The following is a 54,118-nucleotide window of genomic DNA, read 5'->3' as shown; positions in this document are numbered from 1 at the left end:
TCTGTCCTGACACCCTTGCTCCCCCACCCTCCACCATCCTTGTCTGAATCCTGCCAGGCTCGCAATGTCAGTGACATCTAGTGGCAGTGAGTTCCCCTGGCTAATTATGTAACTTCCCTTGACATTTGCTTTCACAGAGCGTCCCATTGCTCTTGTAACACTGGGGCAGGTGAAGGGGGGGGGCAAATAGGAGCACCCCCCTCCTTTCATTATATTCTGTACCTATTTCAGCCCTGCTTCTTTCGCTCCTCTTTAAACTAAAGCCTGAGCTTTTTTGTTGGTAAATTGGCCGTTTTCTTGACAGTGTTGTAGAAAAAATTTGCTTCTTTCTAAACATTTCAGGTTTTTGATGAGCAATTTAAAAAAAGCCTTCAAAAAATTACCCCTCCCTCCCCCATTTCTCTGCCCTTTGTCCTTTTCTCATTTGCCACTGGAAAGTGGATGGGAGGGGATGAAAAAAACCACACACACACACACACACATATACATATTTTTGGCTTTTGAAAATTTTTTGCAAGGGGTGAAAACATAAGGGTTCCACACACACCCCCAAATTTCCAAGGCAGCTCAATTGTGGGGCTGCTGCTCTTCCTGCTGCCCTTCTAGTACCAGGGTAGACCAACACCCTGTCACACTTTAACCCTTAAATGGCCAGCATTGCCAACGCCCATCATTGCATGGTGAGCCCAGCAGTGGGTGGGTGGGTGGGTGAGTTGGAATGGGATCAGTAACGAAGAATCTTCGCTTTCGTTAGATAAAGTGCCCACCCTCGGCATGGAGGAGAAGCCCCAGACCTCGCACCTCCCAAACACAGCCGTGCCAGAATGCAAATGAATATTAAAATCTTGTGATTTTTTAAGCAAATCTCATGATTTTGAGGCCTGACTAGTGACTTCTGAATGTTGAGGGGCAAGAGGGGCACCAAAGCTGATGGGCCCGCTCGGCCTTTGTGCCATCTGGACAGAGGCACCTGTGTGGGACCCGGGGTGGCTCGTGCCTCCCCACACTTGGGACAGACAATACTAAACATCTCATGCCTCCCCCTGGCGGTGCGTGGAGGGAAAGCCGCTCCCGAGCTATGGCCACAGAGTCAAGGGAGGCAGTGTGGCCTAGTGGGTAAAGCACTGAACTGGGATGCAGCAGACTTGAGGTCTATGTCTGGCTCTGCCACTGGGTGACCTTGAGCAAATCCCTTCCCTGCCCTCTGCCTCAGTTTCCCCATGTGTACAGTGGGAATGATGACACCGGCCTCCTTTGGGAAGTGCTTTGCTGGACAGTGCTATGTAAGATGAATAATAATATTCTGGGCTGGCGGGGTAGGGGGCGTCTCTCCCCTCTGGGGCACGGGTTCGAATCTGTCCCAGGGGAGCAGTGTCTGACAGTGGGTGGTGGCTGTGGAGAGGGGCTCAATCCAGTTCCTGTTGGGACAGCACCCGCGTTGCCTGCCGGCTGTGGGACTGGCACGCTGGGGCTACAGAGCCTGAGCTCCGCTCTGCCCCTAGATGGGTCCCTTCAGGGCAGGGCCGTTGGCGTGGGGGATGGGGGTGTGATGCAAGCCTTGGGCTTTGGGGCAGTCGAGCTGGCCCTTTCCCCAGTGCTGGAGTCCCCTCCACAAGGCCCAAAGCTCCCCAGGCCTGAATCCTGGCCCCACGGCCCCAGGCACAGCTCTCCTCTTTCTGCATCTTCCCCTCCTGCTCTTTAGGATCTGGCCCCCTGGGGTACCCAGGTGTCAAGGAAACCCGCTCCCGGCTGGGGAGCCATGGTTGGCTTTTGGGCCCCAGGCTTCTGCATGGCCCTGGCTAACGAGCCCCCTGGGAGGGCAGCGCTGCCCGGCCTGGGCCCTGGGGCCTCGGCAGGAGCTGCCACAGAGCGCCAGCGGCAAAGCTGCCAGTGGAGGCTTCTCCAGAGCCCTGCAGAGTGGGGGAACGGGGCTGAACTGGGGCCAGCGTCAAGGCCGTGGGAGGGACCAGCAGTTCCCCACTGTTGGGCCCTATGGGGGGGCTGGCTGAGGGTCCCTGTGCCCATGGTGGTAGAGGGATCGCAGGGACGAGGCCCTGGGGGCTGCTGGGAGTTTGGAGAGGGGTCCGTGTTCAGCTCCCATCTCCCCACACACGCTTCTGATCCAGAATGGCCTGGGTGCGAGACCTTCCCCTGGCTGGTGCCGAATGACCGACTGGCTAATAACATATTGGGCTGCATTAGTAGGAGCATTATCATCAAGTCGAGGGGTCCCCTCACCCTCCTCCTATACAACAACTCGAAAGGGGAAAACCCTGTGGATTCCTGGGGCACTTCCCTGTATGTGAACAGCAGGTGGGTTAAATACTTCTCCCAGTCCTGTGGGTGCTGGTCCATAAAGGTTTTCAGCATCATCTTTAGGGTCCCATTGAACCTCTCCCCCAGCCCGTTGGACTGAGGGTGACACACTGAGGCCCAGGTGTGTCCAACCCCACACTTCTCCCACAAGCACTGGAGCAGGGTTGACTGACATGAAGTTGGACCTCTGGTCTGTAAGGACCTCCTGGGGGAACCCCACTCTGCTGAAAATGGTGAGCAGCGCGTCTGCCACGGTGTCTGCCTCCATAGACGACATGGCCACTGCCTCGGGGTAGCGCATAGCGAAATCTACCACCACCAGAATGTATTTCTTCCCCGACCGGGTTGCCCTGCTGAGGGGCCCCACTATGTCCATGGCCACCCTCTGGAAAGGCTCCTCTATGATGGACAGAGGTCTCAGAGCTGCTTTACACTTATCCTGGCCCTTCCCCACCCTCTGGCAGGAGTCCCAGGCCCTGCAATACTGTTGGACGGCGTCAAAGGCCCCGGGCCACTAAAAGTTCTGCAGCAGCCTCTGCCTGGTGCGCCAGATGCCCTGAAAGGGGAATATTGTGGGCCAAGTACAACAGTCTGTGGTGGTACCTCTGGGGGAGGACCACCAATTGCCTCCTGGCTTTCCAAGGTTCAGTTGGCCCTGAACCAGCCTGTCATAAATATAAAGGGAAGGGTAAACCCCTTTAAAATCCCTCCTAGCCAGAGGAAAAATCCTCTCACCTGTAAAGGGTTGAGAAGCTAAAGGTAACCTCGCTGGCACCTGACCAAAATGACCAATGAGGAGACAAGATACTTTCAAAAGCTGGGAGGAGGGAGTAAAACAAATGGTCTGTGTCTGTCTGCATGCTGTTTTTGCCGGGGACAGAACAGGAATGGAGTCTGAGAACTTTTAGTAAGTAATCTTGCTAGGTATGTGTTAGATTATGATTTCTTTAAATGGCTGAGAAAAGAGCTGTGCTGAATAGAATGACTATTCCTGTCTGTGTGTCTTTTTTGTAACTTAAGGTTTTTCCTAGAGGGATTCTCTATGTTTTGAATCTAATTACCCTGTAAGGTATCTACCATCCTGATTTTACAGAGGTGATTCCTTTACTTCTATTAAAAGTCTTCTTGTAAGAAAACTGAATGCTTTTTCATTGTTCTAAGATCCAAGGGTTTGGGTCTGTGGTCACCTGTGCAAATTGGTGAGGATTTTTACCAAACCTTCCCCAGGAAGTGGGGTGCAAGGGTTGGGAGGATTCTGGGGGGAAAGATGTGTCCAAACTATGTTTTCCCAGTAAACCCAGATAAAGTTTGGTGGTGGTAGTGGAAATCCAAGAGTAAAATCATTTTGTACCTTGGGGAAGTTTTAACCTAAGCTGGTAAAAGTAAGCTTAGGAGGGTTTTCATGCAGGTCCCCACATCTGTACCCTAGAGTTCAGAGTGGGGAAGGAAACTTGACACAGCTCATTCCCGGTACAGGAATCCCTCCTGGCAGTCCTCCTCCTGGGATCCTGCACCACTGTGGCCAGCAAGGGCCCTCGGCTTCTCTAAGGAGGGATCCTCCTGCAGCTCCATCTGGAATTTGGCTGCTGGGTTTGAGGGTACAGCCCCGGTTGGTGATGCCTCAGTTTCCCCACCTTGGGACAGAGGCTCTGGCCCAGCACTGTCAAGCCCTACCCTCACTCAGTGTCCCCCCCCCCACTCCCAACATAGCCCTGTCGACTGTGGCCCCCTGGACCCGTGGTGCCCCCTCTTGGTGGGCTTCGGTTGACCCCCCACGGGTTCTGCTTGGCTGCCATTTCCTCCATCTTCAGGCATTGAGCCACCTTGTGTCCTTTTTGGCCACAGTAATTACATTTCAGGTCCCTCAAGTCCCACGGGGGGTCAGCCTGCCCCGGCCTTCAGGGGCACCTGTGAGTTGGGCTTCCTGGAGTCCCACCCTAGAGAGGTCTCTGTGTGACTCCCCTTCTGAGTCATAGAATATCAGGGTTGGAAGGGACCTCAGGAGGTCATCTAGTCCAACCTCCTGCTCAAAGCAGGACCAATCCCCAACTAAATCATCCCAGCCAGGGCTTTGTCAAGCCTGACCTTAAAAATTCCTAAGGAAGGAGAGTCCACCACCTCCCTAGGTAATGCATTCCAGTGCTTCACCACCCTCCTAGTGAAAACATTTTTCCTTATATCCAACCTAAACCTCCCCCACTGCATCTTGAGACCATTACTCCCCGTTCTGTCATCTGCCACCACTGAGAACAGTCTAGATCTATCCTCTTTGGAACCCTCTTTCAGGTAGTTGAAAGCAGCTATCAAATCCCCTCTCTTCTGCAGACTAAACAATCCCAGTACCCTCAGCCTCTCCTCATAAGTCATGTATTCCAGTCCCCTAATCATTTTTGTTGCCCTCCGCTGCACTCTTTCCAATTTTTTCACATCCTTCTTGTAATGTGGGGCCCAAAACTGGGCACAGTACTCCAGATGAGGCCTCACCAATGTCAAATAGAGGGGAACGATCACATCCCTCGATCTGCTGCCAATGCCCCTACTTATACATCCCAAAATGCCGTTGGCCTTCTTGGCAACAAGGGCACACTGTTGACTCATATCCAGCTTCTCGTCCACTCTCACCCCAGGTCCTTTTCTGCAGAACTGTTGCCGAGCCATTCGGTCCCTAGTCTGTAGCGGTGCATGGGATTCTTCCATCCTAAGTGCAGGACTCTGCACTTGTCCTTGTTGAACCTCATCAGATTTCTTTTGGCACAATCCTCCAACTTGTCTAGGTCCCTCTGTATCCCATCCCTACCCTCCAGTGTATCTACCACTCCTCCCAGTTTAGTGTCATCTGCAAACTTGCTGAGGGTGCAATCCACACCATCCTCCAGATTATTTATGAAGACATTGAACAAAACCGGCCCCAGGACCGACCCTTGGGGCACTCCACTTGATACCGGCTGCCACCTAGACATGGAGCCATTGATCACTACCCATTGAGCCCAACAATGTAGCCAACTTTCTATCCACCTTATAGTCCATTCATCCAGCCCATACTTCTTTAACTTGCTGGCAAGAACACTGTGGGAGACCGTGTCAGAAGCTTTGCTAAAGTCAAGGAACAACATGTCCACCGCTTTCCCCTCATCCACAGAGCCAGCTATCTCATCATAGAAGGCAATTAGATTACTCAGGCATGACTTGCCCTTGGTGAATCCATGCTGACTGTTCCTGATCACTTTCCTGCCCTCTAAGAGCTTCAGAATTGATTCCCTGAGGACCTGCTCCATGATTTTTCCAGGGACTGAGGTGAGGCTGACTGGCCTGTAGTTCCCAGGATCATCCTCCTTCCCTTTTTTAAAGATGGGCACTACATTAGCCTTTTTCCAGCCGTCAAGGACTTCCCCCGATCGCCATGAGTTTTCAAAGAGAATGGCCAATGGCTCTGCAATCACATCCGCCAACTCCTTTAGCACTCTCAGATGCAGTGCATCCAGCCCCATGGACTTGTGCTCTCCCAGCTTTTCTAAATAGTCCCGAACCACTTCTTTCTCCAGAGCGCTGGTCACCTCCTCCCCATGCTGTGCTGCCCAGTGCAGTAGTCTGGGAGCTGACCTTGTTCGTGAAGACAGAGGCAAAAAAAAGCATTGAGTACATTTGCTTTTTCCACATCCTCTGCCACTAGGTTGCCTCCCTCATTCAGTAAGGGGCCCACACTTTCCTTGACTTTCTTCTTGTTGCCAACATACCTGAAGAAACCCTTCTTGTTACTCTTTACATCTCTTGCTAGCTGCAACTCCAGGTGTGATTTGGCCTTCCTGATTTCACTCCTGCATGCTTGAGCAATATTTTTATACTCTTCCCTGGTCATTTGTCCAGTCTTCCACTTCTTCTATGCTTCTTTTTTGTGTTTAAGATCAGCAAGGATTTCACAGTTAAGCCAAGCTGGTCGCCTGCCATATTTACTATTCTTTCTACACATTGGGATGGTTTGTCCCTGTAACCTCAATAAGGATTCTTTAAAATACAGCCAGCTCTCCTGGACTCCTTTCCCCCTCATGTTATTCTCCCAGGGGATCCTGCCCATCAGTTCCCTGAGGGAGTCAAAGTCCGCTTTTCTGAAGTCCAGGGTCCATATTCTGCTGCTCTCCTTTCTTCCCTGTGTCAGGATCCTGAACTCAACCATCTCGTGGTCAGTGCCTCCCAGGTTCCCATCCACTTTAGCTTCCCCTACTAATTCTTCCCGGTTTGTGAGCAGCAGGTCAAGAAGAGCTCTGCCCTTAGTTGGTTCCTCCAGCACTTGTACCAGGAAATTATTCCCTACACTTTCCAAAAACTTCCTGGATTGTCTGTGCACCGCTGTATTGCTCTCCCAGCAGATATCAGGGTGATTGAAGTCTCCCATGAGAACCAGGGCCTGCGATCTAGTAACTTCTGTGAGTTGCTGGAAGAAAGCCTCATCCCCCGGTCCGGTGGTCTATCCCACCACAACATCACCCTTGTTGCTCACACTTCTAAACTTAATCCAGAGACACTCAGGTTTTTCTGCAGTTTCAATCTTGAGCTCTGAGCAGTCATACTGCTCCCTTACATACAGTGCAACTCTCCCACCTTTTCTGCCCTGCCTGTCCTTCCTGAACAGTTTATATCCATCCATGACGGTACTCCAGTCATGTGAGTTATCCCACCAAGTCTCTGTTATTCCAATCACATCATAATTCCTGATGTGGAGCTCCCTCCTGCCCCCATCTGCTGTTCACAAACTCATCCACTAGTGCCCCTGCACTGCGCAGATCTTTAGGCTTCCAGTCTACTAACCACATCTTAAGGTCTGGAGGGCAGATGTCATACAGCTGCCCCAACCCCACCGGGTTACACACCTCCTCTGTGGTAGTGGCCCCTGTGCCCTTCCCACACCTACGGAGATATTCCCCCAGCAGATTGGCGACCTTCTTGTGACACCTGGGGTCTTGCGTACACCCCGGAATTGTTTCCTGTACGCCTCAGGGGTCAGTTCATACTTCAGCAGCAAAGCCTCTTTGAACAGGTCATAGTCCCCCATCTCAATACCATCCATTTGGCTGAATGGCTCTATGGCCTTGGGACCCAGCATGGGGGTCAGATAGTGTCATAACCATACAGCTCAGGGTAGCCTAGAATTCCTCCTTATCTAGTGTTGGCCCATTCCCAGCTTCTGGCAAACAGAGCCTAGGTACACTTCAGAGCTTGGTTTTGCATCCCTGCTCATCCTGACTAATTCATGAACTTATCTAGTTCTTTTTTAAACCCTGTTATAGTCTTGGCCTTCACAACTTCCTCTGGCAAGGAGTTCCACAGGTTGACTGTGCATTGTGTGAAGAAATACTTCCTTTTGTTTGTTTGTTTTAAACCTGTTGCCTATTAATTTCATTTGGTGACCTCTAGTTCTTGTGTTATGAGAAGTAGAAATAGCACTTCCTTATTTAGTTTCTCCACACCAGTCATGATTTTATAGACCTCAATCTTATCCCCCCTTAGTCATTCCTTTTCCAAGCTGAAAAGTCCCAGTCTTCTCTCTCCTTATAAGGAAGCTGTTCCATACCCCTAATCATTTTTGTTGCCCCTTTCTGTATCTTTTCCATTTCCAATATATCTTTTTGAGATGGGGCAACCACATCTGCACACAGTATTTAAGATATGGATGTAGTGTGGATTTATATAGCAGCAATATGATATTAATTCTGTTAATGTTGCATTTGTTTAATCACTATACAGTGCCTAGCACAACAGATCTTTGTCCATGACTAGGGCTCCTGGGCACTATGCTAATACAAATTAATAACAATGATGATGCAGAATACACCTGAGCTCTCTCTCATGTAGCTGGGCTGGCTCTGCAGAGTTAAGACGAGCAAAATGCAACAAATCCTCCCCCTGCTCATTTTTGTCACTACTGTCACAGCTCTGATTCACACACACACACACACACACACACACACACACACACAGCAGGCCAGCTAAGGAGATGCCATTTTTAGCTAGTCACGTTTCAGAGCAAAAGCACATCATGGTACTGAAGTGACAACTTCCAGAGGCCCCAGCATGGGCCAGGCAGCTTAGTCTAAGCAGGGCAGCCCATAGCTCATGAGCAGACACCCCTCCCTACTTGACCACACTCCCAGCGTACATAGGGTTGCCAGGTGTCTGTTTTTTGACCGGAACGCCCAGTTGGAAAGGGACCCTGAAAAGGGTCCTGTTAAAAGTCCGGTTGGCGGTGCTGCAGGGCTAAGACAGGCTAGTCCCGACCTGTCCTGGCACTGCGTTGAGCCCCAGAAGTGGCCAGCAGGTCCAGCTCCTAGGCGCGGGAGCCATGGGGCTCTGTGTGCTGCCCCCACCCTGAGCACCAGCTCCACACTCCCATTGGTTGGGAACTGCAGCTAAAGGGAGCGTAGGGGGTGTCAGTGCTTGCGGGTGAGAGCAGCGCACCGAGCCCCCAGCCTAGGAGCTGGACCTGCTGCTGGCCACTTCCAGGTCAAGCGCAGAGCCAGGACAGGCAGGGAGCCTGCCTTAGCCCTGCTCACTGAGGTAAGCATGTGCCCCAACCCCCTGCTCCAGCCCTGAGCCCCTCCCCCAAACCCAGAGCTCCCTCCTGCACCCCAAACCCCTCATCCCCAGCCCCACCCCAGAGCCTGCACCATTAGCTGGAGTCATAGAATATCAGGGTTGGAAGGGACCTCAAGAGGTCATCTAGTCCAACCCCCTGCTCAAAAGCAGGACCCATACCCAATTAAATCATCCCAGCCAGGGCTTTGTCACACCTGACCTTAAAAACTTCTAAGGAAGGAGATTCCACCACCTCCCTAGGCAACGCATTCCAGTGTTTCACCACCCTCCTAGTGGAAAAAGTTTTTCCTAATATCCAACCTAAACCTCCCCCACGGCAACTTGAGACCATTACTCCTTGTCCTGTCCTCTTCCACTGCTGAGAAGTCTAGAACCATCCTCTTTGGAACCACCTCTCAGGTAGTTGAAAGCAGCTATCAAATCCCCCCTCATTCTTCTCTTCTGCAGACTAAACAATCCCAGTTCCCTCAGCCTCTCCTCATAACTCATGTGTTCCAGACCCCTAATCATTTTTGTTGCCCTTCGCTGGACTCTTTCCAATTTATCCACATCCTTCTTATAGTGTGGGGCCCAAAACTGGACACAGTACTCCAGATGAGGCCTCACCAATGTCGAATAGAGGGGGACGATCACGTCCCTCAATCTGCTCGCTATGCCCCTACTTATACATCCCAAAATGCCATTGGCCTTCTTGGCAACAAGGGCACACTGCTGACTCATATCCAGCTTCTCGTCCATTGTCACCCCTAGGTCCTTTTCCGCAGAACTGCTGCCTAGCCATTCGGTCCCTAGTCTGTAGCTGTGCATGGGATTCTTCCGTCCTAAGTGCAGGACGCTGCACTTATCCTTATTGAACCTCATCAGATTTCTTTTGGCCCAATCCTCCAATTTGTCTAGGTCCCTCTGTATCCTATCCCTGCCCTCCAGCGTATCTACCACTCCTCCCAGTTTAGTATCATCCGCAAATTTGCTGAGAGTGCAATCCACACCATCCTCCAGATCATTTATGAAGATATTGAACAAAACCGGCCCCAGGGCCGACCCCTGGGGCACTCCACTTGACACCGGCTGCCAACTAGACATGGAGCCATTGATCACTACCCCTTGAGCCCGACAATCTAGCCAACTTTCTACCCACCTTATAGTGCATTCATCCAGCCCATACTTCCTTAACTTGTCCATACCCACTCCTGCACCCCAACCCCCTACCTCAACCCACAGCCCCATCCCACACTCTGAATTCTTCAGCCCCAGCCTGGAGCCCCCACCTGCACCCCAAACCCCTCATCCCTGGTCACACCCCAGAGACTCCACCCTCACTCTCTCCCACACCCCAACCCCTTGCCTGAACCCACAGCCTCCTCCCACACTCTGAATCCCTCGGCCCCCAGCCTGGAGCCCCCTCCTACACCCCAAACCCCTCATCCCTAGCCCCAACCTAGAGCCCGCACTCCAGCTGGAACCCTCACCTCCTCCTGCACTCCAATTCCCTGCCCCAGCCCAGAGCCCCCTCCTGCCTGACCCCCTCATTTCTGGCCCCAGCCCAGCCAAAGTGATGAGGGTGGGGGAGAGCGAGCCACCGAGGGAGGGGGAATGTAGGGGGGGGGGGGGGGAAGGGGAAGAAGAAGGGCTCGGGTGTTTGTTTTTGTGCAATTAGACAGTTGGTAACCTTAAGCATAAACAGCTCCCAGACCCTCAAGCTGCACTCCCAGAGTACACTGCTCCCCTGTCAGCTGCTGTCCCAGCCTGCACCGCTCCACCTCTGACCCACGTTCCCAGCATGCACTGCTCCTGCCCCTCAGCTGCTGTCCCAGCCTGCACCGCTCCACCTCTGACCCACGTTCCCAGCATGCACTGCTCCTGCCCCTCAGCTGCTGTCCCAGCCTGCACCGCTCCACCTCTGACCCACGTTCCCAGCATGCACTGCTCTACCATCCAGGCTGCGCTCCATCCCCTGCCACCACTGCTGTCCCAGCCTGCACCATGGCCCCTTAGCCGCACTCCCCCTATTCGCCCCGCCCTCCCAACACGGCCTGCTCCAATCCAAGCCCGACCCTGGGGGGCGCCAGCTAACCCCTGCGCCGAGTGCCGAGTGCTCAGGCCCCTCCCACTCCGCCCCTTCCGCGGGCGGGCTGACTTGAGCAGCCTCGCTGGGGTGCCCGAGCGGGGGGGGTCGGAGCCTCGCTGTGGTGCTGGAGGGGAGCCTCGCTGTGGTGCCTGAAGGGGGGCGGGGGGTCGGAGCCTCGCTGTGGTCTCACGACGCGGGAGCTTCGCGGTGCCTGCTCCGGAGCTGCAGGAGCCGCCTTCGCACTGAGACCACGCGCCCCCGGTTCGGCACAAAGTCTGCTGGGTAATGCCTCCCGCCGGGTTCGCCTCCCCTCCCCGGGGGCTGGTAACCTCTTCCCTCCCCCCGGCCGGGTAGCCCTTCCCCCTCCCCTCCCTCTCCCCCCGGCCGGGTAGCCCTTCCCTTCCCCCGGCTGGGCCGGCGGGGTAGCAAACATATTTTCTGATGGGCAACCAGATCTGAGATTCAGGTTGTCTCTAGACTGTGCAGTCCTTTAAATTCTGTCTTATTTAGACTTACAATCTGGGGGGGGGGGGGGATTTTTTTTAGATGACCGATGCATTCAAATTGTATGAATTGCAGTGAAGACAGGAGAGAATCTAACTCTTTGCGGTTTTTGTTTGTTTTAACTTAAACATCAGGAACAAAGTTCTTCATACAGATGTGTAAACGTGTTGACCTCTCAGGCAGGTGGAGGGGCTCAAGATGGAGTATTACTTTAAATGTGTATAAGAAAAGATAACTGAGCTGCCCAAATACATGGCTTAATTTTTCTTGGGAACTGGTTCTTTGAATCCTCTTAAATGTATTGGGAAAAGAGGATGTTTCAGACAAAAATCTGTGGATTTTAGCATCTTGGAGGAAACCTTTTCTCTGTGGAGCACAAGAATACGTGGTTTCCGGTACCCTACATTATACGTGGGCCCCCAAGAATAAGCTTGTATCCTATGTTTGCACAGCGTAGCTGTAAAGTCTACGACTTGCTGTAGTGCAGTTGATTTTTGACACTTAATAGCTGTGATGGATAAATTGAAATGACTTTAAAGTTATTTCCAGTGCCTGGAAGTTGAAGCTAGAAAAATGCAGAATGGAAGTAAGGTTTATTTTTAACAGTGAGGATAACTAACCACTGGAAAAATTACTAACTGTTGTAGATTCTCCATCAAATTTTAGAAAGACTGTTAGGGGGCTTATTCCTTCACCCACTTACTTCCCTGGTCCTTCTCGCATGAACAGAGAGCAACAATACCCGAAGTCCAAAGGTGCAAACAATTCGATGTTTATTGGGGTGAACTTCCAGCAAGCATGACTCCAGTTTCCTTCCTTAGTATCCTCCTTCCCAGCTCTGACACCACAGAGCCTTACACCTGGGTCCCTGTTCCCATTCCTACCCTTAGCCAAACATGATTCCAATTTCCCCACTCCCATTCCCTGTTCCCATTTCCCCCTTTAGCAAAACATGATTCCAATTTTCTTACCCCCATTCCCTGTTCCCATCTCCCTCACCCGCATGCCCACCCCCACCCCCACCCCCCTACTTCCTGATTGACTGCAGACTATATAGTAAAACTTGAGTTCTGCTTTGCTATACCTTAACCAATCATTTTCCTGAAATTTAACTAACCAATCCTAACATATTGTAACATGATTATGTAACCAATTATATCCCACCACCTTAATTAGTTTACACCCAGCAAAATTAATTATACAGCAGACAGAAACAGTCACAGAACCAGACAGAGATTATACAGACAAACAACAGCAAAGTGGGAACTATAATGACAAAACAATACAGAAGTGAGGATTCCACATCCCAGCTATTGATAAGTGAGTTCTTGCCAGACAGGATGCTATCAAACTAAGTTTCCTTTTACATTTTCTAGGCACTTCCCTTTCTCTGGAAGTGATAGGCATACAATCCTGTCCTGATAGTGCCTAACAGCCCAATAGCACCTTATTTCAATGTGACTAGTTTGGAATGTGAGGATGTGACTGTTCGCTTCCCAGCTTATGGCTGCCTCTGCTGCTTAGCCAAAGGCCTTAGCCTAAGAACAGGGCCTCAGACTGTCACAGTAAGAGAAGGCCCTTACACTGGCAGACAGTGGTTTTGATTCTTTCTTTTATACCTCTATAACTAGCCAAGTGATAAGAATACACCTAAATTCTTAAAGTACAGGCCTTTGCAGACTGGCCTGAATATCTTTATCCTAACACTCCACCCCTTTTTTTTTCTTTTGGGATCCTCCTGCCCAGGTATCCCTGGAAAAGCATAGGACATATGGCGACACATTTCCTGATAGGGCCAGGCATCAAGGTGGAAGGTGTCAATATTCCATTTGTCCCACTGCCCCTTGTGTAGTATAGTGCCCTGCACCTTCTCTCGTACGGGCATACCACACCTATTCCAATTGGTGTTCCAGACTTCCCATTATAGTGGGCCCAAGAAGGCTGGGTCCGGGTTGTCTAGTACACTGCAGGGTTTGGAGGGCTTATTACATTACTTATAGGTTATCTCCCTATGCTACGTAACACAAGTACAGGTAACAATTCAAAATCCACAGCGACACTGAGTCCTGACCACTGCAGTATGATCCAACATCCGAGACACCACCAAAACACTGCCTCTCCTCCTCCGACGAGGTCACGATCTTATTTGTCCCGTTGCTGGTAGTTGCAACAAGCTGCTCCTGCAAGTTTTGCATGCTTTTGTCCATATCATAAGTCCATTGAATGTTCACAGAGAAATGGGATATTGTCCAAACCAGCTTGACCACTTGGTATGGAATCGGGCAGTATGCCCTGGTTTGATTATTCACAGCAATAAGATTGACAGATCCATTTGTGCACCAAAGTCCAGATAGCAGCATGTAGATGTGTGTAGTTTGGTTATGGGCTGGTGTAATTGTGCCCCCAGTAATATGTACATTCCCAGCAAAACACCTTATACACAGTACACCCAATTGTCCACCCCTTGCATAGGCTTCTCTATAGTCACAGGAGAGGGGCACATCCAAACATCTTCTATTGATTTACACTATTTTACACACCCCTCCATTGATTCCCAGTGAGCTTCTCCCCTTCTCATTAGTTCCATAGGGCTTGTGGGGGCCACCTTAGTTGCCATTCCATTTCCAGGTACCACGGTAGCTATTACACAGATGCTGGCCTCCTAGTTGAGCATTTTGCATTCCCATACACATCTTCCCCCACAAGGTCAGCCTTTTGAAGCCATCCCCCACCCATGTCATGAGGTTTTCTGTTCACTAAAACACAATAATGCTAGAAACAAGACAAACACCACAGACAAACAACACAAAACATAGATCCATGGTATTCTGGGTTATTTTTCCTGCTGCCGCCAGCTTGCTTGTAGAGTGTCTGAAAAACAAAAGAAACAGTTTTCACCCCCCTGGTAGGGACAGATTATTGCTTAATAATAATAATACCACTTTCTTTTACAAATTTCCTTGCTAATAGCAGGAAAAACAGAAGAATTACCTCCAGGCTGTCCTTATTTTGTTCTATAGTCAGGCTAGTGAATTACCCCACTCACTGGTCATTTATGAAATTCATGAGGTGGTGTACCTCAGTTTCCCCTCTTGTACAACAGACCAAGTTTGCAATAGTTTCTCTGCTGTACCAAGCTTTAAGTTTATTCTCAGGTAATAGCTGAGACACAGCTTCAGATTTTAGCACTGTACACACACACAAAATTCTCTTTTGCCTAATGTCCTCCTTGCACTGTGATTACTTTTTACACAACTGTACCCCGATTACACTTCCATCTTGTACAACTAGACACAACCAGGGGCAGCCAAGTTAAGTTCCAAAAGAAACCCCTTCCATCCTTTAGTGATTTTGATTACATTACCCAAAAGTCAGATAATTTTGATCAGATTCTCTCTCTGCCTGCTGCCTGCAGCAGTCCCTTATAGACCATTTTTGTGGGAAAAGGGCCCATTTTCCCTCAGAATAGCTGTAAAGGCTTCTGGGGACAGAAGCATAGTGGTGATAGTAGCCACTCTACCTGATCCCCTTGGAAAATTTAATTACCAAGCTTACATCCAATGTGACTCCACAGAGTTGCACATACAGTTACATTTATATAACTGGGTTTTATCGTTAAACAAAAACTTCCTTCTTGACATCTCACATAAGTATCCAAAGTACCCTCCATTAAAACTTCAGAAAAACAAGAGTGTGGAAAGGCAGGTTGCACTTTGAAACTTTCTTCTTTTTTTTTTTCTTTTTTTCCTTCTTTCTCTCCACTTGGATACATCGCATTGGATAGGTGAGTGGCAGCCTGTAAGTCCCCCTCCCCAACAGTCTGCGCAGCTGCTTGGAGGGAGTATTGCGAACTCTTGTGATGGTAGTTGCGGGTTCTGGCAAGCCAGGGTAAAGGATTTTTTGGATAAATGGATAAGGGAGAACCAGGACCCATACCAGGTGCAGGGGTCAACCTGGGATGAGATTAAAAAGGAAATGGAGAAAGTGTTAAGGGACCCAGAGGGATGGGGGTTGGCTGAGGAGCCCACCCTCCTTGGTATATGGGTAGTAGAAGAAGGTCCCTTCCCATGGGGACTGAATGCCTTCCATGGAAAGGAGGCACTTCAGTCTGCTTATGAGAGGTTTGAAGTAAGGGCAGCATTATGGGAAGCTGCCAGTAATCTTTCAAGTTTGGTGCTGCTTCAGCAAGGGCTGCTGAAGGTTTGTAAATTAGTTAGGGGTAGTGAAAAATGATTTGGCACAACAGGATTTAAAGTCAAAAGCAGAGTTAACAGACCACCTTTAGAGACTGGATCTGAGACTTGGTCCTGGGGGAGTGGGGGTGCGGGGGGTAGTGGGGGTGGGTGTGGGAGATGGGAACAGGGAATGGGGGTAAGAAAATTGGAATCATGTTTTGCTAAAGGGGGAAATGGGAACAGGGAATGGGGGTAGGGAAATTGGAATCATGTTTTGCTAAGGGCAGGAATGGGAACAGGTGTACGGCTCTATGGCGTCAGAGCTGGGAAGGAGGACACTAAGGAAGGAAACTGGAATCATGCTTGCTGGAAGTTCACCCCAATAAACATTGAATTGTTTGCACCTTTGGACTTTGGGTATTGTTGCTCTCTGTTCATGCGACAAGGACCAGGGAAGTAAGTGGGTGAAGGCATAAGCCCCCTAACAAAGACATCCAATTTTGATTTCAAAAGGATCTGCTCTAGGTCAAATGGGAATTAATTCATGGCAGTCCTATGCCTTGTGTTCTACAGAAGGTCAGCCTAGATCAGTAGTTTTCAACTTTTTTTCATTTGAGGACTCCTAAAAAATTTTGAATGGAGGTGCAGGACCCCTTTGGAAATCCTAGACATAATCTGTGGACCCCCAGAGGTCTGCAGGTGACAGGTTAAAAACCACTCCTAGGTTATCATAATTGTTTCTTCTGGCCTTAGAAATCTGTGACTCTCCTCATTTTTCGTCTGTAGGGTTGATATTTTTAGGAGGAGAGTGACACTCAGAGACTGGCTCAAAGCGTTCTCCAACAAACCTTCAGTTCTTTCCGCATCAGTAAAATGGATTTAGAAGGCAACTATGGTAAGTGTTTCTTTGCTGGCTTCTAATATTCATGCAGGGAACTGGACTAGATGACCTCTCGAGGTCCCTTCCAGTCTTACAATTCTATATTTCTATTCATGGTTCCTGCAAAGATACAGTGAGAGACCGCTTAGATCTTTGAAAGTATGAAAATATCTTAAACTTGGTTAAAGGAGGGAGTGGAGTAACTTTCCGCTATAGGCATTAAGTTTGGTGAATATATGCTTCTGTGTATTAGAGCAGCAGTTCACAACTTCTTTCATTCTGGGACCCAAAACCAGGTGCAGTGGTGGTCTTGCAATTCAAAACCACACAAACGTTAGAGGCAATAAAGGATGATGTGGGTCAATATCACCGCAAGAAACAATACCTAGGTTTTGCAAGGTGGGTGTGAGACTGGCTGGATAATATGTAGTTGTTGGGTCGGGGACTGGGTGTTCTGAGACAAATGCTTCTAGGCAGTGTATTGGGTGCAGATACTCTACATCATGGCCCAACCTTTGTGAGCCAGGAAGGCAGGAGTGGGGGCATAACTCAGCTGTGTGTGGTTCGTTTTATTTATTTAGTGTTTGCAATCCGGCCAAGCCGCAGCCTTCTTATCAGTGATGTTCAAGGCATGAAGACCTCCAGGAAGTTGCCATTTTGCAGTCCTCCACAGTGTGCATCATGGTTTGTGGGTTCCCACATTGACCTAGTAGACTATGTCCCCCAGCTGCAGCATGTCTGTGGTCTGGAGAAATGGAGGATCCAACTAGCAGATCAAATTTGCTGTGTGGGGTACAAACTGGTTATAAAGCTACAGTCATGTCTTGTGCAGCCAGGGCCTAAATCAGTTTCCTGGGGATCATCCCAGTGAAGTGACTGTTCTTATTAAGGCCCTGTCCTTGCCATAATTCATAATTGACTTTATTACCAGTGGCTGGCTCCAAAATGCGTTTTGCTACAGACGCAACATGGTTAATATCCTGTTAGTACAAGGGCTGTCAAGCAATTTAAAAAATGTAATCGCGCACTTAAAAATAATAGAATACCATTTAAACATTTGTGGATGTTTTCTACATTTTCAAATATATTTTTCAATTACAACACAGAATACAAAGTGTACAGTGCTCACTTATATTTATTTTTTATTACAAATATTACAAAAAAACAAAAGAAATAGTGTTTTTCACTTTGCACTATATTACTTGTATTAGGTCATCTCTTTATCATGAAAGTTGAACTCGCAAGTGTAGAATTATGTACAAAAAAAATTGCATTCTCAAATAAAACAATGTAAAACTTTAGAGCCTACAAGTACACTCAGTCTTACTTCTTGTTCAGCCAATTGCTAAGACAAACAAGTTTGTTTACATTTGCAGGAGATAATGTGTCCATGCTGATGAGTTCTGCTCAATAATGATCCAAAGCAGTGTGGCCCACACATGTTCACTTTCATGATCTGAGTTGGATGCCACCAGCAGAAGGTTGATTTTCTCTTTTGGTGGTTTGGATCTGTAGTTTCCACATTGGAGTATTGCTCTTTTAAGACTTCTGAAAGCATGCTCCACACCTCGACCCTCTCAGATTTTGGAAGGCACTTCAGATTCTTAAACCTTGGGTCGAGTACTGGAGCTATCTTTAGAAATCTCAGATTGGTACCTTCTTTGTGTTTGGTCAGATCTGCAGTGAAAGTGTTCTTCAAATGAACAACCTGTGCTGGGTCATCATCCGCGACTGCTATAACAGGAAATCTGTGGCGGTGTGCGGTGAAACAGTGCAGGGGGTGCACCGCTCTCCCCCAAGGAGTTCAGTCACACGTTATTTAACCCATTATTTTTTTAACAAGCGTCATCCGCATGGAAGCACGTCCTCTGGAACAGTGGCCGAGGCATGAAGGGGCATACGAATGTTCAGCATCTCTGGCATGTAAATACCTTGCAATGCTGGCTACAAAAGTGCCTGTTCTCACTTTCAGGTGACATTGTGAATAAGAAGTGGGCAGCATATCTCCCGTAAATGTCAACAGACTTGTTTCTCTCAGTGATTGACTGAACAAGAAGTAGGAGTGAGTAGACTTGTAAGGTCTAAAGTTTTACATTGGTTTGTTTTTGAGTGCAGTTATGTAACAAAAAAATCTACATTTGTAAGTTGCACTTTCATGATAAAGAGATTGCACTTCAGTACTTGTATGAGGTGAATTGAAAAATGGGATTTCTTTTGTTTATCATTTTTACAGTGCAAATATTTGCAATAAATAGAATAGAGTGAGCACTGTACCTTTTGTATTCTGTGTTGTAACTGAAATCAATATATTTGAAAATGTAGAAAACATCCACAAATGTGTAATACGCAATAGAATACCAATTGAAATGTAACTGTGCGATTCATTTTTTTAATAATTTTTTTTTTTAGTTAATCGCGTGAGTTAACTGATTAATCGACAGCCCTAATTAGTACCATGGTCAGGTAAGGGTGCTGCCCTCTCCAGAGGCCTAGCCAGGTATATGGTGTTGGTTTGATGCACTGGGGACTTTTTTCCCCCCTATAGTAGATCATGGATGCACGGGCTTGGTGCTCTGGAACCACTGAATGAAGTTCAGGGCTTGTCTACGCTTCCGCTTAAGTTGATGTAACTTATGTCGGTCAAGGATATGAAAAAGCCACCCCCCTGAGCTGTCCGCACCAGCACTAAGTCAGTGGGACACTTTCATTCTCTCATAGCTTCCACCTTTCACCTGAGGTGGAGTAATTATGCTGACAGGAAAGCACTCTCTGGTCTTCATAGTGTGTTTACACTACTGCCCTACATTAGCGCAGCTGCAGTGAGTCTGGTGAAGACTAGCCCCCGGACCAGGACCCTTTTGCAGTGTGACTACCCCTCGGGGCACACTCTCGCTAGGACAAGCCTCCTGGGCTTCAGCTCCTCCTTGCTCTGACCTCGGAGCATTCAGCATCCCTGTCTCACGCCTGCAGTGAGCCACCTGAATAGGACAGCTGGGGAAACCTTACACGCCCTCCAAAGGGGCCATGCACCCCCGACTTCAGCAGTCAGGAGTGACTCTCAGCCAGCGGTGTAAAACAGAAGGGTTTATTAGTCGTCTGGAACACAGCATAGAGCAGAATCTTGTTAGCACAGAAAGCAGGAAGTTACAGCAAAGTTCAACTTGAGGAGACCCAGAGCCATGGGTCTCTCCTCCTGAGTCCAAAACCAGGAGTCTGGCCCGGCAGTCAGTTGCCAGGATACAACTATTGTCTGGGCCCAGGGAGCTAGACGGCACTTGCACCTTCCCTCTCAGGGTATCTGCAAAGGTCACACACCCTTATCCCACTACCTAGATACTTGTGCAACACATAGGGAAAACTGAGGCGCGCACAGTATTCATGCAAACACTAGGACATTTTCCACTTCGTCACAAGTAGCCATTTGTCCTAAGTACCTGTGTCAGTCTTTCTCAATGGCCTGTCCCTCAGATCTCCCTGACACTGTTAGAAAGGCTGCAAGCTTTGGATTCACCAAGGGCAAGTGATGCCTGACCAACCTGATTGCCTTCCATGATGAGATAACTGGTTCTGTGGATATGGGGAAAGCAGTGCATGTGATAGATCTTGACTTTAGCAAAACTTTTGATACGGTCTCCCACAGTATTCTTGCCAGCAAGTTAAAGTAGTGTTGACTGGATGAATGGACTATAAGGTGGATAGAAAGCTGCATGATTGTCGGGCTCAACGGGTAGTGATCAATGGCTCCATGTCTAGTTGGCAGCTGGTATCAAGCGGAGTGCCCCAGGGGTCAGTCCTGGGGCTGGTTTTGTTCAACATCTTTATTAATGGTCTGGATGATGGGATTAATTGCACCCTCAGCAAGTTTGCAGATGACACTAAACTGGGAGGAGAAGTAGATACGCTGGAAAGTAGGGAAGGGTCCAGAGTCACCTAGACAAATTGGAGGATTGGGCCAAAAGAAATCTGATATGGGCCCTCACTATGTTCAGTGAGTGTTGGGCTCTTAAGCACCTGCCAACCTCTGCACTTTACAGGGCCAAGTGCACTGTAGTGCAAATTGCATCCTTAACTCCAGGACAAGGACAAGTGCAGAGTTCTTCACTTACGAAGTGCAGTGCAGAAAAGTGCAGTGCAGTGCAGAAAAGGACCTGAGGATTACAGTGGATGAGAAGCTGGATAAGAGTCAGCAGTGTGCCCTTGTTGCCAAGAAGGCCAATGGTATATTGAGCTGTATTAATAGGAGCATTGCCAGCAGATTGAGGGAAGTGGTTATTCCCCTCCATTTGGCACTGGTGAGGCCACACCTGGAGTGTTGCGTCCAGTTTTGGTCCCCCCACTACAGAAGGGATGTGGACAAATTGGAGGGAGTCCAGCGAAGGGCAACGAAAATTATTAAGGAGCACATGACTTACAAGGAGAGGCTGAGGGAACTGGGGTTACTTAGTCTGCAGAAGTGAAGAGTGAGGGGGAATTTGATAGCAGCCTTTAACTACCTGAAGGGGGGTTCCAAAGAGGATAGAGCAAGGCTGTTTTCAGTGGTGGCAGATGACAGAACAAGAAGCAATGGTCTCAAGTTGCAGTGCGGGAGGTCTAGGTTGGATATTAGGAAACACTATTTCACTAGGAGGGCGGTGAAGCACTGGAATGGGTTACTTAGGGAGATGGTGGAAACTCCATCCTTAGAGGTTTTCAAGGCCCGGCTTGACAAAGCCTTGGCTTGGATTATTTAGTTGGTGTTGGTCTTGCTTTGAGCAGGGGTTTGGACTAGATGACCTCCTGAGGTCCCTTCCAACCCTGATATTCTGTGATTCTAAGCTGGTCCCTGGTATCAAAAAGGTTGATTACATAAATCAGTGTTTTTTCAATCTGGCCCGTCCCCCTTACTTCCAGCTATCTAGAAAACCTCACACAGTCTGTTGGCCCATGTTCCTTTCTGTGCATGCCCTCTGTACACTGATACAAACGTGGATAAATAGCATGGAAGGTGTGAGGGGAGACACATTTGTGATGGCAAGAAATCTGCTGCATGGACACAAACTGAATCCTGAAGAAGAGGTCTATGTATGCTTGAAAGCTTGTGTCTCTCACTATCAGAAGTTGGTCTTCCCCTACCTTGTCCCTTCTGTGTAACTGTTAAGTGATTAAGGTGACTTGTGCCTGTCTCTGGGTCATAGTATGGACTAGGAGGGAACATTTTCAAAAAGTGCCTGTGACTTCGGCCCTCACTATGTTCAGTGAGTGTTGGGCTCTTAAGCACCTGCCAACCTCTGCACTTTACAGGGCCAAGTGCACTGTAGTGCAAATTGCATCCTTAACTCCAGACATGTTTGTTTTAGTTTGATTTTTTCTTAATCCAGCAGAGATGGCCTTGGAGTCTGAAGGTAAATGCAAAAGGATTTACTTCAGAATGCCGTGCTTCTGCCAATCCTTAGCATGTCACTGCTGTACAACTACCTAATTTGGTAGCTTCAAGGGTTTTTATAGTAATGTTTATTTCCAGCTCACTGTTCTGCATAAGTATAGTCATTAATATGTACTGGCCACTCTGCCCTACTGATTGCGCTTTCCTCATTTTTAATTGAATATTCCACTCACCCAAAATCCGAAGTGAATTTGGTTGGGTACACACAGAGTGTGCCAACTTAGCAGTTTGGCATTTTTGTCTCGGCTATTAAAAATTGATGGCTTAACCCGTTAGAGGGCAGCTCCAGTACCTAGTATGTTTCCACTCTTGTTAATTGTGTTGATGATGAACTTGTTTTACAGAATGTTTTCTTTTGTCTTTTTTTATTCCTTCTCTTCCAGTTGATGCTTTGGATCCAGAGAGGTTAATACAATGTCCCTATGATAACTATCATCAAATCAGGGCCTGTCGGTTTCCCTATCATCTTATAAAGTGCAGGAAGGTAGGATGGGATGTTAAGGTCTCTAATGCACTTGGGAAATCATATTTTTGTAAATGCTAATGTATGGTGAGCTCAGTACGCTGTGCTGCCTTTTGCTAGAAGGATGCATTCACTTGCTATTAGGCTGGAAGAAGCCTTCTTTATTTCATATTTACATCGCTCATCCATTTACCACTTCGTAAAAGCATCCAGTTCATATTTAGTAATGCCCTTCAGATCAGTGCATTTACCCTGAAGAAAGGCGAAACAGATTCTTCAGAATACCTAGCTCAGTGATGGGATTCTATTCTCTTCCAACAGTTCACTCATGGGACCAGGGTATTTACTTCCCACTTCAGGCCATGGAGCAAATGCAGCCAGTGTTAGATGGATGCCTTCTGGCTGGCCAAAGCAGAAGTGATCTGATGTTGCAGTTAATTCTTTACTTTGCAATCAGAGCAGGAGAGCTGCTAAGCCATCTTTTTTTATATTGCTAATAACTCTATTCAGTGTACATCTGTCTGCAAGTCCCTCTTCTCAGTCTTCTATCCTGGGCGAGAATGCTGTATATTTAAGAGGAGAATCTGCTCCTTTCTTTTGTCCTCTGTTTAGTATCTTATTTTAAGCTCTCTAGTGCTAGTGTATATTAGTTGTACAGGTATAAGCACACTTATACCGGTATAACTGCATCCACGTTTTAAGATGATGTCCTGGTGTGATTGTATTGGTTAGGAATCACACCCCTAGCCAACATCGCTATAGTGATAGAAAAGCCATGCAGAGCAAGCCTGAGCAGTGGGTTCTTCCTCTTTGTATTCTTGCTCTTTTCTAAGGGTAAAGGCTCTTCATTCAGTGGGGGACAGTAGTGCTCTTCTATGTCCGCACTAGTTTACCTGTACTGGCAAAATGCTCCCAATATAGACGTGGCCTCAGCTGGAACATTGAGTAACTTCCCTCCTGTTTCAGAAGGGTTACATTAACTGCAAAGACTTAAGCTCTAGCGCAGGCAGAGACTTATCATAGAATATCGGGGTTGGAAGGGACCTCAGGAGGTCATTTAGTCCAACCCCCTGCTCAAAGCAGGACCAATCCCCAACTAAATCATCCCAGCCAGGGCTTTGTCAAGCCTGACCTTAAAAACTTCTAAGGAAGAAGATTCCACCACCTCCTTAGGTAACGCATTCCAGTGTTTCACCACCCTCCTAGTGAAAAAGTTTTTCCTAATATCCAACCTAAACCTCCCCCACTGCAACTTGAGACCATTACTCCTCGTTCTGTCATCTGGTACCACTGAGAACATAGAATCATAGAATCCTAGAATATCAGGGTTGGAAGGGACCCCAGAAGGTCATCTAGTCCAACCCCCTGCTCAAAGCAGGACCAATTCCCAGTTAAATAATCCCAGCCAGGGCTAGATCCATCCTCTTTGGAACCCCCTTTCAGGTAGTTGAAAGCAGCTATCAAATCCCCCCCTCCTCCTTCTCTGCCGCAGACTAAACAATCCCTGTTCCCTCAGTTTCTCCTCATAAGTCACGTGTTCCAGTCCCCTAATCATTCTCATTGCCCTCCGCTGGACGTTTTCCAATTTTTTCACATCCTTCTTGTAGAGTGGGGCCCAAAACTGGACACAGATGAGGCCTCACCAATGTCGAGTAGAGGGGAATGATCACGTCCCTAGCTCTGCTGGCAATGCCCCTACTTATACATCCCAAAATGTCATTGGCCTTCTTGGCAACAAGGGCACACTGTTAACTCATATCCAGCTTCTCGTCCACTGTCACCCCTAGGTCCTTTTCTGCAGAACTGTTGCCGAGCCATTCGGTCTCTAGTCTGTAGCGGTGCATGGGATTCTTCCGTCCTAAGTGCAGGACTCTGCAATTGTCCTTGTTGAACCTCATCAGATTTCTTTTGGCACAATCTTCCAACTTGTCTAGGTCCCTCTGTATCCTATCCCTACCCTCCAGTGTATCTACCTCTCCTCCCAGTTTAGTGTCATCTGCAAACTTGCTGAGGGTGCAATCCACGCCATCCTCCAGATCCTTAATGAAGATACTGAACAAAACCAGCCCCAGGACCGACCCTTGGGGCACTCCACTTGATACCGGCTGCTAACTAGACATGGAGCCATTGATCACTACCCGTTGAGCCCGACAATCTAAACAGCTTTCTATCTACCTTATAGTTCATTCATCCAGCCCATACTTCTTTAACTTGCTGGCAAGAATACTGTGGGAGACCATGTCAAAAGCTTTGCTAAAGTCAAGGAATAACACGTCCACTGCTTTCCCTTCATCCACAGAACCAGTTATCTCGTCATAGAAGGAAATTAGATTAGTCAGGCATGACTTGCCCTTGGTGAATCCATGCTGACTGTTCCTGATCACTTTCCTCTCCTCTAACTGCTTCAGAATTGATTCCTTGAGGACCTGCTCCATGATTTTTCCAGGGACTGAGGTGAGGCTGACTGGCCTGTAGTTCCCTGGATCATCCTCCTTTCCTTTTTTAAAGATGGGCACTACATTAGCCTTTTTCCAGTCATCTGGGACCTCCCCCGATCGCCATGAGTTTTCAAAGATAATGGCCAATGACTCTGTAGTCGTATCTGCCAACTCCTTTAGCACTCTCGGATGCAGCGCATCCGGCCCCATGGACTTGTGCTCGCCCAGCTTTTCTAAATAGTCCCGAACCACTTCTTTCTCCACAGAGGGCTGGTCACCTCCTCCGCATGCTGTGCTGCCCAGTGCAGTAGTCTGGGAGCTGACCTTGTTCGTGAAGACAGAGGCAAAAAAAGTACATCCTCTGTCACTAGGTTGCCTCCATCATTCACACTTTCCTTGACTTTCTTCTTGTTCTCTAGTTTGTCTCTTACTTAATTTAAAAATAAAGTGGCTGAATTATTTAGGGTTTCAAAGCACTTACTCCCTATGTAGGGTTTTTAGGGCAATTTCATCTGTGCACTGAACCATGCCAGTGATGACGCTGCAACAGTTTCACTGTGCTTGTTCTGGGGCTGATCTTCAATCAGATAAATTCAGGGCGTAGTTTAAATGTGAAAATAAACAAACATAGGCTGTATCATAAAGGATGCATATGCTTTGCTGTTTTTCCACTGCTTTTGTGCTCAGGACCTGAACTAAGTTTGACTTTCCTTGTTTTAATTTTTTCAACCTATTTCAGGATGCAGATTGCACAAACCCTTCTCTAGTGATTAGAAAACACAAGGGTTTGGGTGAATTCAGTGAGATAGCACATGCTTTTTCTGTTTCTCTAGAACCACCCTGAAATTGCAAAGCAGCTAGCCACATGCCCCTTTAATGCCCGCCATCAGGTTCCCAGAGCTGAGATCAGCCGTCATATATCAAGCTGTGATGACAAAAGCTGCATTGAGGAAGACATTGGTGAGAAAATATTAGACTCCTTTGGCTCTGTAAACTCACTTTGGGAACTCTTGGGCTAACGGAGTTCTAACGTAACTTCTGCTGTTAATGTTAGATTGTTTTAATGCTCTATTATTCCATAAGCAACCCTTTACCTATAGTGCTTCATGATCCTGAAGCAGTAGGAATCCTTTAAGGCTTGAGTTTCATTCATTCTGTGTCCATGCAAATTCTCCTAAGCATCTGAGAGGCAACTGGCTTGCATTACGTGTGTTATCTGCCAGAGATTTTAGCATTAAAATGGGAACTGTGCATTATGCCATAAACTGTGTGTGTTGAATGAGATCTAGTTGGGAATCTGGATGGCTTAGAGAGGAAAGATAGTGGCCATGAGAGGGGTGGGTCTCCAGTGCAGATCTGACCTGATAGTGACCAAAAATCTTTATAGCCTGTCTAGTGGCATATGTGAAATAAATTGGTCTCAGTCCAGTTCTTAATGGACAAGTGTCTAGACCATAACAATCCTCACTTCTGTTACATCCTACTTAGCAGAAAAGCCATGACTGAGCCAGGGAGGCTGAACAACTTTCCCAACAGGAGTTGGGTTCCTCCAGTTCAGAGTGGGGCAAGTTGGGGAGGGGACTATGGAGAAGCTTCCCTACCACTGCCCATGCTGTCTCCTCTGTGATGAGGAGTTCACTATCCAGGTCTGTCAGCCCAGCACCTAAATCACTTGGTTATGTGGGTCGTGTTCCAGTTCTTCCCCCCACTGATATCTATATGGCTATCACTACACTGGAAAAAGTACCTATTCTCTGGCAAATGTAGAGTTGTACTGAAGATAACAATGATGTGCATGTTAATGTAGACAGGGCTTAGAGCATGACAGTAGTGAAAAAACCCTGAGAAGATTTTTGTGACATGACAGTAGAAGCACACCTGAACCCTCTCCCAATTCGTATGTTGGAGCAGCTGCACCATTGCTGAAAAATGTGTGCAGAATTGTTTAGCTTTAGAAAAGGCCTAAAACAGGCATTGGCAAATGGGGGCCACATCCACCCTGCCGGATCATTTGATTTGGCTTGCCAAACATTCGGTGTTGTAGCAAACCTTTCTTAGTTAGACAATATATAGCCTCTATGGCCCACCAAAGGGTTCTCATGGATTTTGTATCCCTTTGCTACCTTCAAGATGCCCATCCCTGGCCTCAAGAGTTTTGCTCCTAAGACTAGGGGAGTACCTGATCAGCTTCCAGTGTATGCTGCTCCTCGCCAAGGCCTAGAGCTATTCTGCAGCTAGGTCAAAAAATGATTAATGTACCTAAAATAGGATTTTATTTTGTCCAAAAAGATTTTCTCACTAAGACTCTTCTTTCCTTTAAGTGAGTCAGTCAAATAACTGCCAGGGAGAGAAGATGAACATTGTCAGCATGTGGCAGCCACCCCCATGTGACGAAGATTGGGATAGAGGTAAGGAAGTAGGTTGATGACATGGGCTGTCAGCGCCTGCTGTTCCCCTTCTTCTTGTCCCCGAAGAAGTCACGTGGACTAGGAGAGAGAGGTCCCATAGATCCTTCTGCACAGATCATGTGTGGGACACCCAATTATACTGTCCCTGAACAAATGAAGTTCTCCTGCTTCACAGGCTCTTCCACATGCCTTCTATTCTCTACAAAACTTCTGTTGTTTTCCATATAGTCTGTTGCACCATCTGTGCTTTGATGAAAATGGAAATTGATGATAACCTTTACACTTCATATTTCTCAGTTAAATGTCTGCTTTGCTGTCACTTACGCCAAGCCTTAAAAAATTCTCATTCCGTTTTGTAAACCTAGCAGCGTCTCTGCCATATTTCTTATTTGATGTTGCTATGACGCTTGCAGAAGTTACTCGGTACTGAGCCACAATGATGTCTGTTTCCTTTTGGCAGATCTACAGGAGCAATCAAATTCTGCTTTCGTTTGGGGCACGTTCAGTAGTGGCATAAACAACAGGTAGCAAAAGGTGTATTTCTTGTGACAGTGCTTTCCATAAAAGATGTGCTTTCAAACTACTTTGAACTCATGCTGCTGTGTTGTTGGGAAGATGCAATTTACTTTATGAATTCTATTTTTGGGGTGATGGTGGGGGCGTTCCCACTGGCATGACTCAACATTCCTGTGCCCCGGGTCAATGTTTCCTGTCTCCTTTTAGTGGCAGATCCATAGGAGAGTATAAGAACATACTGTTGCTACCAGATAATGGTTACTCCTCTAGTTCTACTGTAGTACTATTAGTGTGGATGGTCCTGGGTTCAATCCCCACTGGTTCTGTATTTGTTGGGGGGGTTATTAAACACTAAACTGTTCTGCTGGGCTTGATAGAAATGCAGACTGATGTCAGCTGTTAAGCAATTTAGGCTTAAACTTCTGACAGCTAATCTAATCTCTCATGACCTGAGTCAGAAATAATCATTTTGTTGTTTGTGTAATCACAATGCAGGATTGGAAAATGAAGCATAATGTGTCTGGTCATTATCTCTGTCTCACCCCTGAACACCCAAATCATTGTACTGTGCCTTACCTCTCTAATCAGAGGTCATCAACATATGAACTTCTACAGCCTGTAACAGTGACATAGAATTGTAGGACTGAAGGGACCTCGAGGTCCTCTAGTCCAGTCCCATGCACTCATGGCAGGACTAAGTATTATCTAGACCAGTGGTTTTTCAAACTGCGGGTTGTGACCCAGAACTGGGTTGCGGAATGAAAGGCACTGGGCCGCGGCGGCTCTCGTCAGCACTGCTGACCGGGCCGTTAAAAGTCCCGTCGGTGGTGCTGCCCAGCTAAGGCAGGCTAGTCCCTAGCTGTTCCGACACTGCACTGTGCCCTGGCAGCGACCGGCAGCGACCAGAAGCAGGTCCAGCTCCTAGGTTGGGGGTAAGTCCCAGGGCTCCATGCGCTGCCCCCGCCCAGAGCACTGGCTCTGCACTCCCATTGGCCAGTTCCCGGCCAGTGGGAGCTGGGTGGGGCAATGCCTGTGGGCGAGAGCCATGCGGAGCTGCTTGCACCCCTGCGCCTAGGAGCCGGACATGCTGCTGGCCGCTTCCGGGGTGCAGCGTTGTCCGCAGTGCCAGGAAAGGCAGGAAGCCTGCCTCTGCACCCCAGCTGCACCGCTGACCAGGAGCCTCCCCAGGTAACACCACACCCCTGTCCCAGCTCTGAACCCCCAAACCCAGAGCCCCCTCCTGCAGCCCCAGCCCAGAGCCCTGACCCCCTCCCACACTCTGAGCCCCTCATTCCTGGCCGCAGCCCACACCCCAGACTCCTCATCCCCAGCTCCTTTGGATCGTGGGCATCAACAATTTTTTTCAACTGGGTCACCAGAAAAAAAGTTTGAAAACCACTGATCTAGACCATCCCTCACAGCTGTCTGTCTAACCTGCTCTTAAAAATCTCCAGTGATGGAGATTCTGCAACCTCCCTAAGCAATTTATTCCAGTGCTCAACCACTTGGACAAAAGGAAAAACTTCCTGTCAAACCTAAACCGCCCTTGCTGAAATTTAAGCCCATTGTTTCTTGTCCTATTCTCAGTGGTTAAAGAGAGCAGTTTTTCTCCCTTTTCCTTGTAGCAACCTTTTATCTACTTGAAAACCGTTATGTCCTTCCTCAGTCTTCTCTTCTCCAGGCTAAACAAACCCAATTTTTTTCAATCTTCCCCCATAGGTCATGTTTTCTAGACCTTTAATCAGTTTTGTTGCTCTTCTCTGAACTTCCTTCAATTTGTCCACATCTTTCCTGAAATGTGGCACCAATCATTGGACACAATCCTCCAGATTTCAGAGTAACAGCCGTGTTAGTCTGTATTCGCAAAAAGAAAAGGAGTACTTGTGGCACCTTAGAGACTAACCAATTTATTTGAGCATAAGCTTTCGTGAGCTGCAGCTCACTTCATCGGATGCATACTGTGGAAACTTCAGAAGACATTATATACACAGAGACCATGAAACAATACCTCCTCCCACCCCACTCTCCTGCTGGTAATAGCTTATCCAAAGTGATCGCTCTCCTTACAATGTGCATGATAATCAAGTTGACCCATTTCCAGCACAAATCCAGGTTTTCCCACCCTGCCCCTTTCCAGATGACATTTAATCAGCATGGACTAGAGCAGAAGAATTACTTCTCGCGTCTTGCTTACAACACTCCTGCTAATGCATCTCAGAATGACTCCTATTTAGCTTGTGATCCAGTTTGACCCTCAGATCCTTTTCTTCAGTACTCCATCCTAGGCAGTCATTTCCCATTTTGTATGTGTGCAACTGATAGTGGAGTACTCTGAATTTGTTCTTATTGAATTTCATCCTGTGACGGGTTCCCCCCAGGGGTGCCACCTGGGACTGGGGTTCCACTGAGCCCACTGACTCACCAGCCTGGGCTCCCTCTCAGCACTGTGCTGCTGTCACAGGCTATAGACTGCTCCTGGACCTACACTCCCAGCAGCATTCACACAGGCAGGGACACACCCAGCTGCAGTTTCATGCAGGCTTTGGACAGCCACTGCATGATCCAGCAATAGAGAGGCTACAGCCAAAATAACCCCCAGTCTGGGACCCCAGAGCTGTACCATCCCGCCCTGATCAAAACCCCAATCAGTATGAATTTATTACCCAGTTCGCCATTCCCTCAATGTGGAGAGGACAATGCATACTTGTGTTAACCAGGCTGAGATTTTTCCCCAGACACTTTGATCACAGCCATTCCAGTTTAGATAAAGCAAAAAAGTTTAACTACAAAAGAGAGATTATAAGTGGTAGAAAACAGACCAAAGCAGATTACCTAGTAAATAAACAGAACTGCAAACTATAAGCCGAAAATACTAGAAAGATTGGATCTGAATTAACAAATTCTCACCCTGGTTGATGATACAGTCAGGCTTGCAGATTCTTAAGGGACAAGCTGCATTTGTTTTGCAGCTTGGGATCTCCTACCCTGTTCCAAGACTTTTTCTTTTAGAGCTTCTCTCTGAGTTGTGGGGAAGTGAAGAACAACCAACGATGTCACTCCTTGCCTTATATAGCTTTTTCATATGGCAGGAGCTCTGTTTCAAACTTGGTTCCCAGACCAGTTTGTGGAAAAATTCAGGTACCCCAAATGGAGTCCAGAAGCATGGTCTGGTCACATGCCCTTGCAGAGTCATAGCAGCCATAACTTACAGACTGGCCTTCCACAGGAAGGCTAAGCTATTCCACAGCCCATTGTCTTTGTTGATGAGCCATTAGCACTGTTTGGCTTCTTCATTGTTGTACCTGAAAGGCTGGCTGTGGGTGTTTTCCAGAGTAAGCCCCTTTGAAATACAGATACCTAGTCAATATTCATAACTTCAGATACAAAAATGATACATGCATACAAATAGGATAATCATATTCAGCAAATCATAATTTTTCCAGTGACACCTTACATGACCGATCTCGTACAAAACATCATAATTATGCCATAATCATCCTAATAATAATACTATGACGACTATGGAGTGTTGCACATCCTATTTACTTCAGACCATTTCTCCAGTTTGTCCAGATCATTTTGAATTTTAATCCTATCCCCCAAAGTACTTGTAACCCCTCGCAGCTTGGTATTGTCTGCAAACTTTATAAATGTGCTCTCTATGCCATTATCTAAATTGCTGATGAAGATACTGAACAGAACTGATCCCTGTGGGACCCCACTCAGTATGCCCTTCCAGCTTGACTGTGAGCCACCTACTCTCTGGGAACGATTTTCCAACCAGTTATTCACCCACCTTGTAGGAGTCCATCTAGGTTGTATTTCCCTAGTTTGTTTATGAGGAGGTCATGCGAGACCATATCAAAAGCCTTATTAAACTTAAGATACACCACATCTACCATTACCCTCCCCCATCCACAAGGCTTGTTACACTGTCAAAGAAAGCTATTAGGTTGGTTTTGCCATGATTTGTTCTTGACAAATCCATGCTGATTGTTCCTTATTGCCCTATTTCTAGGATTCGGCAATTTGATTGCTTAATTATTTGCTCCATTATCTTCTTGGGTACTGATGTTAAGCTGACTGGTCTGTAATTCCCCAGGTTGTCCTTATTCCCCTTTTTATAGATTTGGCGCTATATTTGCCCCTTTTCCAGTCCTCTGGAATCTCCTGTCTTCTATGACTTTTCAAAGATAATTGCTTATGGCTCAGATATCTCCTCAGTCAGCACCTTGAATATTTTAGGATGTATTTCACCAGGCCCTGCTGACTTGAAGACATCTAACTTGTCTAAGTAATTTTTAACTTCTTCTTTCCCTATTTTAGCCTCTGATCCTATCTCATTTTCGCTGGCATTCACTGTTAGACGTCTGCATGTATAGAGATGACTAGGGCATGTGTGCTGAGATGCCATTTACAGTTGAGGGCAGCGCAATACTGATAATCAAGCTTTAACTCTGGTTTTTCTTGCTGTCTTTAGCTTATTTCTTTCTTGTCTGGATGACTGATTCTGGGGATTTTAGTCAAAGTAGATGGCATCAACATGTTGTTCACTTTTCTCTAGCCTTTGCGAGGAGTAGTAACTGTTCTGATTGCATGAAGATTTGTTTAAATTAACATACTCTGTTGTCTTCAGTTTTAGAAAAATACTTCAATATTTATAGTAAAAGGTACTTGACTAAAAGAAGTACACATGTGTAGGATAATTCGTATTTGATCTCTTTCAGCCCTGGGTCCAGCGTGGTAATGGAACAAAAGAGTAACCTAATGTCAGGCATGAGAGCACCCAAGTCCTTGCCGTATAGCCTATCCTGGAAAAGCAGTAAGTACAACGGCTGGTGGTCTCCTCGTGCTGTAAGCTGGGACCTACATGTTAGCTCAAAGTGGAACGGGATAACTTTTCTCTGTATTTTTATTCCGTGTGTCAGCATTCTCCTCCATAAACTGAAATGCTTTTATTACCACCATCAGCAAGTGGAGATGGAGAGCTCTGTAACACAATCCTCCCTAGAAGCAGCTGCATTTCTGTAGTGTCTTCTGTATCCAGGTTTTATTTTGCTGTAGGTGGCATTGTGTCAAAGGTTGTCAGGCTCCACGTATTGCCCCCATTACTGTAGCATCTGACATTTAACTTATTCACCGCTATTGGTCGAACAAAAGTCGAGGCTTACAAACAGGTCTGAGTTTGGCACAGTGGAGCTCAACACAGTTGTAGCTCTTCGGGTATAGCTGCTACTGAAGTCAGTGGAAGCTGTACACGTGTGTAGCAGCTGTAGCATTTGGTTTGGTTTTTCCAAGGGGATGTAATCTTAACTAAAAAGGCCATTGTTTGGAATAAGTGTTCATGTCGGAAGTCACCCACATAGTGGTGTAGTAATGTGTATTCCTGAGGAAATTCTGCACTAAAAAATTAAACGTTCTGCACACAATATTTTAAAATTCTGTATATTTTATTTGTCAAAATAATAATATAATCACACCAGTTTCAATTATTTTGGGATCTTATTTCAAAATACCTGTCCGCCAGTATGTCTGTAACAATACAGACCGCAAAAAAGATTCCCCCAGGAGTAGAGAGTCAAAAACTCCTACAACAACCCAGTTCCTGTTTCTCTGTTATGCTTTTGTTGGGCACCTGTCTGAGTGTGTCACACACATCAGCTGGGCCCGTCTTGGGAGAAATCTCTGTCCCTCCAGTCTTAGACATCCACACCCCCTACCCTCCCAGAGTCCAGCTGTGGGGCACCCCCTTAGTCCCCCAGACACCTGCACCCCCTACCACCCAGAACCCAGGGATCCAGAGGGAGAAACAGCCTGATGCTGGGTCCCAGGCTTGTACAGAGTTTCCTGCATGCCACTTCCTTCCTTCAGGACCTGCTGGGAACTGCACCTGCATGGAAAAGTCCAGCTCCCCCTCCCCCTGGCAGTGTCATGTAGTTGCAAGCTGGAGAGCCAGGCTCTGCTAGGTCCCGCATCTGCTACTGACAGCCAGCAGCTTTGCAGCACTAATTCTGCTCTGGGGGGGGTGGGGGGGAATGAAATTGTGTGCAAATTCTGCACTGTGTTGTGGCACAAAATTCCCCCTGGAATAAATGTTGGTAAATTTCCCCTATATACAAGCCTGGGTCTGTTCCCAATGGTGTCTATGGATGAGTCTATTGTAGTTTTGGGGAGTGTGGGCTCAAGACTTGGCATTTTCTCAGTCATCTGAGTCCATCCCTGATGAGCTGAAATGGCTGTTATCCCTCCCAAAGTCAAATCCTGAGCTTCAGCTCCATGCCTTACTCTGAATGCCCTGTCTCAGCCCTTTGCTGCATGGCTGCCGTGCTTTCCTGTCCACCACATGTCCTGCTAGTGGAGGGGACGAGGATCTCCAAACCGCAGATGTCAGGCTGTGGGGACTGGAAACGGCTCAGAAAAGGAAGCAAAAATTACCCAGGGTCTGGAATGGCTTCCATACAAGGAGAAAAGGAGTACTTGTGGCACCTTAGAGACTAACCAATTTATTTGAGCATGAGCTTTCGTGAGCTACAGCTCACTTCATCGGATGCATACCGTGGAAACTGCAGCAGACTTTATATACACACAGAGAATATGAAACAATACCTCCTCCCACCCCACTGTCCTGCTGGTAATAGCTTATCTAAAGTGATCATCAAGTTGGGCCATTTCCAGCACAAATCCAGGTTTTCTCACCCTCCGCCCCCCCCCCCCCACACACACACAAACTCACTCTCCTGCTGGTAATAGCCCATCCAAAGTGACCACTCTCTTCACAATGTGTGTGATAATCAAGGTGGGCCATTTCCAGCACAAATCCAGGTTTTCTCACCCCCACCCCCATACACACACAAACTCGCTCTCCTGCTGGTAATAGCTTATCTAAAGTGATCATCAAGTTGGGCCATTTCCAGCACAAATCCAGGTTTTCTCACCCTCCGCCCCCCCACATACAAACTCACTCTCCTGCTGGTAATAGCTTATCCAAAGTGACCACTCTCCCTACAATGTGCATGATAATCAAGGTGGGCCATTTCCTGCACAAATCCAGGTTCTCTCACCCCCCCCCACCCCTCCCCCGGAAACACACACACACAAACTCACTCTCCTGCTGGCAATAGCTCATCCAAACTGACCACTCTCTAAGTTTAAATCCAAGTTTAACCAGAATGTCGGGGGGGGGGGGGTAGGAAAAAACAGGGGGAAATAGGCTACCTTACAAGGAGAGACTAAAGAGATGACTAAGCGGGATGTGATAGAGGCCTATAAAATCATGATTGTTGTAGAAAAAGTGAATAGAGAAGCATTATTTACCATTTCACACAATACAAAAACCAGGGGGTCACCTGATCAAATGAATAGGCAGTAGGTTTAATACAAACAAAAGGAAGTACTTTTTCACACCGTGCACAACTAACCTGTGGAACTCATTGACATGGGATGTTGTGGTGACCAAAAGTGTAACTGGGCTTAAGCAAGAATTGGATAAGTTCATGGAGGATAGCTCCATCAACAGCTATTAGCCAAGATGATAAGGGATGTTACCCCATGCTTTAGGTGACTCTAAATCTGTAACTGCTAGAAGCTGGGAGTGGAAGAGAGGGGTGGATCACTCCATAATTGCTCTGTTGTGTTTACTCCCCTTGAAGCTCTGGTAGGGGCCACTGTTGGAGACAGGATACTGAGTAAGATGGAATATGATCTGACCCAGTATTGCAGCTCTTATGAGCTCTTGCCACATATGACTCTTCACAAGGTTTTGTTCTTTAAAAACTGATTCAGTTGCCCAGTGTCCCAAGAGCCCGATTCCCAAAGCATTGAGTTCAGGGTATCTATTATTAAACAGCCTGGTGGTATTCCATGCCATTTGGATCTTAGGGAGGGAGTTTCATGTATTTACACTATACTTAATTGAAAATCTTTTACCCCTTAAACAGCAACAAGCATTAACTGGAAGGAGGTGTGACCCATTGAGCGCTTTTCTTGGTCCCCTTGTCAAACTGTAGCTGTGACGGACTGGCCATAAAGCTGCCCTGTTCCGGGGATGCCTGTGGCTTGAAAGAAAGCAAGATTTTGCAAGAGAATTCCTTTGAAGTAGCCATTAGTTTAAACATTAGGGAGGATTATGGTCTTTTACTTCTGAGTATATGACAGAGTTTCTGTAATCTGAGCATCTGTTCCCAGTGTGAGCCCCACTTGCTACAGAGACTGTCTCCTTGATCTTGGGCAAGTTACTTAAGCTCCCCGTGCCTCAGTTTCCCCCTCTACAGAATGGAGGGATAGTAATTTTAAGGTCAGGCTTGACAAAGCCCTGGCTGGGATGATTTAATTGGGGATGGGTCCTGCTTTTGAGCAGGGGGTTGGACTAGATGACCTCCTGAGGTCCCTTCCAACCCTGAGATTCTATGATAATACTTACCCTGCGAGTTAAGTATTACTAGTTATCTGAGAAGATAAACATGCAACTTATAAAGCATCCTCAGATGAAAGGTGATGGAGAAGCACAAAATAGCATTATTACGGTTTACACTTTGGGTAGGAATTTGCCAGTTTAAAAAAAAAAGGCCTCCACTTTTGCAGGAGATCCCCATTGAAATACACATGCTACTTGACGCCTGCTGTAAATTGCCAGGCGAAAGCGTGAATGAACTGAGAATGCAGCATCATGGACACAGTTATTTGCAGTGCAAAACACACTCCACATAAATGGGGGCTTGGTATGAAGCTTATTTCTGTAGTTTATTTTTATCACTGTATTTTGAGCTAGTAGGTCAGGATTCATGTAACTGTAACTCTGAGGTGCTGAGTGATGAATACGTTCCAAAAGCATAACGTCTAATAGTCTGGTTGTAATCTGATTTAAGAAAAATCTGAAAATTGTAACACACTATGCTAATCGACTCCTTCTTTGCACCAAGCAGGATATTTTTTTTTACCCTTTAAGTGCAGTTCTCCTGTCAAAAGCAGCCTTACATAAAACACATGGGCGGGGGAACAAGAGAGAGGTGATTAATTCCCAAGTTTTCCTCAGGTGTTAGGCCAGAAAATTCATGACGATATTATTTATATCGTTGTTACAACCAGGATCTCATGGTGCTAAGGGCTGTACAAACAGAGAACAAAAAGACAGACAGTCCCTTCCCCAAAGAGCTTAGAATCCAAGTAAGAATCTGAAAGTCATGCTGGCTTGTGCATTGCCAAGAATTAGAGATTCTGCAGCTGGAACTCAGTTTGACTAATCTGGCTATATACAAGCCAGCTCTCCCTCTCAGCTTTGCTGGCTTTGCAGGGCTAGCAGAAGTAGTTTGGTCAGTAAAGTAAGCAGAAAGATAACAAACAAATGCACATAAGTGGCAGGTCAGAGTAAAGGGAACTGTCTAATATCCTCGCTTTTCAAGCCAGAACTAAACTTTAAAAATGTTCCAGTACTTAGAGCAGCAGTGAAGCTTGCATTTTGCCTTCAAAACACCTCTTTTGGACTCCTTTTTAAGCAGACCTGTTAGGTACAACCAGATGCTTAATCACCTCCCATGATTAAAAAGCCAGGCAGCCCAGGATATTGTACCAATTTCACAATAAAATCTGCTGGGTGCATGTGTCTAGGGAGTACAGGGATGCGTTGTCGGCAGCCCTCTGCTTTTTTTTATGCTGAGGTGCATGGATGGGAAATTGATACTTGAAAAATGACTGCTCATCAGCTTTTGCTACGGTCATCACTATGGGCTGGCTGGCTGTGGTATGGAATAGTCTACCATTTCCAGATGCTGGACAGTAGGTGTCCTGATTTCAGGTGGAGAGTCCACATGAATCATTGGAGAGGTACTGGAACATTTCACAGACAAAACCTGCAATCAGTCTTGTCACTGTATGGGCAGGCCACCTTGAAATTGTGTGCACCTGTATCTGATTAGATTTTCTAGTACATTAATCTTGTGAGATGAGGTTTTCTAAGGAGGATACTTGGGTGAAAGGGGGAATGGCTTAGCTCAGTGCCTGAAGGTCACAGCATTGATAAACACACACTGGAGATGAGTTCAGATGTGTCTGTGTACATTTGGATTGGTTGAGAGTGAGCTAAAGCAGAACGACTTACTCCAAGTGTGTGGTAAGGACCCTTAGCGTGCCCAAACAGAGCAGCTGGTCATATAAAGCTTTAGCCAGCTTTCTAGCCAAGGTGTGGTGAGGATCCAGTCTAGCAGGGCTTCCTGGAGACCTACAGAACATACCTGTGCTTCATATTTGATCTTTCTTAATGAACATTGCACTATGGGCTGATGCACGGGATCAGCCTTGTTCTGCTGGGTCGGCTCCCAAAGTCACAGCAGTAAGGACGGTTGCTTGGTTTTCATTCCACTGAAGGTGTTGGAGCTCCAGCCAGACAGGCTGGGTCTATTTTTGGGAAGGAACTAATGCTGAGCTCTGGGCTCAGGTTGGGCACTAGTCCTGATCTTGCATGAGCACAGCCAAAGGGGCAGGAATAACAGCATCCCACCATACATTGGGACTCTATATAGAGCAGTGAGACACCTGCTTCCCCCAGTTAAGGAGCTTTTCCTGCATGTTGCTTGTAAACAGAGAACGGTTTGTCTAATAAACTCCCCCCCTCTCTGTGTATATGAAAGGGCCCCATAGCCCGTATCCAGGCCTCCAGTCCCATTCCCCTACTCCCTGGTATGCTGACCAAGGAGCAAAACGCTAGCTCCCCTGTGCTCGTACAGGTGTTGCTTGTGCTCTGGGGGTGGTAGCATGAGGAGTGCTGCGTCGCTGCTTTGGGGAGACCGCAAACTGCCTGGCTGTGAGCACGAGTGTGGAAGAACAGTCCAAGTGTCTGCGTTTCAACACAGTGATTGACTTTGCTGAGGGGGCAGCTTATGGACCTAGACTGAGTCCAAAGCAGCTTGTCTGATGCTTACAACTGGGGGATGATGTTAGAGCTGCTATTGTTGATTATCTAAAATCTCTTGCTTTTTCATCTAATTGCAGGAGCTGGTAACTGAAGACCAGAGAAGAGGCTGCTATTGAGTGCTCATCATCTGTTTCCTTTAGAAATGTGAGGTGCTGGTTAGGAGACTCAGACTTATAAATTCCCTCTGTGTTGGCTAAGCACTCGCAGCCCTAACCTTCCTGCAGAACTGTCCTTCATGTATCGACTGCTGTCCCGAAATTATCCCAACCAAGGTAATTAGACAGAATGCTGTTAACCCTTGATATCAGAGATCAAACCCTCAAAAACTAACTCCATACACGCTGATGCCAAGGAGCTAGCAGAGTTCAAACGGTCTGGATCAGCATGCTCTACAAGTTACCTCCTGCAGGGGGTTTGCGTAAATCATTGCTCAAGCCCTGCATGTCTTTGGATTTAAATGTGTTGCAGCTGTTTACCACTGCATGGTGCTGATGGTACGTCCCTCTCATAGGGATTGCTGTGCCAGGTCAGACCATTGGTCCATGTGAGCCCACACTGGGGGTAAGCTCTCGGTGGTACATCTCTCCCCGATGGGGAGTTAGGCACCTGAATGTTTGGTTCCCCTCTGTTTCTCTCCAGAGACCTTGAATGTGTTTGTGTGTCCCAGGGTCAGATCAGCTGCAGCTCTAAGGCCTGCCTGTTATGCGCACCCACCTAGATGTGAAAAAGGAGCTGCCATTCAGACTGTAGATGGTGTATGGGGGAGTCAAAGCAAAAAGTCTTTAAAACAAAATATTCTCATTGCTGTTTAGATTAGGCCTAAAAGTTCATCTGTAAGGGAGCTGGGATGGGGGATTCTGCTGAAAAGTGGCTGCCTTATCAATAAAACAGTTGCACTGTGGCAGCCCTAACACCACACTTCTCATATGTGATGCCCAGTGCATGCTGCTGCTTGAGCACCTCTGGCCTGGTGCCCCTCTCTAGTCTTGCTCAGACTCTCTTGGGCTGTGGGGACTTGCAAATGATTTTTGTACTCCGTCACAGGGAGTGCCATTTAGTTCTGAGCAGGAGCATGTGTGGGTGTCCTTGTGCTTCATGGAGAAGGTGAGGGAACGTTAATTGTTGTAAGGACAGGGCTGGGGTGGCAGGAACGTTACGCATCCTGGAACATCCCCCCAGTCTAACACCTGGTGTCACGTGATCTGGATAACATTAAAGCGTGAGACTATCCAGCCAGATCCTGGTCTGTAGCTCTGTCCCATCTGTGTCTGTCCAGCAGAGCAAAGGGAACAGAGGGCAGCCAGGAATTTCCCTGACATCAAGCTGGCATAACGAGTTTCATGCTACCTGCTCCCTTCTCCTGGGGCAGAGAAGTGCTAGAGTGGGCCTCCCTAAAGCATCAGACACTCCAGCCATTCTTGGCCCAAAGAGCAGTCTCGGGAGAACTGTGGTAGTCAGCATAGTTTCAAGTAGTCCTTAGCTTACATTAATTACACTAGAAGATATTTCTATCCCCGGCTTGCTCCAGCATCTGCATGTCAGCCAGACATAGGATCTGGCCATCACATTCTAGTCAAACCTGTCTTGTCCTGTTCCCCTCCACCACACAAAAGAGAAGATTTGATATTCTGAGTAAAGAGCAAAGGCCCCTCCTTGCTCTTAGGCTAGCATCACTGCTCGATCCTGTACAGGAAGAATAATCCTGCGCTTGACATCCGCTTGTCACCGTGGAAACAACTATAGGGCTGGCCCTTTGAGGGAGTGAAGTGTGTTTGGTCAGAAGGCAAGTGTAGCAAAATCCATTTTTGCCATTCTGACAAGAAATAAATATGTTCTCTGGTTAGTGAGCTCTTCATACACCCATTGTTGCATCCACGAGATACTCTGCTGGGAGGGATTTCAGTGTTCCACTCCTGGCATTGTGGTTTAGTAGGTCCCACTTGCAAACCCGATGAGAGAAATGTCTAAAAACTTGTGATAACGGGTAAGTAGCACCTTCCCCTCCATTAGCAGCAGCTCTGTTATAAAACTTGTTACGTAGTTTTTTTAAGTCTTTGCAACTTGAACATATTTCTCTTGAGGGCAGAGTTAAGTAGTCAACTTCTTAGCAGCAAAGCAAACTCTACATCTTTAGTTTGGCCATTAAAACTAGTCTGTGAAGATCCCAGTGTATGCAGAATAACTCTCCCTAACAATTGTACATAGTGGCAGCATGTCGCTAACCTCCGCACTTCAGATTGGCGCAGTCTGCAGCGCCTCCAGAGAATACATTCTGCGTGTGCTGTTAGGTCAGCATGTTCACCTCCAGAGGACAGATGTCATGGGACTTCTTTTAGGCTAGCTATTCTGATGCATGGCCTCAAAGATTTGTGGAGGCAGGAAGGTGCACAGACCTCAGACACTGAGCGTGCCCATCAGCACCAGGGCAGGAATTGAAACAGCGTTGCGTGGAGCTACCTCTGGGATTTCCCAAAGGGCTTGGTGTTGGCCTTCAAGCTTGTCTACAGTGGGAAAGTTATTGAAATAGCTGTTCCGGATTAACTCCCTCTGTGGACATTTACTGCTGAATAAGAGTATCGTTTTCTAATTTAGTTTAAAACTTAATCCACCTCCAAAGTGGATTATATTTTTCCAAATAAGAAAAAGGCACTCGTATTCTAGAAGAGTATGTCTGCATGGGGCCTGAGATAGACGTCGCTATTCTGGGAGACTTCCGTGTGTAGAGACCTTGACTGCTCCTGGTGACGCTAGTGGAGGGCGCTGGCTTCAGTGGAGCAGTTAGGCCAAAGCTGCATGTGTCTCAAACTCCCACTCTCCAGTATTAAAGGGCAAGAAAATTCTCAGCTGGGTTTAGGGCAGAGTACCCCTTCCCCCACTATGGGATCATGGAAATAATCCCCTGTTGTCAGTCAATGCTGTGTCTTGTCCCAGCCTGTCACCTGCAGCACTCATACTGACAAGCTCTGACCTTACCCTGCCTACCCCACCTTAGTAGGGCGTTAACAACATGTACATGTGACCTTACAGCTAACTTGTTATCAGAAGCTGGGTTGAGTTTTGATCTAAAAGACCCATGCAATAAATAACCAACATACACACACACACCCCTTTCAAAGCATATCCAAAAGGGGTCTGGCAGTTTGTGGGAGCCTAACTGAAATAGAAGCAAGCTGTTTATAACCTGTTTATCTAGTAGATTGCAGATAAGGAACTGCAAGGGGACATCTTAGAGAAAAGGAGACCTACTCTGATGTCCCCTCTGCTCTGGCAGAGTTAGGCAAAGTGCTCCTGAACTCTGCACTCAGCTGTTCTTGTCTCTTGAGGTTACAAGCTCTCTGCTGCTCTAACACCCGCAGGTTTTTCATTTGTGGGTTTGGATTGTGAGGAATCAATCCTATTGATTCTTTTCAACCCTCTCTCCATGTTAGTTATCCTGGGCTAGTTAGGATTAGTTAGGACCCACCAAAGGCACTTGTACCTGAGCTGGAAACCAGGGCTATGCTGTCAGAGACTGCCCAGCACGATCTGCCTTGTGTAGAAATACAGCCCTTTTCCAAAATCAGAGCCAGATCTGGTGTTTGGAGAGTGCCTCCTGCAGAGAGAGACGGGGCCCAGTTCCTTGGTGCCCTTGCACTTGTGGTAGCATGTCGCAGCAGCTTCACGGTGGTGGGAGTGACTGTCTCAAGGCACAGGACAGCAGTGAGCTGGGGCAGAATGTCTGTATGCAGGATAAATCAGTGGTGGTCTTCCTTACAAGAAAGCTTCACCTGACCACCCAGCAACTTGATGTTCCTCCAGGGTTAGAAACAAGGGGAAGTTTGAGAAGCCCGTTGTCAAAAGTTACTCTCTGGTTTCCTTTATTAAAAAAAAACAAAACAAAAACAAGTGCATTGAGCTATAGTTTTATTTGTGGAAGTGTTCAGGATGGGCTGAAAACCTAGAGCTTGCTAGTCTGATTATGGGTACATAGGGCGATTAGCAACAGTGGTACTAGCTAATAGCCATTGGGCCACCATTCCTGCGCTGGTTAGGTGCACTTCTGAAAATGGGGTCCCACAACTTGGTAGCAGATTTTCAAGATTACCCAGGAGCAACCCTGAAGAAGAATGGAGGCTACTGGGAAACCTGGCCAAACGCGCTCAAACCAGCATTGTGGAGGGAGCTGCTTTGATTGCACTTTAAGTGCTTTTGGGGACATCACTGTGCGTTTGTTTGCGCGTTGCACAGCGCAGTAATGTTACACTGCATAAAGCTAAAACAATGAGGCATGTAGAGAAAAGAGACACAGTTAAGAGTTTAGTTGATTTCTCAGGGGTGAAAATAACCCGAGTTTGAGCTTTTGTTTTGTTTCCCATGTTTTGGTAATGCTGTTCCTAAAAGCTGTCCATGGCTGTACTTTTGTTCGTATTTCAATAAAACCTGCTTTTTGGATTGCTCACACTGCCTTGTCATCTTACACCACTTTAGCAGGCCATTTTATTTCCTTTTCCTTTGTCTTCCAACAAAAATGAAGAGAAAAATAACCTGTTTATAGCATCTCTCTAATCCTATAAGCAGCCCTGTCTGCTCTCAAGAATTCCATCGTCTCAGAATGGTAGATTACATTATCTCCAGCACCGACTGGTGAATTCTAGATTGTAGTGAGATTGGTGTGATTGAGCTGTGTATGCCTTTAACAAGGTGGTGCATTGAAGAATAAATCTGATTTAAGGAGGTAATTGATCCAGTCTAGCAAGAGGAAAATGAGCCCCCAGTAGTGGCAACCTAGAACAGCACAAATAGATTTTAGGCTGTAGGTAACATTTCCAGTGCTTAAATTACTTAAGAGCCTTTGGCCTTGTTGGTGTGGGAAAATATTTTTTGGTTTAAGTGAATGGTTAAAATTCAGACTTTCTAGCTGCATGGGTCTGATGCTCATGGACATTGAGTTCAGTATCCAAAGGGCCTTGGTTTGGTTTATATCAATTGAGGAAGGGGTTTAAGCTAAACCACCCCCAGTAACCCACTCTTCTACTGGAATAAGAGTGCCCCTGCAGGGGTGTTCACCACTGGCATCACTATTCCCAAACAGCTGCATTGACTTGAGTTCCAGTCATGCCCATCACTCATTTCTCAGTTTCCAATGCAAACAATATTAGGAAATACAAAATTAAGATTTAAACATAAATTCCATTGTCTCATAAAACAGCAAGACTCCTAATTTATTCTGTCACAAAACCAACCCCACCCCCTGAGCCTTAGCTTGAACCAAATTACCAATTCTAATGAACGTGATGTTGAGTCGGAAGTGCACTAGCTACTGCATCTGTCAGTATCTTCCTCCCTTTGTATAACTTATGCTAAAGTAATAACACAGACACTGACCTTACATGTAAACAAAATACCAATCACAATGACTAACCTAATCTTCAGCCTTGGCAGTCTGCAAAGCATATCAGTCAGTTTCATGGTATTCCCTTGATAGCCAAGACCTAAATCCCATTTTCAAAAGTGAATGAGAAACTTGAGTCTAAGCTCAGTGAAAATCAAAGGAGTTCACCATCCTAAGTCAGTTATTGAAAATATGAACCTGTTACCAGTTTAGTTTAAACAGAGATTGTTCCTTGAACACTTGTCTGTAATTCTTCACACTTTTCTTTTGGAAGCTATTTCTAAAATCTTTTATGAATGAAAGAAAAAATCCCCATAATTTTGAAGCCTGTGACACACAATTTAAAACAGAAGGACATCATCAGCTAGGGGAAACTGTCAGAACTCTACATTGGAGCGATGGCAATCTATGTCAGCAGCCAGCTGTGGCCGAGAGCTAACAAAGAAGGTAACTTAAACCTGGCTGTGCAAAGGCTTATCTAAATGTGCTTCGCTGTAGTCACGTGTGGTCCCATTGAATGGGACTCTGCACATAGCATTAAATACATGTTTGCAGGACGCAGGCTTACAAGTCAGCCGTGCATGTCACACGAGTTTGGCTTTCAGAAGCAGAGAACTTTTACGTTGGGATAGGTTTGTTCTGTTGCTGTTTGGTGCTGTGCCCTTAGAACTTGAGCTGAAGCGAGTTTGAATAGTCCCTAGGACAATTCCGCTTTGGGAAGGTTCTTTAAGAAAGTGTTAAGTTCCCTGGTGCTGCGGTGCATTAGCTCTGCTGTCTTTGCTTTGATCACATATTTTAGCTATCAGTTTAAAATAGTCTCAACATTGTGTTTTGGGTATTGCAAAGGGACACAAACACTTCACGCACCTGCCAGAATTAATCCAGGTAAAAATGTCTGATTTGGGGAGGTGGGGGAATAAACTTTTAAATAACCCCTCCCAGGTCCCTGCAGAGCTGGGGTTCTCATAATGTGTGTGACTCCTTGTTTATCTTTGCTGCCTGTGACTACATTTTTTAAAGCACAAACGGCTCCAAGGCCTGCAGCTGTGCTTGTCAGACAGGAGTTTGAAATCCCCTTTATTTATGTGCGGCGCATTTAGAGCAGCCTGGAAGCTGAGCATCCATCCCACCAGGCTGGAGAAGCATCTCAAACACTGTTGACCCCTTTATGGCACCTTAAGAAGAGGCATATTTCTGTCAATAGCTTCAGCAAATTGTCTATTTCATGTTTGGCTGTGAAATACAGACCGCCTGATGGAAACCTTATTTCAGAATGTCAACGCTGGGAGCTTTGAAGGGCAGGCAGCGTTTGCAGCCCTTGCATTCGCTCCTCTCACATGCGGCGGGCACCCCATGGGGCCGAGAGTTGCTTTTCTTTCTTTCCACGCTTTCCGAGGCGCTGTGTGGCTGGAAGGCTGCAATTGAGGCTTTGGCTGTGCAATCTCCTTCTGGGCTTTGCTTCCAGACTTGTTTAAATTGGGTTCTTTGCAGACCTGCTTTTCTCAGCCTCATGTCTGTGTTTCAGCCTGAGAGGATAAAAGCATTTAGCCACTACCCACTCCACTGTGGAGCGAATAATCCCCACGAAGCCCTGCAGGTACGGGGAGGGTGGCAGGTATACTTCTTAATTGCAAAAATAAAGTATCGACCCAATTGTTAATTTGGCATTTTATCTGTAATCAGCGAGCGCTAGGGCAGGCCTGTTCCTGAGGTAAGCTGCAGCTGATGGCAGAAGGGCAAGCTAGGGGCCTTATCCTGTTACTGCGGATACAACGAGCCGGGGGGAACAGTTTAAGCTCTGGGGTGGATGTTGCCCAGTGAGCTGAGCCAAGGTCAGATTCCAAGGCTGGGTGGCTGGCTGGAGTCACTAGGTTTGGGGATGGCAGGATGAGTTTTAGAGTGCCTGGTTTGTTTCTGGGTCCCTGGGGGACTCCCCATTCACTTTGGCTTGGGAGGGCGGCGAGGTGGCAATTACCCCTCAAGATGCTGTCCTGGTAGGCATGGCCCTGTGGCATTGTGGGAGACAGGACAGGAGTGACCTCTGGAGGGAGGGTTTGAGCCTGCCCCTTACACCAGCGACCCCTCCCCAGCCACGGCAGAGCGCAGCCCACCCTGTGGGCGTGAGGGGGAGCTGGGATCTGCGTGCCCCTGCGCAGCAGCCTCCCTCAGGGCAAAGCACCCCTGACTCCTGACGAAATGGCCTGGCTCCTCGGCCTCAGGCACTGTGCAGCCTGTCACACCCCAGCCCTTTAACACCAGCCCTGGCTATTGGCCATGGTCCTTGCCCCAAAGACAGCACAGTCTGGCATGGCCAGGAGAGGGGGGAGGGGAGAAGACAAAGAGCCCCCTGCTCTTCCTCCCCCCCCCCCCAGTCTCAGGGCTAGTCTACACTGGCACTGCTGTGGCAGTGCTTTAACGTGGCTTGTGTGGTCACGGCACAGCGGTGGGGCTCCCAGCGCTCTAAAAAACCCACCTCCACGAGGGGAATAGCTCCCAGCGCTGGGGCCTTGTCTACACGGGCACTTTGCAGCGCTGAAACTTGCTGTGCTCGGGGGGGGGGGGGTTTCACACCCCAGAGTGAGCAAGTTGCCGTGCTGGAAAGTGCCCGTGTAGACCAGCCCTCACCCTCTTCTGCCGAGTAGCAGGGCCCCGTGCCAGCTGAGCCTTTCTGGAAACCAGGAGGATGGTGGCGTAGTTCATCTTAACCTCGGAGGATGGAACAAGAAGCAATGGGCTTAAATTGCAGCAAGGGAGGTTTAGGTTGGACGTTAGGAAAAACTTCCTACCTGTCAGGGTGGTGAAGCACTGGAATAAATTGCCGAGGGAGGTGGTGGAATCTCCATCATTGGGGATTTTTAAGAGCAGGTTGGACAAACCCCTGTCAGGGATGGTCTAGATAATATTTAGTCCTGCCATGAGTGCAGGGGACTGGACTAGACGACCTCTCAAGGTCCCTTCCAGTCCTACGATTCTATGATGTTCATCAAAATAAGAGACTCAAACATTTTGCCTCCAAAAAAGGCTACAATAAGTTATAATGCCATTTGTTTTGCAGAATGACTCTGTTTTAATATGACAGGTTTCAGAGTAACAGCCGTGTTAGTCTGTATTCGCAAAAAGAAAAAGGAGTACTTGTGGCACCTTAGAGACTAACCAATTTATTTGAGCATGAGCTTTCGTGAGCTACAGCTCACTTCATCGGATGCATACCGTGGAAACTGCAGAAGACATTATATACACACAGAGAATGTGAAACAATACCTCCTCCCACCCCACTGTCCTGCTGGTAATAGCTTATCTAAAGTGATCATCAGGTGGGCCATTTCCAGCACAAATCCAGGTTTTCTCACCCTCCACCCCCCCACACAAATTCACTCTCCTGCTGGTGATAGCCCATCCAAAATGACAATTGTTAGTCTGTATTCGCAAAAAGATGGATGGGCTATCACCAGCAGGAGAGTGAATTTGTGTGTGGGGGGGGTGGAGGGTGAGAAAACCTGGATTTGTGCTGGAAATGGCCCAACCTGATGATCACTTTAGATAAGCTATTACCAGCAGGACAGTGGGGTGGGAGGAGGTATTGTTTCATATTCTCTGTGCGTATATAAAGTCTGCTGCAGTTTCCACGGTATGCATCCGATGAAGTGAGCTGTAGCTCACGAAATCTCATGCTCAAATAAATTGGTTAGTCTCTAAGGTGCCACAAGTCCTCCTTTTCTTTCTGTTTTAATATAAACACTTGTTTTGATTTTGTTCTTGTGTTTCATCCAAAAATTTTCATCTTGAAAATAAATGCTTAAGCCAGGGCCTCTGCAAAGCAAACCGGGCTGCTGGGGCAGCAGATGGCGCTGGAGAGCTGGTATAGGGAATCCCTTTGTCAAGTCTCCCTTGCCTTCTTCAGGGGTGGGAGGGCAGGTGGTCAAGTGATTAGAGCAGAGGGACAGCGAATCAGGTCTCCAGGACTCTGTTCCCAACTCTGGGGTGGAAGCGGGGTCTAGTGATTACAGCAGGAAGGGGGAGGGGCTGAGAGCCAGGACTCCTGGGTTCTATTTCCTGGCTCTGTTGCCTGGGGAGGTGAACACGGCTTCCCACATCAATAACAACATGGCTCTACAGAGTGCAGTGAGCACCCCATCACCGCCACCCTGGAACGGGTGCCCGAGGGATTGTCTGCCAGGCTCAGGGGGGCTCCATTCCCCAGTGCCCCCCCCCACCACCACCAGAACCTGCATTTCCAGGTGCCAGGCATGCCTGGAAACCTAACTCTCCCTGGGCCAGGAGCCTCGGAACATGCCAGCAAGTGATGGCACCCAGGCCAGCTGGGAGAGGCTGGAAAAACTGGCTGACTCAGAGAGGAGATGGATGAAATGGGACCTGCACTGACCCAGCCCCTGCCTTGTTCTGCCCCCACCGCCATCCTGCTTTGGCAGGGCAGCACAGGGAATGGGGCTGGCAGTGCAAGGGGGCAGCAGTGGGTTGGGGGTAGCAGTAGCAGGGTGGAGGGGCTGCAGTGCAGCAGTGACTCCGGGACGAGCCCACGTCCTGGGCTGGCTCCCGATGGGGGTGGCTCTAAGGAGTTTTCTCCAGACTGCAGGCCATGGGGCTGGGCATCCTGCTGGAGAGGGAGAGGGGGGTTCCCTTGGCATCGCTCAGGGTCTCTCCCAGCCCTGCAGGTCTGGGCCATTGTGAGGCAGGCAGCCCAGGGGACCCCCTCCCAGTGGCTGGGCTTTGGTGAAGCATGTGGGAGGGCAGGGCTGGGGGCTTTCTCTGGGGTAGAGCAGTCACATAAACACCTGCCCCAGGGGATGCTTGGAGGCTGCTATCTCCTGGGGGGAGTGGGAAGGGGGCTGTCCCTGTCCCAGTGCCCTGGAGCTGCCAGTCACTACAGCTATACTGATCCCCTAAAGATGAGGTGGGAGCCCATCCCCCACAAGCTGCAGACTTAACTAAAAACCGCTTAAGAAGTGCTCCTGTCTCCAGCACTCAGACACCCAGCTCCCAATGGGGTCCAAACCCCAAATAAATCCGTTTTACCCTGTATAAAGCTTATACAGGGTAAACTCATGAATTGTTCGCCCTCTATAACACTGATCGAGAGATACGCTCAGCTGTTTGCCCCCCAGGTATGAATACTTACTCTGGGTTAATAAGTAAAAAGTGATTCTATTAAATAAAAAAAGTAGGATTTAAGTGGTTCCAAGTAGTAACAGACAGAACAAAGTAAATTCCCAAGCAAAATAAAATAAAACGTAAGTCTAAGCCTAATACAGTAGAAAACTGAATATAGATAAAATCTCACCCTCAGAGATGTTTCAATAAGCTTCTTTCACAGACTGGACACCTTCCTAGTCTGGGCACAATCCTTTCCCCTGGTACAGTCCTTGTTTCAGCTCAGGTGGTAGCTAGGGGATTTCTCATGACTGCAGCCTCCTTTGTTCTGTTCCACCCCCTTATACATCTTTTGCACAAGGCGGGAATCCTTTGTCCCTCTCTGGGTTCCCACCCGTCCTAAATGGAAAAGCACCAGGTTAAAGATGGATTCCAGTTCAGGTGACATGATCACATGTCACTGTAAGATTTCATTACCCACTTGCTAGCACACGTACACAGGAAGACTTACAAGTAAACAGAGCCATTTACAACCAATTGTCCTGGTTAATGGGAGCCATCAAGATTCCAAGCCACCGTTAATGGCCCACACTTTGCGTAATTACAAATAGGACCTCAGAGTTATATTTCATATTTTTAGTTTCAGATACAAGAATGATACATTTATACACATTGGATGAACACACACAGTAGATTATAAGCTTTGTAATGATACCTTACAAGAGACCTTTTGCATGAAGCATATTCCAGTTACATCATAGTCACGCTTATTAGCATATTTTCATAACATCATATGAGTGCACCGTCACAGTTAGCAAATGGTGGAAGGGGCCAGGAGAGGTAAAGTGGCCTGTTAACATAGGACAAAGAGGGGGGGCTAGTGGTTAAGGCTCAATTCCTAACGGCTAGACACTGAAAACCATGGGCTGATCAGACACTGGTTCTCCGACTTATTACAACCACCTGTAACCCACCAGCCCCCTTGTTCTCCTGCCCCTGCAGCGGTGTTAACGCACCACCACACCTCACATGGTCACTTACAACATGTGCTAACTCCTTACGCTGAACAATCTGTGCACTTGCCCATTGCTGTGAGCTGGGAGAACTTCACGCCTGAAGAAGGGCTTGGTGTGGCTCTGAAGCTCTCTCTCTCCAGCAGAAGTTGGTCCAATGAAAGAGATCCCCCCTGCCCCCCCTCTGTATGCTGGGACCCACTTGGCTACAGCTACACTGCAAACACTAAGACCCCTGGGCATAGACAGCTGCCCCTTGCCCATTGGCTGTCTGTGAGGGTGCCATGGGGGGAGAGGTAGTCTCCTCCCACCCATTGGGTTCCACTGCACCATGCACCTACCTGGCCTGGACTGGGGACATCAGCTGTAAGTTCAGCCCTGTGCTTCCCTAGCCAAGCTGGTTGCAGCACCATGGAGGCAGGTAGCTTGGTACTGCCAACCCAGTCACCTCTACTGCCCACCTCATTCTTCCACACAAGCCCACAACACCAACTGGCTGCAAGACAATCCTTGAGCAACACGGTGAAGACAACCTCTCTCCTCTACTACAACCCCCAGCTTTGTAGCTCTACTACAACCGAGCATCCCTCCCAGCTCAGCCCAGCCCAACCCTCTGTTGCCCCCCACCATCCCCCGCAGCACGACCCTCCATCACCCTCCCAGCATCCTCCCAGCTCAGCCCAACCGTCCGTCACCCCCCGACTATCCCTCCCAGCTCAGCCCAGCCCGACCCTCCATCACCCTCCCAGCATCCCTCCCAGCTCAGCCCAGCCCGACCCTCCATCACCCCCCACCATCCCTCCCAGCCTGACCCTCCATCACCCTCGCAGCATCCTCCCAGCTCAGCCCAGACCTACCCTCCATCACCCTCCCAGCGTCCCTCCCAGCTCAGCCCAGCCCAACCCTCCATCACCCCCCAGCATCCCTCCCAGCTCAGCCCAGACCTACCCTCCATCACCCACCCAGCGTCCCTCCCAGCTCAGCCCAGCCCAGCCCAACCCTCCATCACCCCTCCCAGGTCAGCCCAGACCTACCCTCCATCACCCCCCCACCATCCCTCCCACTTCAGCCCAGCCCAATCCTCCGTCACCTCCCATCCCTCCCAGCTCAGCCCAGTCTGACCCTCCGTCATCCCTCCACCATCCCTCCCAGCTCAGCCCAGTCTGACCCTCCATCACCCCCCCACCATCCCTCCCAGCCTGACCCTCCACCACCCTCCCAGCATCCCTCCCAGCTCAGCCCAGCCAGACCCTCCGTCACCCCCCAGCATCCTCCCAGCTCAGCCCAGGCTGACCCTCTGTAGCCCCCCAGCATCCCTCCCAGGCTGACCCCTCCATGGCCTGCCTACAAGCCCCACTCACAGGGCATCTGAGTGCAGGAGGTGGCTTAAGAGCAGAGAGGTGCCTCCCCACTGGCACAGGCGCTGATCCCCCCAGGGGCTGCCCCCCCCAGCCCAGTGCCCTGGGGCCGAGGTGTCACTCAAAGCTGAGCAGAGCGCCAGGCCCAGATTCAGATTGTGACCCAAACAGCTTCCCAGGGGGAAGGGCAGCGGCGACCCTGCCCCAGCGGAGAGTGACCCCGTTCCCCACACTCTGCTATCATGGCCACAGGCCGCGGCTCCTTCTCCCCATGGCTGTGGCTCTGCCCTTCTCGCCATGACCCCAGGGCTCCCTGCTAGCGCAGGGTCCTGGGGTGTCTGTCGTAGGAAAGGGGCTCACAGGCCTTTCTGCGCTGGCAGTTTCAGGCCTCGGTAGCCCAGTGGCGCTGCTGCCCCAGCACAGACAGGCGGAGCTGCCCCAAGTTGCAGTTGGCACTGGGCCACGCCCCGCCGGCTGCCAAGGGCAGGTCCCCGCAGCACACCTAGCGCAGCTGTGCACCAGGGAGTGGGCGGGTTGTTTCGCTGCACGGTGATGCCAGGATGGTGCATTGAACTGGATAAAACCCACAGCGACAACAGTCAGCTTGTGGGCTCTGGGGAGGAAGGCAGAGGTGGCTCTTTGAGCCCTGCTGTAGGGCGCACCCAAACCCAGCACCACTCCCATCCTGCCAGCTTTGGGTAAGGTGGCCCCCATACCTCCAGTGCCTGGGCCCCTCAGGGGCTTCAGTGCCTTTATCCTCACAATCCTCTCCCAACTGCAGGGCCACTACCCTCATCATGTGAGGGAAACTGAGGCACGGGAAACTAAGGGCTGGATTTAGGCACCAAAGTCCCACTGAACCCCAGGAGTTCAGCACCTACATACCTGTGGAAGCCTGGCCTGAAGGGCAGTGCCAGGGCACGGCTCCCCAGGGACTGCACAGAGCTCAGCAGGGACAAGTTTTTCCCTGCCCCGTGGACTCACCAGCGAAGCTTTGGGGCAGGTTCTTGTATCTGCACTGGCCAGGTGAGTCCCATGGCTCCCTGAACGGGCAGGACCCCTGTGCAGCCAGCAGGAGGCAGCGCAGCACCTGGGAGCTGCACGTGGCTCTGTGGGCAGGGCCTGTGCACTGCACGGGGGGAACAATCCCCTCTGCAGCCAGCCAGAGCAGCCAGTGGCCTGGGCAGGGGGGATTCTGCACCCCTGGGGGCGGAGGGGCAGCTCATGGAGGGGGGGTAATCCGGGGGAAGGGGGGGGCTCTGGAGCCATGTTTGGCCCAAACAATGCCTCAGTAAAGAGATGAACTTGAGGGTTCCCCAAGCTAAACCAAGCCCCGCCACAGCTGTACCCTGTGCCCCACCCGCCTGCAGATGGGGCTGGCTGGTGCAGAGGGACCTCTCTCTCCTGGAGGGTGACACAGCATCAGTGATCTCCAGCGGCTGCTGCTCCCATCCCGGACAGCTCCTGACGGCTGTCACAGGGTGAATCACGCCCTGAGCCTGCAGCCAGTGGAAGTGACTCTGAGGAAACAGAACAGCGGCCTCCAGCTTCCGGCCCATCAGCTCCCCACTCCCCCAGGCCACGTGCCCCACGTCCAGGCTGCCACATGCTCCATGGCCACGCTGCCCATGCTGGCACCAAGGGGTCAACCTGCCCCACCTGCCGACAGGCAGGGTGCAGGGGCATGGCGCTCTTTGGCCTGAGACCCGAGCTAATTCTGTGGAGGGCCAGAGCTCAGGCCTGGTGCCATTCAGCCTCCTGGGCTGGCTCTAAGCACTTTCACTAGCCCGTGCCTCAGTTTGCCCTGTTGCTAAATGGGGGTGACAATCCTGACTCCAGTCCTGTGTGAGAAGGACTGTTACGCACACAATTCTCCGTTACTCACACACTCTAGGGGCACCAACCTGTACCCAGTTCCTAGGGCTCAGGCATAACCTCACGCTCTAGGGCACCCACCGTTACCTTTCCGTGGGCTCAGGGCATAACCTCACACTCTGCAGGTTTGTGGGGTCTTTTACCAGTGAAAGAGCCTTTCACAGGAATACCCTTAACCTCTATTTATTGACAGTCACCAAAACAGAATGCACCTGCTCCGCATACAATGCTCACCACTCACCACTCCCAATAAGGCAGCTGACCTTTTCTTGATTGCCAGCCAGGGTCAGGTCATCTGGGGGACTCCAGCTTCCACATGATGTGACTGGCAGGTGTTGAGGTCTGGCAGCTCTGACCTTGGGGCTGTGTCCTGGAGTTGGTTCCAAAGAACTTCCTTTTGGACCCACCTTTACGTAGTGAAACTTGAGTCTTGCTTAGCTCTACCTTAACCATCATTTTACTAAAATATTAGAAAACAATTTTCTAACTAATCCTAGCACATTGCAAAACAATTCTTTAACCAGTCATACCCCAGCACCTTAATTGATTGACACCATCGCTCGCTCTCCCCCACTCTTACTCACTTTCACCAGGCCGGGGCAGGGGGTTGGGGGAGTGGGGGTGAGGGCTCCAGTTGGGGGTGCAGCCTTTGGGGTGGGACTGGGGATGAGGGGTTCAGGGGCTCTGGGCTGGGGCCAAGGGGTTCGG

At 48.4% G+C, this 54,118-nt stretch overlaps 1 protein-coding gene across 1 annotated transcript; it reads left to right on the top strand.

Annotated features, from left to right (window-relative positions):
- Positions 1 to 21,893: 21,893 nt before the first annotated feature.
- LOC311510451 (gametocyte-specific factor 1-like) lies at positions 21,894 to 38,960 on the top strand (the record flags this gene model as incomplete). Its single annotated transcript, XM_084610116.1, has 7 exons — positions 21,894 to 21,912; positions 22,337 to 22,437; positions 25,688 to 25,814; positions 27,176 to 27,262; positions 27,723 to 27,786; positions 32,506 to 32,600; positions 38,762 to 38,960. 7 exons carry the CDS (start codon positions 21,894 to 21,896, stop codon positions 38,773 to 38,775), a joined length of 507 nt encoding a protein of 168 aa, XP_084466242.1. The 3' UTR covers positions 38,776 to 38,960.
- Between the last annotated feature and the right edge of the window lie 15,158 nt (positions 38,961 to 54,118).

The sequence above is a fragment of the Lepidochelys olivacea genome (genome assembly GCF_965140295.1).
Source record: "Lepidochelys olivacea isolate rLepOli2 genome assembly, chromosome: 20".
Lineage (NCBI taxonomy): Eukaryota > Metazoa > Chordata > Testudines > Cheloniidae > Lepidochelys > Lepidochelys olivacea.
Note: the sequence above shows the minus strand (reverse complement) of the source record. Positions and strands in the feature narration are given on the sequence as shown.